At 37.5% G+C, this 72,089-nt stretch overlaps 1 protein-coding gene and 1 non-coding gene across 2 annotated transcripts; one reads left to right on the forward strand and one right to left on the reverse strand.

The window, feature by feature from the left end:
- Positions 1-758: 758 nt before the first annotated feature.
- LOC130956697 (uncharacterized) lies at positions 759-20,965 on the reverse strand. The gene is made up of 2 exons (XM_057883707.1): positions 20,100-20,965; positions 759-948 (listed from the first exon to the last, which is right to left on the reverse strand). The coding sequence occupies exons 1-2, from the start codon at positions 20,963-20,965 to the stop codon at positions 759-761; spliced, it is 1,056 nt and encodes a 351-aa protein (XP_057739690.1).
- LOC130959056 (small nucleolar RNA R71) lies at positions 15,017-15,124 on the forward strand. The gene has a single exon (XR_009078152.1). It is a non-coding gene; the product is annotated as a small nucleolar RNA R71 (small nucleolar RNA).
- Positions 20,966-72,089: the final 51,124 nt, after the last annotated feature.

A 72,089-nucleotide genomic window follows, 5' to 3' on the forward strand; every position in this document is an offset into this window, starting at 1 on the left:
TAGCTTGACCGATTCCTCCCTAAGCACAAAACCAACAAAATTCAAGCTTCAAAGACTCCAATTCACACCCAATGATTCCAGCCGCCAAAGGTTTGTACCAAGAGCTCCAATTTAACAAATTCAACTCTAATTCAACATAAATTTAACTAGTTCTTATAATTCAATAACTTGGCACAAGGACACACTTAATTGGGCAAACTACAAGGGTTTAGAGTTTACTTACCTTATCCATTGATGATTGGGATAAAATCCAACAATTATCCAATGTTAGATTACACCTAAACCACCAAAATCATCAAAATCACTCAATAAACATACAAAAATACGAAATAGAAAGGGGAACAAAAACTGGGTACAAATTACAAAGTATATTACCACTTTGTTTAGATATAATTGAAGAGGACTCCAAGACGAACGCATGGCCGTAAACAGCTCGTCAATCAGAGTTTCGGATTGAAAGTTATGGAAGATTGAATTTGGAAGTAGACATGAAACCCTCACCTCACACCTCTCTTCAATTCAACATGAATGCCAAGAATGAAGGGGAGGGAGGTTGATAGTTGGCTATTTAAGTGTGGGTGATATAAGTGGGCTTGGGCCTTGGTCCCAATACGGGTTCAGTTCGGCCGTTCGGCCCAATCTTGGGCCGAAATCTTTAAAATTGGTGTCAAAATTCTTATTTTAGTTAGCTCTACCTCATTAAACTTATAAAATTCCATTAACTAATTTTTTGGGTTAATAATTAATTTATTGGCTAATTATTTAGTAACTTTGTAGGTTTTACAAATTTTGGAATATATTTTTGGATGTTTCGTAGCCTTGCCAACCACCGCAGCGCCCTCCCTGTTGTGATTCGCAGCACTGCCACTACTGCATTTCCCTTTCACTCGCAATTCGGAGTTCACCGCCGCAGCCTTCCTCCCCTCGCAATTGCATCTTCTTGGATCACTGCATTCAATAGCTAAATAGATGTTTCTTTTTAAATTATTAAGATATTTACTTTCATGACAAGAAAAACTAGTAGAATGGGTGGAAGAAGAATGTACTTGTAATAATGTGTCACTCATGGAGCCAGGATTTTTTGCTGATAATAGTGGAACTAAACATAACCTAAAACTATTTTGAATTTGATGACTTGTTGGAATTAGTTTTAAAGAAGATGTTGGTTCATTATTATTAGTGTTTATTGTTATTGTTTGTGTTGCTGCATATTTCTTCAAGAATTCAATGATGGAAGCTTGCTTGCAATGACTTGTTCTTGGGCCAAAATTTAATAGTTTGGATGTTTCGTTTTGTATATTTTGGATGTTTTTATTTCGTAATTTTTGAATATTTTTTTTTGTGTTTTTCATATTTCATGTTGAAGATTTTGGATTTTTTTGGTATTGTACATTTGCAGAGGAAAAAGCAAACAAGAAGTGGAAGAAAACATTTGAAAAATAGCTTTTGAATGAGTTTCTTATGAGTTGTAGTTTGTGCTTATGTTGTACAGATGAAAGTTGATGTATCGAGTTTTGATTCTCAATATTTTTTATGATGTACAATTGTGTTTAGGATTAAGTGGCTCTTACTCTTAAGGATTTGTTATATTATTATTTTAGATAGTGATTGCTAACCAAAAAATTATTTCAATTATAGCTTTTGTACTCATGTAGTTTGTGGTAATGCCAATTCATTGTGGAACTTGGCTATATAGTTCATGTTGAGTGAACTGATATCAGAGCAAAATTATGTTTTTAATTTTATCTATTTATGAGGCTCAAAACTTTAAAGTAATTTAGAAAGAAATCATGCAATTATTTTGGTAATGGTTATCTTATTTAAATTTATCTTTGATTACCTTTATTATCTTGTTCTCTATAATATTGAATGTGTAGGATCAAATTTATTATTTCACATTTAAATGGTAGTAATTTATTTATTTTACATAATATGAATATGTTATAAGTCATTAAGAAATATTGTTCTGACTAATTCACTTTTGAATGAATAAACGGGTTACAATTTGAAGTTTATGCTCCTTGTTACACCACAAATCATGCCTTAACATTGAAAATGACCCCTTTTTTTAAGGAAAAAAACTTGTAAAGATTGGAATAGATGAAAATGCTTAAAACAAAATTGATTGTAAAAATAATTTAACTCGTTTTCAAGTTGGGTTTGAGTTAAGTCATTTAGACTAAGGTGGATGTTCATTTTATTATGATTAGGGATGATTCTTTCCATTCTAAAGTGGATGGTTATTTTGGATATACCATTTGTCTTTTACTTGATTTTTTGGATTCTGCATGCACATAGCCCGCAAGTTTCTTTTGTTATGTGGGTTGGATTAGATTTAGTTTAATTTTGAATAAATTCAAGTTGGGTTTTAGTTACGCCATTTAAACATAGTGCATGAGTGGTATTTTTGGTCAATTCGTTAGTTGTTTCTTATCAACTAATGCAGATGTTTATTTTATATTGTATGCAGATAGTTTTTTTTCTTTCTAAAGTGGATGTTTATTTTGGGTATGCCGATTGTCCTTTACTTGATTTCTTGGATTTTGTATGCACATGCTTCGCATGTTTCTTTTGTTTTATGGTTTGGAAATTAGGGATAGAAATACGATTCCTGTAAACATTAAGTTTGCTTGAATAGAAACATCAAAATTAAAAAAAGCATCTATAAATTTCTACCAGAAAAACATCATAGTATGTCTATATAAAGAAACTCCAATTATTCGACAAATAAAACATGCATTTGAATTGTACTGGACATCTTTCTTCTGCTGATGTTTTCCTTCCTTGTCAGTCTTTTTTGTAGATAATCCTTTAGCCCATTAAATCATGGTCTTCATTCGTGTCTGGTGCTGTTAAGAACCGACAATGGGTTAGTTTCACACAATCGGAACGTACAGTATAATTCGAAATCAAACATCCAACGAGTAATAGAATAACCACACAATATAATTAGAAAAATATACTGGATTCATACTATTATACCAAATTTAATTAGGTAAATTCAAGTATAATTAAACTAAGTTTTAACTAATTATTTAATTAACTCCCAAACTACATAGAAAACCAAGCAAAAGACCAATGACATAACTCAGAAAAACATCCACATACAAAGTATAATGAACATCCACATACAAGGTAAAATGAACATCTTCCTTAGTGCTTTAGTGACAACCAATTCATTGATCAAAATATCTCCTGTGCATCCGGTCTAAATGACTCAAATCAAACCCAATTTCTATTCAAGCATAATTAAACTAAATCAATTCCAGAGCACATAACAAAATAAACATGCGGAGCATGTGCATGCCGAAGCTAGCAATTGAAGTAACAGAGCAATGGTACTAAATCACATAAACATTAACTTCTCATATAAAAGAACCAACCACATACATGGCAAAATGAACATCCTACTTAATTCTTAATGAACAACTATCAAATTTTCTAAATTATCACCAGTGCACCTAATAAATCAGTTGAAACCACATATTCACACATATAAAACGGTTTAAAAGAAGAATAAGCATCCACTTGTTCAACAAATTCAAATAAAATCTCATTCGAACATCTGTACATACTACTTGAACACTAAATTCACACTAAATATAAATTCAACCAAGACCAAGCTGAGTTGTAACTTTTTTTTTCAAAACACCCAAACCAAAAAATGAGAAATATATAGTACCGAAAAAAATAGAAACCAAGCAAATAAGCAATAGTCACTTCTTTTTCCCACTGAAAACGATTATCCAAGCATTTAAAATGGTTTACAAGAAGAAGAAAAATCCACTAATCCATTCAAATCGAAGAACAAGTGTAGCAGGTCGCATCTAGTAGTAATAACTCACTTAGAGTGAGGTCGATCCCACAGGGATTGAAGGATTGATCAATTTTAGTTTAGTGGTTGATTTAGTCAAGCAAACAAGAGTTGATTTGAGTGATTTGTAATTGACAGAAGCTAAATTGCATGAATTGTAAAAGGAGAGGGGAGAATTGCAGTAAATTAAAGAGAACAGAAAGTAAAAGTGCTGAATCTTAAAGAATAAGTAAAGTAAATAACAGAAACTTAGAGTGCAAGAAATGTAAATTGCAGAAGCTTAGAGTGCAAGAAATGTAAATTTCTTGAATGATAAAGGGATCAGGAAGTTGGGATTTACAGAAATTTAACAAGGAAAAGTAAATTGCAACAAGCAGAAGAGTACAGGATGACTTGAATTGAAATAGATCTCAAACAGAAAAGTAAATTAGCTTGAAGAAGCATTCAATAGATGAACTAAAAGGAATATGGAAGATCTCAGGGGTCAAGGGACTAGAAAACCAAGTCTAGATCTTACTGCCTTCCTTGATCCAACTCAAAGAACAATTGCAAACAAATTAAAGATCAAGACAGTAAAAAAACTTGAATTCAAATCACCAAATCTTGAATTATGCAGAGAAAGGAACAAAGAGATCTCAAGGTGAGATTGAGACAGAATTTTTTCAATTCTCAACACCCAAGACTCAAGCTAAGTGTGTAGAAAAAGAAAATAAGAAAACCCAGAGGAAGAGAACTCAATTCTACTTCCCAATTCAAGCCAAAGTTCAAAGAAAATCAAAATTCAAAACAGAAGAAAAATTAAAATGAAAAAAAGTTCTCAAATCAAAATTCAAAAAAAAAAAAAAGGTCTTCTCTATATCTAACTAACATCTATTTATACACTTCCTAATTTGGATCTAAGAATTTGGGTTGGCTCTAAAACTTAGTGAAGAAATGAATAAAATTAGATTTTTGATGAATTTCCTAGCCCATGGGTGTTGCTCCCAGGGCTAGGCTCGGGTGTCACCAAGAGCCGAGCTTAGTGCCTTTGTTTTGCCCAATTTGTTTCGCGCATGATGCATCGCGTTGCAAGGGAGTAGCGCTCAGCTCTTGGCAAGAGCTGAGCTTGCTCCTTGTCTCTTATGAAGCTCCAAGTTCGACACCCAGGGAGAGCATTGCTTGGCTTCTATTTCTTGGCACCAAAGTAGCGCACTCTCTCTTGCTTCCTTGAGGCCCCTGGTTCGATCCTTGGTGAGTGCAGGTGCTGGCCATTTTTCTTGGCACATGAGTAGCGCCTAATGCCTTGCTCCTTGGATGTACCCGGTTCGAATCCAATTGAGTGAAAACAAGCCAATTTTGGCTTGTTTTTCTTGTGAGGTAGTGCTGCCCCCTCTCCCTTGGTTTTGAGTTCGAAACTTGTGGAGTGCATTGGCAAACTATTTTTCCTTGAATTTCCTTGAGGCAAGCCCGAAAAAGCTCTTGGGGAGAGTTGAGCTTTGAAAATTTTGCCTTGCTCCCTCCTTGATATGTAGCGCTCGGTTCTTGTGGAGAGCCTAGCTCTCCCCTTTGGCCTTTGGCCTTTGAAGTAAAGCTCTTCACAAGAGCTCTAGGCTCTTGCTCCTTGCAATGTGCCACGCTTTTCCTTTCCTTAGGCCACGCTTTCTTTCTTTCTTCATTTTCTTCACCTACAAGTAATCAAAACAACCAATCAAAGTATCACCAAATTCACAAAGTTTAAAATTCATTTAAAAACCAATTAATTCAAGCTTAAACCTCATGATTTTGTGCCAATTAAAGGGTGGTTGATTGATTCAAAGAAACCATGCAATTCCACTCCAAATTACTAACTTACAATGCAAGAAAGTGTATAAAAACAAATGAAACAAGTAAAATTTGCTTGAAAAGCTAGCATATGATGACTTGTCATCACAACACCAAATTTAAATCTTGCTTGTCCCCAAGCAAACATCAAACATAAGAGGAAATGAAATGAAACAGAGAAGTGTGCATATCCTTATTGAGCATATAGTTGAACTTGGTTCATGGGGTTTTTATGCAGACAATGGTGGCTCATTTATTGCTTGCTGTTACATAAGAGATGTTTCCCCATAGGTTCACTAAGTTTGCTGCTATAAGGCTTTACTTTTGCTTGTTCCCTTGCTAACTTTTCCTTCTTTGTTTTTCTCAGAGAGCTTATTATTCTTTGAAGGCTTGGTGGTAAATGTTGCAGCAGTCTTTGGCTTGATTTTGCTCAATATTCCTTCACCACAGACACATGGCTCACCCTTTTCTTCCTAGGATCATTGATGCCCAGCATCTCTTTGGATAACTAAGTGTTTTGTAGCTAGGTTGCTCTTTATTGTAGACTTTCAGTTGGTAATCCCAAATCAGTTGATCTAAGTGGCCAAGTTTTGAAATACTCCTCAAAACTTACTTGTCCAAGCATATCCTAGCACAAAAACACCACAGGCATGTGGCCTAGGGTTCAAGCTATTGGTGCCTAGCCTTATTGTTTGTTTTTTGCCACTTTTGGCTTTTTCTCTTTCTTTTTCTTTCTGTTTTATTTCATTCTCAAGGGATCTTTACTAATACAAGCATTTATAACAGCAAACTAGTTCCTTCTTCCAAGAACATATCATTATGCTGCATTTATTTCATAAGCCATGCATTAAATCAACAAATACCATCACTAACTTTCATTCTAACTTATGCAACATTGGATATTTACTTCCTAATTCAAACATTTCTCTTTTATTCAAGCATATGGGAAACAAAACAAGATTTAAGGTAATGAAGGATGACAATTATTATGCAGATTACTTATTCTAGCTAACTATTAAGCACAAAAAAATGCAAAACAAAAAGCAATTGGAGGCATATAATTTTTCAGACATGCGTCTTCCTTATTGAAATTATGAAAGAACTTCACCACCTTATAGTTGTTGTGCTCCTGGCTTTTGCTTGATTCTCCCTTCTTCTTCTTTCTTTTCTTGAGCTTGGAATAGTCTTGAGTTTCTTCACCAGGGCACCTTCTATCCCAAATAGAATCTATGAAACCTGAGAGCCCAGCTGCCTCCAATCTTTGATACATCACTTCTGTATAATTCTGGGTCCTTGCTTTCTGTCGGTCTCTTAATTCTTGGCACTGCTCAAATGGTTTGATTTGTGGATTTAGTGCTTGCATACTGTGGGTCAAATAATCCAACTTTGCTTGTGTATTTTCATCATGCTCTATTCGCTGCACATGTCTAGTATCTCCAATGGTATGATGAATGTTCTTCCACTGATACAAGTTGTGAGTATATTCCCCATATTTGGTCTGACTCAGGTACAATTTATCATATGATTCTCAGAGTTCTGTTGATTGTTCCTTCTGGCCTTCAAGAATCCTTGCTTGAAATTCTTGTTGTTGGGTCATCATTTGCTACTGCCAGCTTGCTTGTGTTTCCTCCATTTGGTGTTGCCAAGCCTCTCGCACTTATTTATCCTTCAAATATTGCTCCCAGCACTCTAGATATTGCTCTTGTTGTGCTTGCATGAGTTGTTGAGACATTTCCTCAATTGTTCTTCTCATTTCACTCAACTCTAATGCATCAAGAGCTTGTTCTTCCCCTCTTAGTGGCCTCTTCTTTCTAGGGGCTATTACCTCCTCTTGGTCATCTTCTTCATTTATCCCTTCTATGCTCCTCTTTGTGACTTCTTTCCCTACTTTCACTTTCTCTGTGTCTTCATCCTCAAAAAGCACCCCAGCTTTGTTGCATAATCTCAGAATGGTGCTTGGATGACCCAGCCTGCTTGATTTGTTTGTATTTTCTGCCATCTCTTGAATACTATCAGCTATGATTTGTGAAACATTAATCTCTCCTCCATGTAGGATACAGTATACCAAGAGTGCACGCTTGACTATGACTGCTGAAGTGTTTCTAGTAGGGAGTATGGATCTCTTGACTATCTCATACCACCCCCTGGCCTCAGGAGTGAGGTCCAGTTGTTTCAAGTGGCTTGGGTTTCCTTTTGAGTCTCATTCCCAATCTGAGCCTGCCAAACATATCCCCTGCAGTATCTCATCAGGGTCATTCTATCCCTACATTATCATATCAAAGCTAGGCTATCCTTAAGTTACTCTTCTCAGCTGTAGAACTCTCATGATTGTGGCTGGGCTAAAGTCCACTTCAACACCTCTAACAAAGCTCTTGTAGGGAGGGCTGTTATCACTTTCCTTCTCTGCATTTGCATAAAATTCTCGTATCATGACTGCGCTAATGTCAGTGTGAGGTGTACATAAAAGCTCCCATCTCCTCTCCTTAGTGATTTACCTCATGATGGGATACTCCCTCTCCTTCAAGTTGAGGCCCATTTCATGAATGATATATTTTGTTTTCATGAGCCTATGATACATTGCTTCATGAAATTGAGATTTAAACTTCTTGGTATCATACGTAGGAGGTTCGGCCACCATTGGTTCCTTTCCTTTTCTTCTATTAGTGCTTGGTGGAGCCATGAGTTTAGATAAAAACAAGGTAAGGATGAGTTTATGGTTGGGTGAGGTACGGTTTTGTAGTGCAAGGAAGGTGAAAAATGGAATGTTGCTGCTGGGTAGAGAAGAGGAACGTGTTTTTGGCCAAGTGAAAAGTGGGACAATGGCTTGCAAGTATGAGGAAGGCTTATATGAATGTGTAGCTCTTGAAATGTCTCCACCTATTTATAGGCAAGGCATCAAAGCTTTGAACAAAACATACTTTGGGGGGGAGGAGTTCGGTCATGACTTATGAAGGGTGAAGATTGAGCTAAGCAACATAGTAACTTGATGAACGACCTACATGTTCTATTGAGGATTGACAAGGATTCTCTCCCCATTGGTTGCATGAGGTTCGACCTTGGTGCACGAAATTGTGATCACTACTTTGTCCATATTCAAATAATCCCCGGTCATGAATCCCAAAAACTTGGTGTTCAATCCCATGGCATTACACAACTTCGCACAACTAACCAGCAAGTGCACTGGGTCGTCCAAGTAATACCTTACGTGAGTAAGGGTCGATCCCACGGAGATTGTTGCTATGAAGCAAGCTATGGTCATCTTGTAAATCTTAGTCAGGTAGACTCAAATGTATGATAGTGATGAACGAAAATAACATAAAAGATAAAGATAGAGATACTTATGTAATTCATTGGTAGGAACTTCAGATAAGCGCATGAAGATGCCTTCCCTTCCGTCTCTCTGCTTTCCTACTGTCTTCATCCAATCCTTCTTACTCCTTTCCATGGCAAGCTTATGCAAGGGTTTCACCGTTGTCAGTGGCTACCTCCCATCCTCTCATTGGAAATGTTCAACGCACCCTGTCACGGCACGGCTATCCATCTGTCGGTTCTCAATCAGGCCGGAATAGAATCCAGTGATTCTTTTGCGTCTGTCACTAACGCCCCGCCCTCAGGAGTTTGAAGCACGTCACAGTCATTCAATCATTGAATCCTACTCAGAATACCACAGACAAGGTTAGACCTTCCGGATTCTCTTGAATGCCGCCATCAGTTCTTGCCTATACCACGAAGACTCTGATCTCACGGAATGGCTGGCTCGTTTGTCAGGCGAGCACTCGGTTGTCAGGCGATCAACCATGCATCGTGTTATCAGGAATCCAAGAGATATTCACTAGAGCTTTGATTGCTTGTAGAACAAGAATGGTTGTCAGTCACCTTGTTCATGAGTGAGAATGATGATGAGTGTCACGGATCATCACATTCATCAAGTTGAAGAACAAGTGATATCTTGGACAAAGAACAAGCGGAATTGAATGGAAGAACAATAGTAATTGCATTAATACTCGAGGTACAGCAGAGCTCCACACCTTAATCTATGGTGTGTAGAAGCTCCACCGTTGAAAATACATAAACATAAGGTCTAGGCATGGCCGAATGGCCAGCCTCCCAATGATCTAAGATAGCATAAAACGAAGATAGCTACCAAAGTCTCCTAGATACAATAGTAAAAGGTCCTACTTATAGATAACTAGTAGCCTAAGGTGTACAAAGATGAGTAAATGACATAAAAATCCACTTCCGGGCCCACTTGGTGTGTGCTTGGGCTGAGCAATGAAGCATTTTCGTGTAGAGACTCTCCTTGGAGTTAAACGCCAGCTTTTATGCCAGTTTGGGCGTTTAACTCCCATTTAGGTGCCAGTTCCGGCGTTTAACGCTGGAATTTCTTGAGGTGACTTTGAACGCCGGTTTGGGCCATCAAATCTTGGGCAAAGTATGGACTATTATATATTGCTGGAAAGCCCAGGATGTCTACTTTCCAACGCCGTTGAGAGCGCGCCAATTGGGCTTCTGTAGCTCCAGAAAATCCACTTCGAGTGCAGGGAGGTCAGAATCCAACAGCATCTGCAGTCCTTTTGAGTCTCTGGATCAGATTTTTGCTCAGATCCCTCAATTTCAGCCAGAAAATACCTGAAATCACAGAAAAACACACAAACTCATAGTAAAGTCCAGAAAAGTGAATTTTAATTAAAAACTAATAAAAATATACTAAAAACTAACTAAAAGATACTAAAAACATACTAAAAACAATGCCAAAAAGCGTACAAATTATCCGCTCATCACAACACCAAACTTAAATTGTTGCTTGTCCCCAAGCAACTGAAAATCAAATAAGATAAAAAGAAGAGAATATGCAATGAACTCCAAAAACATCTATGAAGATCAGTATTAATTAGATGAGCGGGGCTTTTAGCTTTTTGCCTCTGAATAGTTTTGGCATCTCACTTTATCCTTTGAAATTCAGAATGATTGGCTTCTTTAGGAACTTAGAATCTAGATAGTGTTATTGATTCTCCTAGTTAAGTATGATGATTCTTGAACACAGCTACTTTATGAGTCTTGGCCGTGGCCCAAAGCACTCTGTCTTCCAGTATTACCACCGGATACATACATGCCACAGACACATAATTGGGTGAACCTTTTCAGATTGTGACTCAGCTTTGCTAAAGTCCCCAATTAGAGGTGTCCAGGGTTCTTAAGCACACTCTTATTGCCTTGGATCACAACTTTATTCTTTCTCTTTTTTTTTTCTTTTCTTTCTTTCTAATTTTTTTTTGTTTTTCTCCTTCTTTTTTTTCCTTTTTTTTTTTGTATTCACTGCTTTTTCTTGCTTCAAGAATCATTTTTATGATTTTTCAGATCCTCAGTAACATGTCTCCTTTTTCATCATTCTTTCAAGAGCCAACATTCATGAACCACAAATTCAAAAGACATATGCACTGTTTAAGCATACATTCAGAGAACAGAAGTAATGCCACCACATCAAAATAATTAAACTATTATAAAATTCAGAATTCATGCAATTCTTTCCTTTTCAATTAAGCACGTTTTTATTCAAGAAAGGTGATGGATTCATAGGACATTCATAACTTTAAGGCATAGACACTAAGACACTAATGATCATAAGACACAAACATGGACAAACATAAGCACTAAAATTCGAAAAACAGAAGAATAAAGAACAAGGAAATTAAAGAACGGGTCCACCTTAGTGATGGCGGCTCTTTCTTCCTCTTGAAGATCCTATGGAGTGCTTGAGCTCCTCAATGTCTCTTCCTTGTCTTTGTTGCTCCTCTCTCATGATTCTTTGATCTTCTCTAATTTCATGGAGGAGAATGGAGTGTTCTTGGTGCTCCACCCTTAGTTGTCCCATGTTGGAACTTAGTTCTCCTAGGGAGGTGTTTACTTGCTCCCAATAGTCTTGTAGAGGAAAGTGCATCCCTTGAGGCATCTCAGGGATCTCTTGATGAGAGGGGTCTCTTGTGTACTCCATCCTTTTCTTGGTGATGGGCTTGTCCTCATCAATGGGGGTATCTCCTTCTATGTCAACTCCAACTGAATAACAGAGGTGACAAATGAGATGAGGAAAGGCTAGCCTTGCCAAGGTGGAAGACTTGTCCGCCACTTTATAGAGTTCTTGGGCTATAACCTCATGAACTTCCACTTCTTCTCCAATCATGATGCTATGGATCATGATGGCTCGGTCTAGAGTAACTTCGGACCGGTTGCTAGTGGGAATGATTGAGCGTTGAATGAACTCTAACCATCCTCTAGCCATGGGCTTGAGGTCATGTCTTCTCAATTGAACCGGCTTGCCTCTTGAATCTCTCTTCCATTGTGCGCCCTCTTCACATATAACTGTGAGGACTTGGTCCAACCTTTGATCAAAGTTGACCCTTCTTGTGTAAGGATGTTCATCTCCTTGCATCATAGGCAAGTTGAACGCCAACCTTACACTTTCCGGACTAAAGTCCAAGTATTTCCCCCGAACCATAGTAAGATAATTCTTTGGATCCGGGTTCATACTTTGATCATGGTTCTTTGTGATCCATGCATTGGCATAGAACTCTTGAACCATCAAGATTCTGACTTGTTGAATGGGGTTGGTAAGTACTTCCCAACCTCTTCTTCGGATCTCATGGCGGATCTCCGGATATTCACCCTTTTTGAGTGAAAAGGGGACCTCGGGGATCACCTTCTTCAAGGCCACAACTTCATAGAAGTGGTCTTGATGCACCCTTGAGATGAATCTATCCATCTCCCATGACTCGGAGGTGGAAGCTTTTGCCTTCCCTTTCCTCTTTTTAGAGGTTTCTCCGGCCTTGGATGCCATAAATGGTTATGGAAAACGAAAAAGCAACGCTTTTACCACACCAAACTTAAAAGGTTTGCTCGTCCTCGAGCAAAAGAAGAAAGAAGAGAGTAGAAGAAGAAGAAATGAGGGAGAGGGAGATGGTAGTGTGTTCGGCCAAAGAGGGGGGAAAGTGGTGTTTAGGTTGTGTGAAAATGAAGAAGTGAAGGAGGGTATTTATAGGAGAGAGGGGAGATGTAGTTCGGCCATGTATGGGTGGGTTTGGGAGGGAAAGTGGTTTGAATTTGAAGGGTGAGGTTGGTGGGGATTTATGAAGGATGGATGTGAGTGGTGAAGAGAAAGATGGGATTTGATAGGTGAAGGGTTTTTGGGGAAGAGGTATTGAGGTGATTGGTGAATGGGGGAAGAAGAGAGATGGTGGTGGTGGGGTAGGTGGGGGTCCTGTGGGGTCCACAGATCCTGTGGTGTCAAGGAAAAGTCATCCCTGCACCAAATGTTGCTCAAAATCACGTTTTGAGCCATTTCTGGCGTTAAACGCCGGGCTGGTGCCCATTCCTAGCGTTTAACGCCAGGTTCTTGCCCTTTTCTGGCGTTTAACGCCAGTCTGGTGCCCCTTTCTGGCGTTAAACGCCCAGAATGGTGCCAGACTGGGCGTTAAACGCCCAACTGCTAGGCTCACTGGCGTTTAAACGCCAGTGAATTCCTCCTCCAGGGTGTGCTGTTTTTCTTCCTGTTTTTCATTTTGTTTTTGCTTTTTTCATTGATTTTGTAACTTCTTATGATCATCAACCTACAAAAAACATAAAATAACAAAAGAAAATATATAAAATATAATCATTGGGTTGCCTCCCAACAAGCGCTTCTTTAATGTCAGTAGGTTGACAGATGGCTCTCATTGAGCCTTACAAATGATCAGAGCAATGTGGGAACCTCCCAACACCAAACTTAGAGTTTGAATGTGGGGGTTCAACACCAAACTTAGAGTTTGGTTGTGGCCTCCCAACACCAAACTTAGAGTTTGACTGTGGGGGCTCTGTTTGTCTCTGATTTGAGAGAAGCTCTTCATGCTTCTTCTCCATGGTGACAGAGGGATATCCTTGAGCCTTTAACACAAGGGATTCTTCATTCACTTGAATGATTATTTCACCTCTATCAACATCAATCACAGCCTTTGCTGTGGCTAGGAAGGGTCTGCCAAGGATGATGGATTCATCCATGCACTTCCCAGTCTCTAGGACTATGAAATCAGTAGGGATGTAATGGTCTTCAACTTTTACCAAAACATTCTCTACAAGTCCATGAGCTTGTTTTCTTGAGTTGTCTGCCATCTCCAATGAGATTCTTGCAGCTTGTACCTCAAAGATCCCTAGCTTCTCCATTACAGAGAGAGGCATGAGGTTCACACTTGACCCTAAGTCACACAGGGCCTTCTTGAAGGTCATGGTGCCTATGGTACAAGGTATTGAAAACTTCCCAGGATCTTGTCTCTTTTGAGGTAATTTCTGCCTAGACAAGTCATCCAGTTCTTTGGTGAGCAAGGGAGGTTCATCTTCCCAAGTCTCATTTCCAAATAACTTGTTATTTAGCTTCATGATTGCTCCAAGATATTTAGCAACTTGCTCTTCAGTGACATACTCATCCTCTTCAGAGGAAGAATACTCATCAGAGCTCATGAAAGGCAGAAGTAAGTCCAATGGAATCTCTATGGCCTCATTTTGAGCCTCAGATTCCCATGGTTCCTCATTGGGGAACTCAGAGGAGGTTGGTGCATGCCCATTGAGGTCTTCCTCAGTGGCGTCCACCTCCTCTCTTTCCTCTCCATATTCGGCCATGGTTATGGCTTTGCACTCTCCTTTTGGATTTTCTTCTGTATTACTTGGGAGAGTACTAGGAGGGAGTTCAGTAATTTTCTTGCTCAGCTGTCCCACTTGTCCTTCCAAATTTCTGATGGAGGACCTTGTTTCATTCATGAAACTTTGAGTGGTTTTGATTAGATCAGAGACCATTGTTGCTAAGTCAGAGGTATTCTGCTTAGAACTCTCTGTCTGTTGCTGAGAAGATGATGAAAAAGGCTTGTTATTGCCAAGCCTATTTCTTCCACCATTATTGTTATTGAAACCTTGTTGAGGTCTCTCTTGATTCTTCCATGAGAAATTTGGGTGATTTCTCCATGAAGAATTATAGGTGTTTCCATAGGGTTCTCCTAGGTAATTCACCTCTTCCATTGAAGGGTTCTCAGGATCATAAGCTTCTTCCTCAGATGAAGCTTCCTTAGTACTGCCAGGTGCATTTTGCATTCCAGACAGACTTTGAGAAATCAAATTGACTTGTTGAGTCAATATCTTGTTCTGAGCCAGTATGGCATTCAGAGTATCAATCTCAAGAACTCCTTTCTTCTGATTAGTCCCATTATTCACAGGATTCCTTTCAGAAGTGTACATGAATTGGTTATTTGCAACCATCTCAATTAGTTCCTGAGCCTCTGTAGGCGTCTTCTTCAAATGAAGAGATCCTCCAGCAGAGCTATCCAAAGACATCTTGGATAGTTCAGAGAGACCATCATAGAAGATACCTATGATGCTCCATTCAGAAAGCATGTCTGAGGGACATCTTCTGATTAATTGTTTGTATCTTTCCCAAGCTTCATAGAGGGATTCTCCATCCTTCTGTCTGAAGGTTTGGACTTCCACTCTAAGCTTACTCCATTTTTGAGGTGGAAAGAACTTTGCCAAGAAGGCATTGACTAGCTTTTCCCAAGAGTCCAGGCTATCTTTAGGTTGTGAGTCCAACCATATTCTAGCTCTGTCTCTTACAGCAAAAGGGAATAGCATCAGTCTGTAGACCTCAGGGTCAAACCCATTAGTCTTGACTGTGTCACAGATTTGCAAGAACTCAGCTAAGAACTGATGAGGATCTTCCATTGGAAGTCCATGGAACTTGCAATTCTGTTGCATTAGAGAAACTAATTGAGGCTTAAGCTCAAAGTTGTTTGCTCCAATGGCAGGGATAGAGATGCTTCTCCCATAGAAGTTGGGAGTAGGTGCAGTAAAGTCACCCAGCACCTTCCTTGCATTGTTGGCATTGGTGTTGTTTTCGGCTGCCATGTGTTCTTTTTCTTTGAAGAATTCGGTCAGGTCCTCTAAAGAGAATTGTGCCTTGGCTTCTCTTAGCTTTCGCTTCAAGGTTCTCTCAGGTTCAGGGTCAGCTTCAACAAGAATGCCTTTGTCTCTGCTCCTGCTCATATGAAAGAGAAGAGAAAAAGAAAATGTGGAATCCTCTATGTCACAGGATAGAGATTCCTTGAGGTGTCAGAGGAAAAGAAAAATAGAAGAAAAGAGGGTAGAAGAATTCGAACTTGATTAGATAGAGTTCGAATTGTGCATTAAGAAGGAGTAGTACTCCATAAATAGAAGGATGTGAGAAGGAGGGAAGAGAATTTTCGAAAATTAATTAGAAAGATGTCAAAAACATTTTAAAAATTGATTGATAATTTTCGAAAATTGAAAGTGGAAAAGAGATCAAGTGATTTTTGAAAAAGATTTTGAAATTAGAAATAAAAAAGATTTGATTGAAAACTATTTTGAAACAGATGAGGTTAAGAAGATATGACTAGTTTTTAAAAAGATGTAATTGAGAAGATATGATTTGAAAACAATTTTAAAAGATATGTTTTGAAAACAATTTTAAAGGATTTGATTTTGAAAATTAGTGACTTGCCTAACAAGAAAAGATATGATTCAAACATTAAACCTTTCTCAACAGAAAAGGCAACAAATTTGAGATGTTCAATCAAATCATTAATTGTTAGTAAGTATCTTTGAAAAAGGAAAGAAATTGATTTTGAAAACATTTGATTGAAAAGATATGATTTGAAAAAGATTTGATTTTGAAAAACTTTGAAAACTTGAAAAAAAAATTGATTTGAGAACAAAATCTTCCCCCTAGCACCATCCTGGCGTTAAACGCCCAGAATGGTATACATTCTGGCGTTTAACGCCCAAAATGCACCGTTTTTGGGCGTTAAACGCCCAACCAGGTACCCTGGCTGGCGTTTAAACGCCAGTCTGTCTTCTTCACTGGGCATTTTTGAATGCTCAGCTTTTTCTGTATAATTCCTCTGCAGTATGTTCTGAATCTTCAATTCTTTGTATTATTGACTTGAAAAGACACAAAGTAAAAATATTTTTGGATTTTCAATAATCAAAATGCAACAAGAATCAAATAACAATGCATGCAAGACACCAAACTTAGCAGTTTGTATACTACTAACACTATATGAGACACATAAACACTCAAGCCAAAAGAATTCAAAGATCAGAGTAAGAAATCATCAAGAAGTGCTTGAAGATCCTTAAGACACATGAATGAATGCATGCTATTGACACCAAACTTAAGATGAGACACTAAACTTAAGCAAGAAACATCAAATATTTTTGGTTTTTATGATTTTGTGAAATTTTTTTTTTGTGTTTTTCGAAAATTAAGTGGAAAAAGATATCAAAATTCTTAATGAGAATTCCAGGAATCAGTGCAATGCTAGTCTAAGACTCCGGTCCAGGAATTAGACATGGCTTCACAGCCAGCCAAGCCTTCAAAGAAAGCTTCGGTCCAAAACACTAGACATGGCCAAAAGCCAGCCAAGCCTTAGCAGATCATTGCTCCAAAAGCAAGATTGATAAAAATCAACAAGCTCTTGTGATGATAAGTTGAAACCTCGGTCCAATGGAATTAGACATGGCTTCTCAGCCAGCCAGATTTCAACAAATCATCATGAAACTCTAGAATTCATCTTCAAGAATTTCGAAAAAAAAAATACCTAATCTAAGCAACAAGATGAACCGTCAGTTGTCCATACACAAACAATCCCCGGCAACGGCGCCAAAAACTTGGTGCACGAAATTGTGATCACTACTTTGTCCATATTCAAATAATCCCCGGTCATGAATCCCAAAAACTTGGTGTTCAATCCCATGGCATTACACAACTTCGCACAACTAACCAGCAAGTGCACTGGGTCGTCCAAGTAATACCTTACGTGAGTAAGGGTCGATCCCACGGAGATTGTTGCTATGAAGCAAGCTATGGTCATCTTGTAAATCTTAGTCAGGTAGACTCAAATGTATGATAGTGATGAACGAAAATAACATAAAAGATAAAGATAGAGATACTTATGTAATTCATTGGTAGGAACTTCAGATAAGCGCATGAAGATGCCTTCCCTTCCGTCTCTCTGCTTTCCTACTGTCTTCATCCAATCCTTCTTACTCCTTTCCATGGCAAGCTTATGCAAGGGTTTCACCGTTGTCAGTGGCTACCTCCCATCCTCTCATTGGAAATGTTCAACGCACCCTGTCACGGCACGGCTATCCATCTGTCGGTTCTCAATCAGGCCGGAATAGAATCCAGTGATTCTTTTGCGTCTGTCACTAACACCCCGCCCTCAGGAGTTTGAAGCACGTCACAGTCATTCAATCATTGAATCCTACTCAGAATACCACAGACAAGGTTAGACCTTCCGGATTCTCTTGAATGCCGCCATCAGTTCTTGCCTATACCACGAAGACTCTGATCTCACGGAATGGCTGGCTCGTTTGTCAGGCGAGCACTCGGTTGTCAGGCGATCAACCATGCATCGTGTTATCAGGAATCCAAGAGATATTCACTAGAGCTTTGATTGCTTGTAGAACAAGAATGGTTGTCAGTCACCTTGTTCATGAGTGAGAATGATGATGAGTGTCACGGATCATCACATTCATCAAGTTGAAGAACAAGTGATATCTTGGACAAAGAACAAGCGGAATTGAATGGAAGAACAATAGTAATTGCATTAATACTCGAGGTACAGCAGAGCTCCACACCTTAATCTATGGTGTGTAGAAGCTCCACCGTTGAAAATACATAAACATAAGGTCTAGGCATGGCCGAATGGCCAGCCTCCCAATGATCTAAGATAGCATAAAACGAAGATAGCTACCAAAGTCTCCTAGATACAATAGTAAAAGGTCCTACTTATAGATAACTAGTAGCCTAAGGTGTACAAAGATGAGTAAATGACATAAAAATCCACTTCCGGGCCCACTTGGTGTGTGCTTGGGCTGAGCAATGAAGCATTTTCGTGTAGAGACTCTCCTTGGAGTTAAACGCCAGCTTTTATGCCAATTTGGGCGTTTAACTCCCATTTAGGTGCCAGTTCCGGCGTTTAACGCTGGAATTTCTTGAGGTGACTTTGAACGCCGGTTTGGGCCATCAAATCTTGGGCAAAGTATGGACTATCATATATTGCTGGAAAGCCCAGGATGTCTACTTTCCAACGCCGTTGAGAGCGCGCCAATTGGGCTTCTGTAGCTCCAGAAAATCCACTTCGAGTGCAGGGAGGTCAGAATCCAACAGCATCTGCAGTCCTTTTGAGTCTCTGGATCAGATTTTTGCTCAGATCCCTCAATTTCAGCCAGAAAATACCTGAAATCACAGAAAAACACACAAACTCATAGTAAAGTCCAGAAAAGTGAATTTTAATTAAAAACTAATAAAAATATACTAAAAACTAACTAAAAGATACTAAAAATATACTAAAAACAATGCCAAAAAGCGTACAAATTATCCGCTCATCAGACCTCCAAGGTGGCTAGCATGCAGATTTTGTTTCCCAAGGTAGGCACCCCTCTCTAGGCACATGTGACCCTTCTCTCTTGGCTTGTCATAGCCGTGTCTTCTTCTTGTCTTTACCTCAACCTTCTTTTTCCTAATTAAATCAAAATGGTAAGCCTTAGGACACAAATGTAGCACGGTGATGAAGTGGTGAGTGCTTACATTATTTATTATGTTTCTTATTCATAAAGGATTAATTGTGTCCCTTAATTAGTGAACCAAGGTTTGGTGAACACCAAACTTGTCTCTTGCTAAGGGATTAATGTAAAATGCAAGTAATTCATCACAATTGATACCTTCATCATAAGACATAATTTATTTTCTATCATAAATTCCTAAAATGAAATAATGCATAATCCATCTATGCATGACTTTGATTCTATGAACAAGAAATGATTCTTCTGAAAATTAATACATGTGCAGACACCAAACTTAATGTTTGGTCATATACTTCATCAAAATGACTAAGCATATGGTCTAAAAATGCTTGAAAAGCTAATTTGGTGTGCTTTCAGGCATACCAAACTTAGAAGTCTAGCATATGCTTCAAGAACTCAGTGCATGCATCTATCAAGTATGTTCATGAGAATTCAAAATCATGCTAGAATGATCCCAGATTATTGAATTTAAAACAAACATGAATCTTAAATCATGGGTTGCCTCCCATGGAGCGCTCTTTTATTGTCACTAGCTTGACATTGGGCCCCTCATTAGGGTGGTTGATGACTGTAGTGTCTCAGCTTGTCCCCCCTCACTGTGATCTTCCTTTTAGTGCCTTGATGCTCAATTTCAGCATGCTCTAGTGAGAGTATTTTACTGACAGTGTAGTAGTCATCAGCTTGTTAGCTTGTTCCCAACTGTTGGTAAATTAACTGTACTTTATCACCTTTAGAAAACCCCTCAGTTGGGATCTTCTTGTTCTTCCACCCCTTTTGAGCCTTTTTCTTGCTTTTCTTCTTTCTTTTTGTTGATCTTTCTCCTTTGACAGAGGATTGAACTTTCGGACTGTCCTTCTCAGTGGCTAACACTTCAATCTCTTCTTGATTCCCCCCATCACTCTGCTTAGTCTCTTTTTCTTTTTGTTTTGCCTTCTTACTTGTGTCTTGTTTTGGAAGGTAGTCAATGATTGTCTTGTTGATCCCTTCCTTCCACTGTAAATCTTCTTTGTTAATTTTCATGCAGTTTTTCTTCTCATCAATGTGCTGTGTTTCTGGAAAGACGTTCAAAGTGATGCTTTCATCATGCATTCGGAGAGTCAGCTCTCTTTGCTCCACATCTATAATGACCCTAGCTGTGGCCAAGAATGGTCTTCCAAGTATAATGGAATCACCTTCATCCTCATATGAGTCTAAGACCATAAAGTCTGCAGGGAATATGAACTTGTCCACCTTTACTAGGAGATTCTCAATCACACCTCTAGGACATATCACTGACTTGTCCACCAATTCTAGAGATATTTGTATTGGTTTCACTTCCTCTATGCACAACTTTTTCACTAGAGAAGAGGGTATTAGGTTGATGCTTGCTCCTAAATCACACATTGCCTTGTTGATGATTATATTGCCAATAGTACAAGGCAGGAAAAAGCTTCCAGGGTCTTCAAGTTTAGGGGGAAGCCCTTTCTGGATTAATGCTCTGCATTCTTCAGTGAGTAGTATAGTCTCCTTCTCAAGCCAACTTCTCTTTTTATTGATAAGCTCCTTCAAAAATTTCGCATATAGAGGCATCTGCTCTAATACCTCAGCCAGTGGGATATTAATCTCCAATTTCTTGAAGATTTCAAGGAATTTGGGGAAGTGTTGGTCCTTCGTCTCCTTGTTGAACCTTTGGGGATATGGCAATGGAGGTGTGAAGTTCACTCCCTGCCTGTGATCCTTGGTTAGTTCTTCCATTGCTTCTTTCCCTTTTCTTGAGATTTGTGGTTGGTCTTCCTTTTCTTGAGCCTGCTTGCCAGCTGTCACTTCTTTGCTGGCTTCCTATTTCTTAGCTTGCTTCTTGTCATTTTCCTTTAGCTTCTTGGTTGCTCCTTCATCTTTCACCAAGATCTTTTCACTCCTCAGCTGTATGGCTTTGCACTCTTCTTTTGGATTAGGAATGGTGTCGCTTGGTAATGAGCTTGATGGTCTCTCAATAGTAATTTGCTTGAAAAGCTGTCCAATCTGCCTTTCCATATTTTTCATGGAAGCTTCTTGATTTTTGGTTGTAAGCTCTTGGTTCTTCATCATTTTCTCCATCAAGAGCTCCAAGTTGGTGATCCTCTGAGAGTCTTGTAAGATTGGTTGGTTGTGAGATGTTGAGGGTTGATGGTAAGTGTTTTGATTGGTGGCTTGGTTATTGGATGGATGATGGTTGGAGGTGGGGTAATTGTTTTGGGGTTTTCTGTAGGAGTTTTGGTTAGTATTCTGATGGTTGTTTCTTGGTTAGTTTTGGTTTGAATTTCTTTGCCATGGTTGTTGGTTTTGGTTGTGGCTATCTCTCCATCTAAGGTTTAGGTGGTTCTTCCAGGATAGGTTATAAGTGTCACCATAAACTTCACTTGATCCAGAACTTTGATTGTGCACATATTGAATTTGTTCTTGCTGTTGATCCTCTTGACTCTCTTCATTCTGCCCCCAAGGGGTTGATGGTTGGCTTGTGACATTCACCGATGCAACTTGTAAGCTATCAATCCTCTTAGTCATTTGTTCAAATTGTTGCTGAATTTACTGCTGCATCACTTTATGTTGAGTTAGGATTGTGTCCACTCCTTCCAACTCTAGCACTCCCTTTCTCTGTGATGGTTGGCATTGCCTTTGGTGAGCAAAGAAATATTGATTGTTCGCCACCATATCAATGAGATTTTGGGCCTCCTCTGCAGTCTTTATGAGTTGCAAAGAGCCTCCAGTTGAGTGATCCAGTGCTTCTTGAGCCTTCAAAGTGAGTCCTTCATAGAAGTTTTGAAGCTTATCCCATTCAGTGAACATGTCTGGTGGACATTTTCTGAGGAAAGCCTTATATCTATCCCATGCCTCATATAGAGATTTAGCATCCAATTGTGTGAATGTTTGCACTTCAGTCTTCAATCTAATAATCCTCTGAGATGGGTAAAATTTGGCAAGAAACTTGCTCACTAGATCTTCTCAAGTGTTGATGCTCTCTCTTGGAAATGTCTCTAGCCATTGAGTAGCTTTGTCTCTGAGGGAGAATGGAAATAGTAGCAGCTTGTAGATGTCAGGATGCACACCATTAGATTTGACAGTATCACATATTCTCAGGAAAGTGGATAAGTGTTGGTTTGGATCTTCAAGTGGCCCTTCTCCAAAGGAACAGTTATTTTGGACCAATGTGATGAGTTGTGGCTTTAATTCAAAGTTATTTGCATTGACATTTGGGGTAAGGATGCTACTCCCACAATGTCTAGGATTTGCAAATGTATAAGAAGGCAAAACTCTCCTCTGTGGTTGACCATTATTGTTGGCCACTCCTTCTGGAGGATTGGAATTATCGGGATCCCCTTCTATTTTGTGGTATTCTTCCTCAGATTCTTCCTCTCTAACAACACTTTTCCCTTTTTCTTCTCTTCTTAATCTCCTGAGAGTTCTTTCGTCTTGTTCACAAAAGATAGGTGTAACTCTCCTTGTACCTGACATACAAACAAAACACTAGAAACACACAAAACCAGAAAACCAGTAACACTTCAATTTATTACTAGAGTGATGTTTTGGTTAGCTTAAGCAAAGATTCAAACAGTTACTGTGTTAGTCAAAAATAAAAAAATTGCTTAATCTAGATCACCACCTCACTTAATCATTGTCAATCTATTTCAATCCCCGGCAACGGCACCAAAAACTTGATGTTGTAGAAGATGATCCAACACAAAATTCACCGGCAAGTGTACCGGGTCGCATCAAGTAGTAATAACTCACTTAGAGTGTGGTCGATCCCACAGAGATTGAAGGATTGAGCAATTTTAGTTTAGTGGTTGATTTAGTCAAGCAAACAATAGTTGAGTTGAGTGAATTGTAATTGACAGAAGCTAAATTGCATGAATTGTAAAAGGAAAGGGAAGAATTGCAGTAAATTAAAGAGAACAGAAAGTAAAAGTGCTGAATCTTAAAGAACAAGTAAAGTAAATAACAGAAACTTAGAGTGTAAGAAATGTAAATTGCTTGAATGATAAAGGGATCAGGGAGTTGGGATTTGCAGAAATTTAACAAGGAAAAGTAAATTGCAACAAGCAGAAGAGTAGAGGATGACTTGAATTGAAATAGATCTCAAATAGAAAAGTAAATTAGCTTGAAGAAGCATTCAGCAGATGAACTAAAAAGAATATGCAAGATCTCAGGGGTCAAGAGACTAGAAAACCAAGTCTAGATCTCACTGGCTTCCTTGATCCAACTCAAAGAACAATTGCAAACAAATTAAAGATCAAGACAGTAAATAAACTTGAATTCAAATCACCAAATCTTGAATTATGCAGAGAAAGGAACAAAGAGATCTCAAGATGAGATTGAGACAGAATTTTCTCAATTCTCAACACCCAAGACTCAAGCTAAGTGTGCAGAAAAAGAAAATAAGAAAATCCAGAGGAATAGAACTCAATTCTACTTCCCAATTCAAGCTAAAGTTCAAAGAAAATCAAAATTTAAAACAGAAGCAAATTAAAATGAAAAAAGTTCTCAAATCAAAATTAAAAAAAGGTCTTCTCTACATCTAACATCTATTTATACACTTCCTAATTTGGATATAAGAATTTGGGTGGGCTCTAAAATTTGGTGAAGAAATGAATTAAATTGGATTTTTGATGAATTTCCTAGCCCATGGGTGTTGCTCCCAGGGCTAGGCTCGGGTGTCACCAAGAGCCGAGCTTGGTGCCTTTGTCTTGCCCAATTTGTTGCGTGCATGATGCATCACGTTGCAAGGGAGTAACTCAGCTCTTGGCAAGAGCTGAGCTTGCTCTTTGTCTCTTATGAAGCTCCAAGTTCGACACCCAGGGAGAGCATTGCTTGGCTTCTATTTCTTGGCACCAAAGTAGCGCACTCTCTCTTGCTTCCTTGAGGCCCCTGGTTTGATCCTTGGTGAGTGCAGGTGCTGGCCATTTTTCTTGGCACATGAGTAGCGCCTAATGCCTTGCTCCTTGGATGTACCCGGTTCGAATCCAATGGAGTGAAAATAAGCCAATTTTGGCTTGTTTTTCTTGTGAGGTAGCGCTGCCCCTTCCCCCTTGGTCTTGAGTTCAAAACTTGTGGAGTGCATTGGCAAACTATTTTTTCTTGAATTTCCTTGAGGCAAGCCCGAAAAAGCTCTTGAGGAGAGCTGAGCTTTGAAAATTTTGCCTTGCTCCCTCCTTGATATGTAGCGCTCGGTTCTTGTGGAGAGCCTAGCTCTCCCCTTGCTTGGCCTTTGGCCTTTGAAGTAAAGCTCTTCACAAGAGCTCTAGGCTCTTGGCAAGAGCTCTAGGCTCTTGCTCCTTGCAATGTGCCACGCTTTTCCTTTTCTTAGGCCACGCTTTCTTTCTTTCTTCATTTTCTTCACCTACAAGTAATCAAAACAACCAATCAAAGTATCACCAAATTCACAAAGTTTAAAATTCATTTAAAAACCAATTAATTCAAGCTTAAACCTCATGATTTTGTGCCAATTAAAGGGTGGTTGATTGATTCAAAGAAACCATGCAATTCCACTCCAAATTACTAACTTACAATGCAAGAAAGTGCATAAAAACAAATGAAACAAGTGAAATTTGCTTGAAAAGCTAGCATATGATGACTTGTCATCAGCATTAATACTGTTGTATCAAATTTGATTAGGTAAATTCAAGCACAATTAGACTAAGTTTTAACTAATTGTTTAACTAACTCCCAAATCAAAGATGTAATCAAGCAAAAAATTCAATCACATAACTCAACCAAACATCCATTTTTTTAATGAAAAGAACCATCCACATACATAGTGAAATCAACATCCGTCTTATTTTCAGTATGTAAAGTAACAACGCATTAGCATACGCATGGAGCAGATCAGTTGAAACCAAATATTCACGCATATAAAATGATTTAAAATAAGAATAATCATCCAGTAGTTCAACCAATTCAATTAACACCTAATTCGAACATCCGTACATACTACCTGAATCCTAGATTAACACCCAACATCAACTCAACCAAACCAACATGAGAAACATATAGTATAGAACAAAATAGAAACTAAGCAAATAAGCAATAGTCAGATGTTTTTTTCTCAATTGATACCAGTTATTAAAAGACCTTAAATTGGTTACATGCAGAAGAAAAATTCACTAATTCAACAAAATCAAAGAACATGTAATTCGAACCACTGTGACTATTACCAGAAGCCTAATACATAGCACTAACATCCTCTGAAAAAATAAAATTCTAACTATCAACTAACCTTTCGCAGACCAATGGTGAAGAAGCATAGCAGCACGATGGGTAAGCCGCGCGTCACCCTGTCAACGATCTTATTGCAGTTGGCGGCAATGGCGCAGTATAGCCGGCGGTGGGACCAACTCAAGGCTTCTTCCTTCTGCTGTAGCAACTCGGTCTATGGTACTAGTGGAAGGCGGCGCCGCTTGTAAAATCCTAAAAATTAATAAATAATTAGCGAATAAATTAATTATTTTTTCAAAGAAATTAGAAAATTAAATTGGATAAGTTAGAAGAGTAGAAATAATTAAAATGCAGATTTTAACACTAATTTTAAATTTTTTTGCCTAAAATTGGGCCAACAGGCCAAACCGGTAGGACCGGATCAAACTAGGCACAAGACCCAGCATATATAAGTTGAACTTCAGCCAATTTTTCCATTCATTCACAAAATTCACGTTGGGGTAGGAAGGGGGAAACGTGGAACCCTAAACCCCCAAATTACCTCAACCTTCAAATCCTTTTAACTTTCAATCCCGAGCTCTGATTGACGAGCCGTCAGTGGCCACATGTTCGTCTCAAAATTCTTTACAAAATCCACCAAATAATTTGTAGGAAATTTGATATTTTGAGCCCAGTTCTCTATTTCTTTCCTTTCTCACAATTTTAGATTTTGGTATTTAAGAGATTTTGTGATTTTGATGATTTAGAGGTACTCCAACGGTGGATAATTGTTGGGTTTCCCCCATATCATCTGTGGTTAAGGTGAAAAACTCATATTCCTTGTGAATACTTTGATTTTGTGAAGTTTAGGTATTGATTTGTGGCTATGTATGGAATCGTATGTATTAGACTGAATTTATCTTGACTTAGAGATTGAATTGGGGAAATTGGATGCTTGTGAGTGAACATTGGAAGCTGAATTTTCATTGGAGAGGAACTGGAGCTTTGGAGCTAGAGGAACAGTGGATATTTGAAGTTTTTTGAGCATTAGGGGGAAATCGCCCAAGGTATGGTTTTGGTTTCTCATAGATAACGTATAATGTAACATGAAAACTTAGGCGAGTTGACCATAGGATAAGTTGAACTATGTGCATATGTTGAGGCTTAGTAATTTCTAGTGAAAATGTTGAATTATTATGAGAATATGTTGATTGATGATGTTGCTAGGGATTGTTGATGATTATTGATAATTGTGATGATTTATGATGACAATAAGTAGTGATGATGATGGCTTGACTGATAATGACTTGTGTAGTTTTGATTTTTTGATTAATTAGAATGAAAGTGGTAAAATTGAGTTTGGACATATTGTGAAAATGGTATGGAATTGTATTGAATACTGTTCATACCTTGGGTCAAGCTGTCCGACCCGGGATGTTTAGCAATAAGCCGACCGACCTCTTCAGGTCAGACTATCCGACCTCTTCTCAAAGAGCTCGGCCAAATTGCCAAAGGAGCCCAAAGCAGGCCCAGAACGAAGGAACACAACCCAATCTAAAGGCAGCTAAAGCCCATAAAGATAAAGGCGGTTCTCCTAAAGATAAGATGACTTCACTCAAAGATAAGATAACTATCTTATCTCCAGAGAGGTCACTCCTCACCATTATAAATACACTAGAGCACCCAGGTATAACTCATACTCTGATCCTACTCAATACCTATTTAATACCTTTGCTAACTTAAGCATCGGAGTCCCTTGCAGGTACCCCCTACCCTCTGGGGACGAAGGAATCAGCACCTCCACCAAGTCCAAAGGTCGGACACAGTAACTCCGACCATTACAGAAGATCTCGTCCGAGATCGACCTACAGTTTCAGGTAACCCTCGGAACATTGACGCCATTGCTGGGGAACCTAGAAGTCATCCCATCACCATGGCGGACGACCATGACAACGACCACGATTCAGATCTAGAAGATAGAACGCCGCACAAAAACGCGGACACTACACCAAAGGATACTCTTCAACTTAACAACGAAAAGGATTCTCCAAATGCGGGAGCCATGGAGGTGCTTCAAGACTGTTTAAAACAACTGGAAGAAGAAGCCCTACATCAACGAGAGGCTGAGAAAGACCTACAAAGGGAGATAAATCGATGCCGGGTATTGGAGGACAAACTCCTAAAACTCGAAGTCGATCTCAAGGCTAAAGCTAATCGATCCTCTCATGAGGATAGCTCCTGCAAGGACCAAAGAGCCATTCACCAAAGAAATCATGAAAGCTAAAGGTCCCAAAGGACTTCAAAAGCTCCAGACATGACACCGTACAACGGCACATCAGATCTAAGCCATCATCTTAGCAATTTCAGAAGCAGGATGTATCTCAATGAAGGCCTCAGATGCAATCCGTTATTCTCTATCCAGAAGGACAAAGCCAAACATGCACCGAGCCTATTAGGGATCAAGCAAGGAGATCGGGAGAGCCTTCACAACTACATGGAAAAATTTAACAAAACATGCCTGGGCATTCAAAGTCTGCCAACAGAACCAGCTATCTGGGGTCTCATCAATGGTCTACGAGAAGGACCTTTTAGCCACTCAATATCCAAGAAGCACCCAACATCTCTGAACGAGGTACAGGAACGGGCAGAAAAGTACATCAACATGGAGGAAAACTCTCGACTAGGAGAGATCTCAAAAACTGAACATTCCTACTCCTCTCGGGATAAGGATAAAGAGTCCAAGAAAAAAGAAGATCAACATGGAGAGAAGCCTAGAAAATACCACAATTACACCCCCTTCGGGTGTCTCTTGTGGATGTCTACCAAGAAATATGCAACACTGAGAAGATCCCACCACCTCAATCTAAAGAGGTCGGACGCGTTGAAGGTTCACCTCACGCCAAAGAGGTCGGACGAGTTGAAGGTCCACCTCACGCCAAAGAGGTCGGACGCGTTGAAGGTTCACCTCACGCCAAAGAGGTCGGACGAGTTGAAGGTCCACCTCACGCCGGTGTGACAAAAGTTGAAGGTCCACCTCACACCAAAGAGGTCGGACAAGTTGAAGGTCCACCTCACACCAAAGAGGTCGGACAAGTTGAACATCTCACACCAAAGAGGTCGGACGAGTTAAACGTCCATCCCTGAGAGACATGTTCATGGAGGATTCGCAGAAGGAGATATCTCTAAATCGTCTCACAAAAGACACCTCAAAGAGGTATATTAAGGAAGGGAGAGAGGTTTGAATAGGACAACAGGGTGCAAACAAGCCTTCCGAGATTTCAAAAATTCTTGGGGCAACCACCCATTCTTCCCAGACCATGTGAAATTGAAGAACTCATATTATATCTCGCAGTGAGAAGTCGGGCAAAAGCCTCAACACTAGTCAGAGAAGATGAAAGTGCGCAACAAACCGTCTACTTCATCAGCAAAGCCCTACAAGGGGCCAAACTAAACTATGAAAAGATAGAAAAAGTTCAACAAACCCCCTCATACTCACCTCTCAACAACTTTCAAGCTCACACTATCAGAGTGGGACTAACCCATCCATAAAAGGCTTCATATAGAAAACAAACTTAGCTGGAAGAATCCTACAGTGGACAGTCGAGTTATCCCAATTCGATCTTTGATATGAAAGCTCGGACAGCCATCAAATCACAGTATCTGGCCGACTTCATTACAGAGTACACTGACACCCCGGGAACTCCTACAAAATGGAATCTCTACATGGACGACTCTTCAAACAAAACCGGGAGTGGTGCAGGTGTAATTATAGAAAGCGATCAGGGAAGCCAAATCAAGCTAAATAACCAAGCTGAATACGAGGCACTACTGGCTGGTTTAAGGCTAGCTAAAGAAGGTAGGAGCTTACCGTGTCCAGTGATGCACAAGTAGTCACCTCACAAATAGAAGGGAGCAACCAAGCTGAGGATCCCACCATGAAAAAATACCTCGGGTAATTTGGGGGACCTTGTACAAAATCAGAGAACAGCTCAAACAATTTGGGAAACCCTAGACAAAAATAGAAAATAGCTCGGATATTTTGGGGAATATGAAGTCCGACACATACCTCGGGAGCAGAATGCCCGAGCTGATACACTTTCAAAATCAACCAGCACCAACAGCTCGGACAATTCGGGGAATATGAAGTCCGACACATACCTTGGAGGTAGAATGCCCGAGCTGATACATTTTCAAAACTAGCCAACACCAAACCAGGGGGCAATAACAGAAGCCTCATCCAGGCTACATTACAAGACCACAACAAGAAAGGAAAACAAACCCTCTCCTCAGGGTCCAGTGACACCAACTCATAATTCTTCTCCTCATCCCTTTCCCTATAAATTCTACGGAACCTCCTAAGTCACACACAGTACTCAAGGTCAGCCACAGTAACACGCATTAAAACTATGGAATCCAGTCAATCAGACATGCCGTCTGGCATCTTAGTAGACATCTCAGCAATATTTTTTCAAGAAGACATAGGTCAACCATGGGGTTATTACCAAATAACTCGGACAAATAAGGAAACAACTCGAACAATAACAGCAAAACATCAAGTGTCAGATACAATAGTAAAAGGGAAACCTCAGGACTCACACGAAAGTCCAGGGGCACCATTTGGAGGCAACAAGAGAGCAAAAACCCAAATACAAAGTCAAAGCTTTACATCAAAAGCATGCTAACTTCTACATTGCCCCACCAGAGGAGCTCATCAACGTAACATCACCTTGGCCATTCGCAGAATGGGGACTCGACCTCCTCAGACCCCTTCCCCAAGGATCGGGACAAGTCATGTTCCTCATTGTAGGGGTGGATTACTTCACAAAATGGATTGAGGCAGAGCCCCTAGCTAATGCCACTGCTCAAAGAAGTCAGAAATTTTTGTACAGAAACATTGTTACAAGGTGTGGGGTTCCTTACCCCATCACCACAGACAATAACACTCAATTCACAGACACAGGCTTTAGAAAGTTGGTAGCCAACTTGAAAATAAAGCACCAATTCACATCCGTAGAACACCCACAGGCTAATGGACAAGCAGAAGCCGCCAATATGGTCATACTACCGGGTTAAAACGAAGGCTACAGGACGCAAAGGGAGCTTGGGCTGAAGAGCTTCCACAAATCCTATAGGCATATCGGACAACTCCACATTCCACCACAAAGGAATCACCTTTCCGATTGGCTTATGGAATGGAGGCAAGGATACTGGTAGAAGTTGAAGAAGGATCTCCCAAAACGATCCTGTACAACGAAAAAGCTCATCCTAAATGATATCGGAACAAGTCGACCGGGAGAGGAAAAGCTAGCAGCTAATTGGAAAGGACCCTGCCAAGTCACGGAAGTACTGGGAAAAGGTCACCACAAAGTGTTCGACCTCAAGGGGCGAGAGCTACCAAGGTCATGGCATGCCTGTAAAAGGCGCCAGGCCGAGATCTAAAAGATTCCCCGAACTAGAAGGGTAAGCACTAACATGTACACACTCTTATTCATATCTTTATTTTATTGTTTAAAAGTTCGCAGTTTTCCTAAAAAGTTTCCTACCAAGACGTCCGATTACGATAGGTCGGCAAGGTGAAAACCAAATTCACCGCCCGATGACGACAAAGGTCGGCAAGGTGAAAACCAAATTCACCGCCCGATGACGACAAAGTCGGCAAGATGAAAACCAAATTCATCGTCCGATTACAAAGCGATAAGTCAGCAAGGTGAAAACCAACTTTACCGTCCGACCATGATGAAAACCGAATTCATCGTTTGATTTCGACAAAGATCGAAAAAGTGAAAACTAAATTCACTGCTCAATCAAGACGCATTAATCTGAAACATTCATCGTCTGATTGTAAAGCTACAGATCGGCAGAAAGTGAAAATCAAATTCACTACGCGATCACGATAAAGACAAAAAATGAAAACCAAATTCATTAAAAGGTCGACCAAACGAGGGTTAAAACCCAATCTCTACAAAATCGAAAAAGATGAAAACAAAATAATGCAAGAAGTTATAGAAAGTGATCCATAGAAAGGACCTGACGATGGCCTAATAAAATAGATTGCTATAAAATAACTTAAAGACTGGCCGACGTAAAGAAGTCGGACCAGTCGCAATAACCGAAGTTATAAGTAAAGCCCTGGAAAGAGGTCTGGCCAACCCTATAAAAGAGGATTACTATAACCTAGAAGAGTCCGACATGGTGAAGTCGGACTCCTACAAACAAGTTATGAAAGTAATCCCTGAAAGAGACCTGAACAAGGTCCAAGAAAGAGGATTACTATAACTTAGAAGAGTCCAACATGGTGAAGTCGGAATCCTACAAACAAGTTATGAAAGTAATCCCAGAAAGAGACCCGAACAAGGTCCAAGAAAGAGGATTACTATAACTTAGAAGAAGTCAGACCTACGAAAGCTACAGCTTGGACCGACAAGAAGAAGTTGGACCAACGAAAGCTACAGCTTGGACCAACAAGAAGAAGTCGGACCAACGAAAGCTACAGCTTGGACCGACAAGAAGAAGTCAGGCCAACAAAAGCGACAGAGTTATAAAAAGTAAACCCAAGGGATTACTAAAAATAACTCAAGACGAAAGGCGTGCGCTAGAGGAGACATAGCTCTACCCAAAAAGCCACGGCTCCATGACAAAGGCTATCAAAATTGTTCAAACTGTCTAAAAAGTGTTCTACGAGAACGCTAAAAAGACGTCGGACAAGTTAACCCCAAGGACCACCTCGACCAAACAGAAAATGGACAAAACCAGAAGTGATCAAAAGAGGTCGGATAATAAAGTACCGACACTCTACCAAGATCCACAAAAAGGGACAAAGACATCTCGCAAACGGCCAGAGGAAGGCCAGGAATGCTTCGCTGAAAAGTACGAAGTCTTGAAAAAAGACACTACTTAAAAAGCGAAAAGCACGGTCTCAAAGACGGAGCTAAAAAGTCATCCAAACAAACTATAAAAAGGTTCCCTACCAGAACACTACCTAAAAAGTTATTGGATTATGACTAAAAAGCCCGAGCAGTGAAGACAAACAAGTCGGAAGAAAGGCTGAAAAGCCCTCTCAACAAACTAAAAGGGGCAATACCGGACTCACACAAACTACTTAAAGATCGACCAAAGTCAGGATGCTTGAGCACGACTTCCTCAAAGAGATCGAAGCTCTGAAAGCACGATCTCACGGAAAGATCCAAACTCAAGTAGGGGCAAAGTCACACAGGTCGACGTCAGCTAAAGAAGAGGTGCAAGTACGACTTCAAAAAAAAGAACAAGCCAAAAGGTTGGGAAACAACTTAAGGCTCAAATGTGCTTAGCCAAGAGGGATACAACTCCACTCAAAGAAGGCACAATCTCAAACAGGGCTACAAACGTCATCCGAGACTAAAAAAGGTTCTATATAAAGAACACTAAAAAGTTATTGGACAAGTCACAAAAAGCCCGGATATCAAGCCACAAGGATAACTTCGCCAAAGCAGAGGGTTGTCAACACAAACTTAAAGCAAGACGTGATCCAGAAGGCAAGGGTAGAAAAACCACACTACCACTCAAAAGAGGTTGGACTGTGAAGTACCAAACCTCTAGAAAATCTGCAAAGATTGCAAAGCAATGAAGAAACAAGCCAGACAGATGCTTGAGCACGACTTCCAAAAAGATCGAAGCTCTGAAAAGCACGATCTCATAGAAAGATCGAACTCAAAGCAGGGGCACTGTTCATACCCTGGGTCAAACTGTCCGACCCGGGATGTTTAGCGACAAGCCGACCGACCTCTTCAGGTCAGACTATCCGACCTTTTCTCAAAGAGCTCGGCCAAATCGCCAAAGGAGCCCAAAGTAGGCCCAGAATGAAAGAACACAGCCCAATCTAAAGGCAGCCAAAGCCTAGAAAGATAAAGGCGGTTCCCCTAAAGATAAGATGATTTCACTCAAAGATAAGATAAGATAAGATAAGATAACTATCTTATCTCCAGAGAGGTCACTCCTCACCATTATAAATACACTGGAGCACCCAGGTATAACTCATACTCTGATTCTACTCAATACCTGTTTAATACCCTTGCTAACTTAAGCATCGGAGTCCCTTGCAGGTACCCCCACCCTCTGCGGACGAAGGAATCAGCACCTCCACCAAGTCCAAAGGTCGGACACAGCAACTCTGACTATTACAGAAGATCTCGTCTGAGATCGACCTACAGTTTCAGGTAACCCTCGGAACAAATATATTTGGTGTTGATTTGGGTGTAATAACCATGGTTTTGGATTGAGAATTCAGAAAGAATAGAGGTTTTGGTGTTTTTGGTAAAAGTGAATTTTTGACCAACTTTGGCGAGTCATAACTCAGCTTCTGGATCTCTAATTTATGTGAAACTTATTTCAAATGAAAATTGGGTCCGTACAGTTTATGTCGTTCAAAGAACGGATGAAAAATCATTTAAAACAAAAATGTTATACACGTTTGAAGTTTAGTGCAAAAATCTGATTTTTCTGCAACTTGGCCATTTTGATGAAAAAGGGAGACATGCGTACGCGAGAACCTGCATGCGATGCGGGAATTGGGCACTGTCTAGGAATCTCGCGTACATGGAACCCCTGTTTAGTAGAAATGTAATTTTTTCAAAGTTTATACATTCTTCTAGCTTTCCAAACCTCTATAACTACCCTCTATGGTCCGATACCTAGTTTTTAAGCCTAGAAAAATGAGTGAACCTATAGGGGATGTTAAGTGGCAAAGAATGGGGTTATGGAGGATGGAGTTCTAACTGAGAAAGTGTGGATGTGCTGATTATGATATGAATGAGAACTAAAGTAATGTTGATTAATTGAGAATGATGAAGTATTGATGAAATATGATTAATGATTGAGTTAATGTGTATTGTTTGGAGAAGTGCGGAAATGTTACGAACGTATGAATGATGAATTAAAATGATGTTGAGAATGAATTTTTGATTGAGATACCTAGGTAGTCGTAAGGATTGTGGTTCGTCTCACTTGCTCCAAGTTAGTGATTGAGATACTTGGGCAGTAGCAAGGATTGTGGTTTGTTCTGCTTGCTCCAGGTCAGTGATTGTAATGCCTGGGTAGTAGTAGCAGTGGTGGATTATTCCACTTGCTCTAGGTTGAGTCATAAACACCCACCTGGGTAGTAGTAGCAGTAGTGGTTACTCCACTTGCTCTGGGTTGAGCGGGTAGTAGCAAGGGGGTTGTGGTTCACACCCACTTGCTCCACGATGGGTATGTTTTACTTGAGTATGCATTGTTTTGGTTTGCCTAATTAATTTTCTATGCTTATTTGCTACTTGCCTTACTTGCTATACATGTATCCTATTTGTATTTTATTTCCTTGTCTTGTTTAACTTTGCATCTGAGAGATCCTTCGTGTGGTAGAAGTGTGACGAGGGTTGTTCCACTGGTGATTCGGAGGGTTAGAGGAAAGTGAGATTGAAGTGTTAGCTTATATTTGGATTAGAACCTGAGTACCTTAGATAGTTTACCTAATTTTGGTTCAATTTATAATTCTAAGTTTTAAATCTGAGTGTCGGAGTTCTAGAATTGCCTCTAGCTTTTTTGGGACCTTATACATTATGTAAGTTGGCACCTTTACCATATTGAAAATCCCCAATTTTCATTCCATACATATATTGTTGTTTTTCAGATGCAAGTCGAGAGGCACCTCGGTGAGCGTCTGGAGTTTCCTCTACAAGCAAAGTTAGTTATTTTGGGATTACTGTATTTTGTTTTATGCTTTGTATATATGTATATAGATTCTCCTCTGTTTATATTTTATGTTTTGTCCCTCCTAGAGCTCGACTTAGAGAAACAGGTGTATGAATCATGTCTCTTGGGCTGTTTTTGGGTTATATATGTTTGTATATATACTTTAGCCAGCCTTAACTTCGCAGGTCGAGTCATGAGCTTGATAATTATATCTTTTAGAAATCCGTTTTATATATATAGTTTATCCTTTCTTTCAATCTTGCATATCCGTTTTAAGCTTAACTATTCGAGTACGATGCAATTTCTGTTACACTTTTGTTTAGCTCCCTTTTCAAGGCTCCTGGTTACAATTTCTTCCAACTATATTATATAAGTATTTTCATTTTAGAAGTCGTAGCACCTCGCCACCTCCGATTTACATAATAGCATAAAGCTCTGTGTGGTAGGGTGTTACACTGTTCCAGCAACGTGTGTGGGAGTGTGGAGGAGAGGGAGAGTGGGAATGGCAGTAGAGGAGGAACACCATGTCTGGTAGGGAGGTTGGTACAGCACCAACGGGGGTAATAGAGAAGAGAATCGGTGACACTGAGGCTTGCTGGAGAGGCAGGGAATGATGCGCTACAAGGGTGTTAGGAGAGATAGTGCTACTGTAAAAAGGGTTAGAAGGTGGATGATGAAAGTGTAAAAGTGAAAATAGGGTTTTTCGCAGGGTAATTAGTGGTGGACTGTTTTTTTTTTCACCCTCTGTGAGCTGGGATGAAAGTCCATTGTTCACGTTGTTCACAATCTCCGTTGTCTACCTAGCGAAGTTGCTCAAAAATTGTCTATATACCTCAAAAAACATTTTTGAAATTGGGCTGAAGTCGTTGCACACCTTAGAAGCTGCTATCTAAAATATATCAGTTTTTTTTCATTTGCTTGATTGTGTATATACTATCCTCATTAAAGTGAAAGGTCACCCACAAAATAAAATCCAAAGAGTTAGTAATTGATAAACCAAATCAACTAAATGTAACAATACAACAATATTGTTGTACACCTGGTCTTTGGTTGTAATTTCTTCAAACTTGCCTCACAAATAGAAAATTTTGCGAACTTAGCATCCAATATTTCAAGAAAGGCACTGAATAAAGGATATATATTGTTAAAAACAAGAGAGTAATCTGAAAAGTATATTATTCAGGTTGTTCTCAAAGGTACAATGTACAAGGGTATATATAGGTGTTAGAAGAATCAAAACAATAAAAGTAGAAAATGTTACAATAAATACACAGATATGATATATATATATATATATATATATATATATATATATATATATATAAGTGATATTAACTGATCCTAATTATACTCTAACATCTCCCCGCAAACTCAAGTGGGAGCTAAAAGTACCATCTTGAGTTTGGATACTAGAGTTAAAAAACGAGTAGGATGATGAGTCTTCGTGAAGATATCTGCAGTCTAATCGAGAGATCCAACAGCTATGAGGCAAACAATATCAATAAGTAGACGCTGACGAACAAAGTGACAATCAATCTTAATGTGTTTGGTGCGTTAATAAAAAACATCATTATGGGCAATCTAAATAGCACTGTAGTTGTCACAAAAAACATCATTCAAAGACGATTGAGGAGCACCCAAGTCTTCAAAAAGGCAACGAATTGAGACAACCTCAGTTGTGGTGTTGGCGAGAGTATGGTATTCAGCTTCTGTGCTTGAGCGAGCAGTAAACGTTTACTTCTTGGCTCGCCAGGAAATGAGAGAGTCACAAAAAACAAAGAATAACCAGTAGTAGAACGACGATAAGTGGGATCACCAGCCCAATCAACATCTAAATGCGCCTGAAGGGATAAAGATAAATGGGCAAAAAAATGAAGGCCATGAAATAGAGTGTCTTTGATGTAGCGAAGAATGCGAAGAATGGCCGTATAGTAAGTAGTATGATGAGCTAACAAGAACTGGCTAAGAACATGAACTGGATAGGCAATGTCTGGGCGTGTGACAATCAAGTAAGTAGACAAGACCTCCAAATAACTGTCGATAAAGAGTAGGATTATCCAAAATAGTGTCATCTATAGGGAAAAATTGAACATTAGGCTCAAAGAGAGTAGACTCAGTGCGACTATCTGAAATTCCGACACGAGCAAGAAGATCTGAAGCATACTTAGCTTGAGAGTGATAGATACCATCATCTAAAGCATGCTTTTTCACGTGCCTGGATTTCTTCCTGCATTGCTCGCTGCCAATTTGGATTTGTGAAGGATTTTTTAAATGACTTATGTTCATGTTGATGAAGAATAGTAGAAAAATAATGATAATCAAGAAGATGAGGAGGTGGATTTCTTACCCTGGAAGAATGAATGGAAGGAGGAGGCATGATAGCAGGAGTAGGATCATCGTCCAGTCTGCAATCATCGGAAGATAGAGAAGGCGGAAGAGTAGGAGGCTGTAGAGGTTGACTCAAGATAGAACCTGTAGAATCATCACTAGAAAAAAGATCAACATTAGGGTTAGTGAAAAAGGGTGACTGAGTAGAAGAAATAGACTCAAATGAGGAGAACCAAAAAAATATGTGATGCTCCCAAAATACAACATGACAAGATAAACGAATAAATTTAGAGAGAGGATCCCAATAATGATAACGCTTGCGTTCAATTCCATAACCAAGGAAACAACACATGCGAGCCCAAGGTTCAAGTTTACTATGTTCATGAGGCTGAAGAAGAAGAAAATAGACACAACCGAAAATTCAAAGAGAACTGTAATCTGGAGAGGTATGATAAAAACACTCAAAGAGAATAATGTTACCAAGGACAGAAGAAGGAAGTGTATTGATAAGATGAACAGCAATAAGAATAGCTTCACCCCAAGAAAGAAGCATTACACGAACAGAGTCAAGAATGTGACAGTATTTGCGTTCAACTCGGCCATTTTGTTGAGACATACTAAGGCAAGAAAACTAAGACAAAGTACCCTGTTCTGCAAGAAAGGTTAAAAGGTAAAGGTTAAAAGGTTGGAATCACGGTATTCCACAGCATTTCACATAAAAAAGCCTTAATAACCTTGGAAAACTGAGTTTTAATCATAATGGCAAAGTTAATATAAATCTGAGGTAGCTCATGGCGATTAGTCATCAAATAAACCCAAGTAAAGCGTGAATAATCATCAATGAAAATAACAAAGTATCAAGCTCCTCCAATAGAAGCGGTGGGAGCGGGGCCCCAAATATCAGAGTGGATAAGATCAAAAAAAGAGCCAGCAAGAGATTAATTATTGTGAAAAGATAAAGCAGGTTGTTTGGTAGTTTGACAAGAATGCAATCAAAAGACTCATTATTAACCTAACCTAAAACACCCTGAGAAACAAAAGGACCCAATTTTTCTAAGGAGCTGTGGGCAAGACGGTGATGCCACAAGTGAAGTGTAGATGGAGAAGAAGCAGCACAGAGATTTGACACAGGAGGAATATGAAGATTCTCGAGTTCAAACAACCTTCTGACCTTACATTCAGTCTCGATGATTTGTCCCGTCCGACGATCCTGTACACGACAAACCGAAATGAAAAAATTGACATCAAAACCGAGATCAACAAGTTGACCAACAGAAATAAGATTAAAGTTCAATTTGGGAATATAATAAGTATCAGAGAGATTAATAGTTGACTGGAAAATAGAACCTTTGTGTGTCACGTGCAAGAGGAAACCATTAATAGTATTGTTTTTGTAGTGGTAGACAAAAATAAGAAAAGATGGTGCAAATGAGACATGTGATTAAAGTAACCGGAGTTAAAACACCAATTAAAATTACTTGGAGGAGTCGAAAAAGTAGCAGGAGTATTACCAGAATGGGAGAGAAGATGTTTAAGAAGAGATGCTATATTAGATAGAGAGACAGGAGACGGGTTGGGAAAAACAGAGGTGGTAGATTCAGTAATAGCAGCAACAGCAGAAGCAGACACATTCTTGTAGAAGTTGAGATGAGAATGATACTTGAAGTGATCAGGACATGGTGGGCAAGTAGGACAGGTAGTAATAAAATGTCCCGAGAGCTTGCAGTAATGGCAGAATAGTTGTGAACAATGGTAGCTATTGTGACCTTTCTGTTGGCATGTGGGACATTCAACAGAAGGACAGTCTGAGAAGAGGTACCCAGAATGGTTACAATTTCGACAGAATTTACCATTTCTGTCTGTGGCAGCAAAAATATCTGACTTTTCCATAATAGTAAATGCAAATATCAAAGAGAGCAGAAAAAACTGCAAATTCGATGCCGAAAATGAGAACGGACGGCAAAATCGGAAAGAGCTCACCAAAAAATCTTAGGGAGGGTCCCACTGTCAGCCACATCAGCAGGAAAGGTTGACACGTGGTGACAACTGAGTGGAGAAGGGAGCCACGTCAACGTTGAGTCAGCGAGGCAGCACGTGGGTCACAAAGTGGTTCAGGTCGGGTTGAGGTGCGGGTCGTCTCGCAGGTCACTAGGAGGCACTTTTTCTACGACATGTGGCACAATCTAGACTGTTGATCGTTGCTGAAGATTTAACGGTGTTGGAGACGTCTGGAAAAGGAAAACGATGGAAGCGGGCAGCAATCTTGTGGTAGCACGTGGCGGCGCGTCTAGTTGTTGCCGATGATGAGGTTGGGCTCGTTGAACTTGCAACGATAAGACAAAGACAGTGGTAACGGCATTGACGAACCAAAGCGTCGGAAAAGGATCGAAAAACGAGGCCAAAGAATACTGCCGAAAGAAAAAAACAAAGGGTGTATGAACAAATTTTCATTGAAAAAATAGAACTTATGCTCTTGATACCATGTTAAAAACAATAGAGTAATCTAAAGAGTGTATTATTCAGGTTGTTCTCAAAGGTACAATGTAAAAGGGTATATATATAGGTGCTAGAAGAATCATAGCAATAAAAGTAGAAAATTCCTACAATAAATACATAGATATGCTACATAAATATAAGTGATACTAATTGATCCTAATTTATCCTTATTATACTCTAACATATACAAATTTAATATATTAATTAATAATATTATTAACTATTTTTTGTAAACCTTTACAAGCCAAACGTTTTTATATTACTCAAACACAAAACAGTCATATGACCCTTGGTTTGTAAATCAACAATACATGGTACCCTTTGAGAAAGTAGTGAAAAGTCACGACCACTTTCCATTCAAGTTGTATGCGACTCGTTATATATGTTTGGTTGCTTCATAATAAACATATATAAACATAAGTGAAAACTCAGGTGTAGTTAATTTTATGTGAAGTTGATAGCTGAGAGTTGTTATATTATTTAACAAGTTTGACTAAATTATCATCTAATAGCTCTGAATTATCAATTTCATATGAAGTTAACTGCACTTGAGTTTTTACCATAAATAGATCCATATACCCACAATTTCAAGTGCAAGAAAAAATTGTATATCTAGCCTTATTTTTTTATTTTCAAGTTCAAAGTGTCTAAAATAATTTCATACAATTATTAGCTAGTCAAGAATGATGAAATGTGGTGGATGAAGCACTGAGAGCACAAACCAAATAGAGACATAATTGGGAGAAGAAATAGAATTAATTAATACTCAATTACAGTGAAAAACCTCAAACCATACCACTAAGGGCATAGTCCTTTTATACTAGTGAGGAGTAGCTAAACTATTTTAACTAACTAATTCTATGTGGCTTCCTACTAACAGCAATTGATAACTAACTTAATAACCATCATCTGCATAATTTTGTCATATTAATTGTGCAGGCATGAGAGCTATACTTAGCTACACGAGCTGCATAGTAAGTTAAGGTAAGTAGGAGCTTCCTTATCAAGTAACACCCTCCCTCAAGTTGGGAGTATAGATGTCCAATAGTCCCAACTTGCGATGAAGAGTGGAGAAGGCTGTTGGAGGCAGAGGCTTGGTGAGGAGGTCAGCAACTTGATCAGTGGTAGAAATTGGCAACGAATGGATGTATCCTTCCTTGAACTTGTCTCTAACCACATGGCAATCAAATTCAATATGCTTGGTCCTTTTAGGGGAGACAGATTTGAAGTGACATGAATGGCCGATTGACTATCACAGAAAATGCTAATTGGATTCATCAGTGGCATCCCCATATCCTTCATGATATATCCCAACCAAATAGCTTCCTTAGTTGATGTAGCCAAGGCACGATACTCGGCTTTAGATGAACTACATGAAATAGTAGTTTGGTTTTTACTCTTCCAAGAAATCAAAGATGAGCCAAGATAGCGCCTGGTATCTAGACACGTAACCCAGTCCAAATTGGTGAAACCAGTAATGCAAAGGTCAAAGGAGGTAGGGAAGAAAAGGCCCTGTGCTGGAGCAGACTTTAGGTACCGTAGAATCCTATGAGCTGCATGGAGATGAACGTCTGTAGGCTTGTCAAAAAAATGACTAAGTCTACTTATTGCATAACTAATGTCTGGACGAGTATTTGTCCAGTATAACAGCTTTCCAACCAATTTGCAATAGCCTGTAGCATCCGAGAGTAACGTGCCACTGTCCTGGCCTAATTTTTTGTATTGTAATCCATGGGGGTGGAAATTAGCTGATAATCAACAAAGCTAAAATCGGTGAGCATGTCAACTACATATTTTCTTTGATATAGTGTAATTCTCTTATCTAATCTGGCTACCTTGAGTCCAAGGAAAAATTTTAGATCCCCAATATCCTTTATGCAAAATCGGTCATCCAGCACACCTTTGATGTTGTTGATTTCACTCATATCATTTCCAGCTAACACCAGATCATCCACATAGACTAAAATTGCTGTGAGACCATGATCAGAATGCTTGGTGAATAAGATGTAATCAGATCGACATTATCTATATCCAAGTTCAATCAGAACTAACTTGAGTTTATTGTTCCACTGTCTACTAGCTCATTTCAAGCCATACAGTGATTTTTCCAATTTACAAACTTGACCCTTATCAACACAGAGCCCTGATGGAGGTCTCATATAGACTTCTTCATCTAGCTCTCCATGAAGTAATGTAGTGTTCATGTATATTTGTTTCAAAAACCAGTTATTAGCTGTTGCCAAACCAAGGACCATTCGAAGACTTGTTAACTTGAAAACCGGGTTGAAGGTGTCTCGATAGTCAATGCTAGGTACTTGAGTGTATCCTTTTGCCACTAGGCGTACCTTATGCCTCTCAATACTACCATCAGTATTGTATTTGACCCTAAAGACCCATTTGCACCCTATGGCCCTCTTACCGAATGGTAGAGCAGTGAGCTTCCAGGTTTTGCTTTCATTTAGAGAATCAAGTTCAGATTGGATAGCCTTTTTCCATCAAGGTTGAGATTGCCACTTTATAGTGCTTTGGTTCAATATTTGTGGACAATGCAATAAAAAGTTCTCTATGTGATGTTGAAAGTTTATCATATGACAAGAATTTTGACAGGGGATACTTACATTGAGGCCGGGTGGAATGGCAAGGATTGGAAGTGACATTTAGGCACTGATAGTCTTGAAGATGTGAAGGACGATTCCTTATTCTTTTGGACCTTCTTTTCACACCAGGTTTGAGATTATAATGAAAGGAAGTAGATGCTGCCTTACCACTTTCATTTACATGTGAAGAATTATTTTTGTGAATTTAAATGTTCATTTTGTGTGGTGTGTGAAGGTGTGAAGTGTGTATGAGGTAAATCATGAGGATTTGGAGATAAGTCATAGGAAAAGAGATCATAATGTGGGTTGTCTTGAATCTTCTCCGAGCTGATATCTTGAATCTTACACAACTTTTCATCAAATTTCATATGGCAATGCAAACGAAATGTGGTTTTGGAAACAGAAATTAGCTTGAAATTGAAAGAGGATATATACAATGCATCAACAAGGTATAGGTCTTTTGAAAAGAAAATAGTTCCAGCAATTTTGCTAATGGCTAGTGCACCATTAGGCAACTTGACAAGAATTAGAGCTATTTCATGATATGAATGAAAATCATTGAGTGAGTATGACACATGATTCGTAGCTCCTATGTCCACCACTCAAGATGTATATTTTTTATCTAAAATGTTTAATGCAAGTATGCTTGATCTAAAATGCATGACATGTACCAAACTACTTGGATGAGGTGTTGGTAAAGGCTCTATATTGTGTGGTTCTACACTATGATTTGGTTTCTAGTCTTCTTTGTTGAGAAGTGCTAGCAAAACTGATTTTTGTTCTGGTAAAAGATCTGTGACCTGCTTATGTAAATCTCATAAAATTAATGAATAATTATCCAATAAATTAAATTTTAATAAAATAAATTAGAAATGTGGATTTTATAGTTTAATAAGATAGAGTTAATTAAGATAAGAATTTTGACACTAATTTTAAAGAATTTGGCCTAAGATTGGGCCGAACGGACCAAACCGATCGAATCGGGCCTATAAGCCCAACCAACCCATCACATTAAATGAGCTTCAGCTCATTCTCTTCCCCTCTTGCATGCAAAATGCTGAAGCTCAGCACAAGGGGGAATAACATAACAAAATTCACAAAACCCTTGATTTCCATTCAAATCCACATAACTTCTCGCTCCAAACTCCGATCGCCGCACTGTTTACAGCCACGCATCCGCAGTGACGAGCTCTACAAAGCCCAGTATGTTGTAAGATAAGGAAATTGCTTTCTCAGTTTCAATTTCCTCTTCTAAAATCTGAAAATGGTATGGACTTGGGTGTTGAGATTTGTGGTTAATTTAACGTTTTAGGACCAAATTGATTTGAAGAATTAGTTGATTCTTGGCTTAATTGAGCCACATACAAGGTAAGAATCCTCAATCCTAGCGAATCCCTTAGTGAATTGTAGCTTTGGTATTAAATTTTGGTATACATATGTGATATTATGTATTAGGTGTGTAAATATGTAAAGTGGAACTTATTTGTGGAAATTGGAGGCTTGTATTTGGTCTTGGTTGTTGAATTTTAATGTTGGAGGCTTGTGAGTATGCTTAATTGTGTTGCCTTAGGTTATACGAGGAAATCGGCCAAGGTATGATTTTAGTTTCTCGTATTTAATATATAATGTCTTGTGAAAACTTAGGCTAGATGACCATAAGATAGGTTGGAACGCATGAGTATGTTAAATGCTTAGTTTCTTTGATGATATTGTTGTTATTGATTGAGTATTTATTGGATGACTATTGTTTATGATGATAATAGGTTGTTAGGTAATGAGTTAATGATGATGATATGAATGGATAAGAATGGGTGGGGGTATATTGATGATTTTGTTGACATTATAGAGAAATTTATGCATATGGTTGTTTAAAATTGAGGAATGGTTGTGCATGGTAGCATGTGGAGGTGGTGATGCTGTAATTGGTAGGTTGTGGTGCTGATTATATATATGAAATGTTGAGGCTTGAGTTTGATTTTTATAAAAATAGAGGTTGAGGGTTTTTGTGTAAAATTAATTTTTGGCTGAACTTCGGTGAGTCATAACTCGGCTTCCAGACCTCCAAATTGTTTCAAACTTATTTCATATGAAAATTGGATCCGTGAAGTTCACGCCGTTTGAAGAAATAATGAAAAATGTTTTAAAACGAGAAAGTTATGCGCATTGGAAGTTTGATATGTAAAATTGAAATTCTACAGACTTAACTATTTTTTTTGACTAATCTGCAATGTATGCGTACGCGGACCCTCCCCCATACACGGACGTTTGATTCTGTCCAGCGTACCTGCATACATGGACGAGGTAATGCGTACGTATGATGGGCATATTTCACTCCCATGCGTATGCGTGGCCCCTGTTTCAGCAAACATGGATTTTGTGTTTTAAAGCTTAATTTCAAACCTCTAAACCTCTATTTTCATTTTTTTAACCCTAGATCTTAGTAGTACGTCTAGTAATAAGATGAAGCTAGGAATAGATGGTAACTTGGAGATAAAGAAAGTTTGAGAAGTAATGATTTAGGTATGAGGAGATAAGTTGTATAAATTTATATATATACACTTCTTATATTATAAGGCTGATTAAAGAAAGGAATAAATGTTACATCAGAGCACTCTTTCTTGAAAGTGTGACCTCAGGAGATGGTGGAAGGTGAAGATCCCCTTCTTTGTTCCTCCTGGTATTGTAAAATTGCCCCCAGCGAGATGGTGGGATGTTAGGATCTCCTCATTTGTTCCTCTTGGGCATATGAGAACGTACTTTCTGGGTAGATGCAAGGGTTATGGTTTGCCCTACTTGCTCTAGGTTGGTTAGTATAGAGGCTCTCCGGGTAGAAGCAAGAGTGTGGTTCACCCCACTTGCTCCGGGTTATGATGAACTATATTTGAAAGTGCAAATATATGATATATAAGTAATGTTATGACTATAATGAATGTTTATGAAATGATTATGAATGTATATTAAAGAAGTGAGGCTTACGCACTAATGTTATCTGAGATACGAGTGTCCCTGGGTAAAATACCGTGGCTTGCCACCACGTGTTCCAGGTTGAGACTCGATATTCTGTTGACCCTATGACGTAAGAGGTGACTGGGCACTTATAAATTCCCAGGAACGATACCCCCATTGAGAAATTTTATATATGTGAGAAAAAGCTATGCATAGACTCTTAGGGATGCGCGTCGGGGGATAGTCTAGGGTTTAGCAGCCAGACTTGTCGGGTTGGCTTTATAACCGACAGATGAGACTCATCAGCCATAGGACAGGCATGCATCATATGCAGATTGTTTGAATTGCTTGCTTGTGCAATAATTGGGATTGCCTAAGTGATTATAATATGTTACTTGTTATATTTGCTATCTGTATTAATTGTATTCTACCTGTATTTGACATTGTCTGCTTGTTTGTCTTTGTAATTTCACCAGTGTTGGAGGAAAGGAGGAGGATTAAGGGTTTAGGTTTAAGTTTTGGTTAATTAAGTTTAGGAAGCCTTAGAAAACCACCCTGATTTATGGTTTCTATTTTAAATCTTAAGTTTTATAATCTGAGTGTCAGTGATGAGCAGATATTTTATACGCTTTTTTATGGTATTTTTCTGTAGTTTTTAGTATGCTTTAGCTACTTTTTAGTATATTTTTATTAGTTTTTATGCAAAAATTACATTTCTGGGCTTTACTATGAGTTTGTGTGTTTTTCTGTGATTTCAGGTATTTTCTGGCTGAAATTGAGGGACTTGAGCAAAAATCTGATTCAGAGGCTGAAAAAGGACTACAGATTCTGTTGGATTCTGACCATCCTGCACGCGAAATGGATTTTCTGGAGCTATAGAAGCCTAATTGGCGCACTCTCAATTGCGTTGGAAAGTAGACATCTTGGGATTTCCAGCAATATATAATAGTTCATACTTTGCCTGGGATTTGATAGCGCAAACTGGCGTTTTATCGCTAACTTTTTACCCTTTTTTGGTGTTAAACGCCAGAACTAGCATAAAAGTTGGAGTTAAATGCCCAAACTGGCACCAAAGCTGGCTTTTAATGCCAAGAATAGCCTCTACAAGTGAAAGCTTCAATGCTCAGCCCAAACACACACCAAGTGGGCCTCGGAAGTGAATTTCTGCACTATCTATCTTAGTTTACCCATTTTCTGTAAACCTAGGTTACTAGTTTAGTATAAAAACTACTTTTAGAGATTCATTTTGTACCTCATGACATTTTACATCTGAATTTGTATCTTCTACGGCATGAGTCTCTAAACCCCATGGTTGGGGGTGAGGAGCTCTGCTGTGTTTCGATTAATTAATGCAATTACTTCTGTTTTCTATTCAATCACGCTTGTTTCTATTCTAAGATATTCATTCGCACTTCAACATGTTGAATGTGATGATCCGTGACACTCATCACCATTCTCAACTCATGAACGCGTGCCTGATGCAAAGTACTACTTGTGGGATGAACCATATCTCTTTAAGAGATGTATAGACAGAATGATCCGTAGGTGTGTGCCCAGAGAAGAGGCACAGAAGATCATATGGCATTGCCATGGATCACAATATGGAGGACATTTCGGAAGTGAGCAGACAGCCACAATAATCCTCCAATGTGGTTTCTACTGGCCTACTCTCTATAGAGACTCCCGAGAGTTTGTACGTGGCTATGACAGTTGCCAAAGAGCTGGTAATCTGCCTCACGGTTATGCCATGCCTCAGCAAGGGATCTTAGAGATTGAGTTATTTGATGTATGGGGTATTGACTTCATGGGGCCTTTCCCACCATCATACTCAAACACTTACATTTTGGTGGCCGTAGATTATGTATCTAAATGGGTAGAGGCAATTACCACACCCACTAATGATACTAAGACAATGCTGAAGTTCCTCCAGAAGCACATCTTCAGCAGATTTAGTGTCCCCAGAATAATAATCAGTGATGAAAGAACTCATTTCTATAATAAACAGCTTGACTCTACTATGATCCGATATGGAATTAACCACAAAGTGGAACCTCCATATCATCCACAGATAAATGGGCAGGCTGAAGTCTCAAATAGAGAACTAAAATGAATCCTGGAATGGACGGTAAGTACACATAGAAAGGATTGGGCAAGGAGTCTGGATGATGCTCTATGGGCATACAGAACTGCATTCAAAACTCATATAGGGACCTTTCCATACCAGTTTGTGTATGGAAAAGCCTGTCACCTGCCAGTGGAACTAGAACACAAGGCCTACTGGGCAACCAGATTCCTAAACCTTGATGCCAAGTTAGCTGGAGAGAAAAGATTGCTCTAGTTGAATGAGCTAGAGGAATTCAGACTCAATGCTTTCGAAAATGCAAAAATTTACAAAGAGAAAGCAAAAAGGTGGCATGACAAGAAACTGTCATCCAGAGTCTTTGAGCCAGGACAAAAGGTTCCGCTGTTTAACTCTAGGCTCAGATTGTTCCCCGGGAAATTAAAATCCCGGTAGAGGGGACCATATGAGATCACAAGCGTGTCACCATATGGATATGTGGAGCTTCAGGATGTTGACTCTGACAAAAATTTTATTGTTAATGGACAGAGAGTCAAACATTATCTTGAAAGCAATGTTGAGCAAGAATGTTCAAAACTGAGACTAGACTAAAGCTCAGTAAAAGTCCAGCTAAAGACAATAAAAAAGCGCTTGCGGGGAAGCAACCCAGTCATTAGCAAAGGTTCTTGCTATTTAAATAATAATTATAGGAGTTTGATATAAATTATCTTTAAGGTTGATTGTCCAAATGCAGAAGTTCACAAAGTTACAGAAGAATTCAGAGCACAAACCAGAGAAAAAGAGCTCCCTCGCTCGAAAATGCCAGTAGGAGGTATTTTGGGCGTTAAACGCCAGAATGGGTATCATTCTGGGCATTTAATGCTAGAATGGGCACCATTCTGGGCGTTTAACGCCAGAATTGCAGCATCCTGGGCATTTAGAAAAACGCCTAGTGATAAAAGATTTCTGGCGTTTAACGCCAGCCAGGGTACCTGGCTGGGCGTTAAACGCCCAAAATGGCCAACAAATGGGCGTTAAACGCCAGAATGGATACCATTCTGGGCGTTTAACCTTAGAAAGGATAGGGGAGGTGATTTTGTTTTCACTTCAATTTTTTTCAAATTTTCATGTTTTAATTCATAATTTTCTGCATAAAAATGTTACAAATTTTCATCTCTCAAATTCAATTTTCAAAAATTTAATAATCTTCTAGATTCTTTTCAATTTTCTTTCAAAATCTCTTTCAAATCTTTTTCAAAAACTCAATGATCTTTTCAAATTCTTTCACATCTTTTCCAACTCATCATATCATCTTTTAAATTCTTAGATGCATCAACAAAAATTCAGATTTAACTTCTTTATATCTTTTTCATATCTTTTGAATTTTAAAATCTCATCTTTTTCATATCATGATTCATCTTTTCCAAATCAAATCTTTCTATCATATCTTTTTTAAAATTTTTGAAACCCACCCTTTCCATTTTAAATACACGTTCGGCCATCCCCATCAATCCACCATTCGAATCTGTCTCCCCCTCTATTCCTCTCCTTTCCTTTATTTTGCTTGAGGACAAGCAAACCTCTAAGTTTGGTGTGTTTTTCCGTGATCACTAAGCAAAAACTCACCAAGATCATGGCCCCTAAAGGAAAACAAACCACTCTAAGAGGCAAGAAAGAGAATAATCCAAAACCACTTTAGAATCAAGAGAGGTTCTTAACCAAAGAACATGCAGACCATTACCACAAAATAATGGGTTTGAGGTCAGTGATCCCGGAAGTTATGTTCGATCTAAAAGAAGACGAATATCTGAAGATCCAAGAACATATTCGAAACAGAGGATGGGAAATCCTAGCTAATCCTGAGACAAAGGTGGGAAGAAACATGGTCCAAAAATTCTACTCAAATCTGTGGTTAACAAATAAGCAGAGAATGACGGGAACTGCCTTCCATACCTTTCAAACTATGGTCTGAGGGAAGACTATTTATTTCCACTATGACAAAATAAGAGAGGTCTTCAAGCTGCCTTAACTACAAGATGATCCAGCATCCTTTAATAGGAGAATGGTGAGAGTACATAAGCATTTTGACCAAGTTGTAGAGGACATATGCCTCCCTAGAACTAAGTGGATAACCAACTCAAAAGGTGTCACAAACCAACTCAAGAGAGGAGATCTCAAACCAGTCGCTAGAGGCTGGTTGGACTTCATTGGGCATTCTATACTGCCCACTAGCAACCGCTCTGAAGTCACTGTCAAAAGAACAGTGATGATTCATTGCATTATGCTGGGAAACAAAATGAAGATTCATCATCTAATCGCTTGTGAGATTTACACAATTGCAAATAAGAACTCCACTGAAGCCAAATTGGCTTACCCAAGCTTAATCTCTCTGCTATGTAAAGATGCTAGGGTAAAGATGGGAGTGGATGAGTTTATCTCAGTCGAGCATCCAATCACCAAAAAGTCAATGGAGGGACAATAAGTACACGACAACTCCATCAAGAAGAGGGCGCAGGAGTTCCTCCCAGAAATCCCTCAAATTGACTACTGGGCCCGCCTAAAAGCATCTGTCACCAAGCTACAAGAAGTAATGGATCAAGTTAAGAAAGAACAGCAAAATCAAAATAGCATACTTTGCAAGCTGCTTAAGAAACAAGAAAAGCAAAGGGCGTGAGCTACAGGAGCTGAAGCGCCAAAAGCTCTCCCTTAAGGGACTAGACACCCCACAAATTGAAGGAACATCCATCTCCCAAAATAAAGGTTGTTGAGTCCTAATCTTAAATCTGTGATAACTTTTATTATTAGAAACCTATCTTAAGAATTACATAAGTATTAGTAATTAGGGTCTTTATTTTTATTTTTATTATCTCCAAGTAAGCTATAATTTGTTCTTCTCATCATCACTAAACATGAATAAAATAGTAGATTCTCTTTAGAGTAAGGAGGCAATTATTTCAAGTTTTTAATAAGAAAAATTCTAATTATTTTTTATGTGGTGGCAACACTTTTTGTCTTCTGAATGAATGCTTGAACATTGCATATTTTTTATAGTGAAGTTTATGAATGTTAAATTTGTTGGCTCTTAAAATATTGATGAAAAGAAAGAGAAACGTTATTGATAATCTAAAAAATCATGAAATTGATTCTTGAAGCAAGAAAAAGTAGTGAAAATACAAAAAAAATTGCAAAAAAAATTAAATTAAGAGAAAAAAAGAAAGAAAGAAAAATCAAGTAGGAAAAGCCAATAGCCCTTAAAATTAAAAGGCAAGGATAAAAAGGATCCAAGGCTTTGAGCATTAATGGATAGGAGGGTCCAAAGGAATGAAATCCTGGCCTCAGCGGCTAAATCAAGCTGTCCCTAACCATGTGCTTGTGTCATGAAGGTCCAAGTGAAACGCTTGAGACTGAGTAGTTAAAGTTGTGATCCAAAGCAAAAGAGTGTGTCTAAGAACTCTGGGCACCTCTAACTGGGGACTCTAGCAAAGCTGAGTCACAATTTGAAAGGTTCACCCAGTTATGTGTCTGTGTCATTTATGTATCCTGTAGTACTACTGGAAAACAAGATGCTTAGGGTCACAGCCAAGACTCATAAAGTAGTTGTGTTCAAGAATCAACACATTAAATTAGGAGAATCAATGACAATATCCAAATTCTGAGTTCCTATGGATGCCAATCATTCTGAGCTTTAAAGGATAAATTGAGATGCCAAAACTTTTCAGGAGCAAAAAGCTACTAGTCCTGCTCATCTAATTATAATCTGAGCTTCACTTAAAACTTTGAGATGTATTGCCTCTTGATATTATTTTTATCCTATTTTATTTATCCAGTTGCTTGAGGACAAGCAACAGTTTAAGTTTGGTGTTGTGATGAGCGGATATTTTATACGCTTTTTGGTGGTATTTTCTTGTAGTTTTTAGTATGCTTTAGCTACTTTTTAGTATATTTTTATTAGTTTTTATGCAAAAATTACATTTCTGGGCTTTACTACGAGTTTGTGTGTTTTTCTATGATTTCAGGAATTTTCTGGCTGAAATTGATGGACCTGAGCAAAAATCTGATTCAGAGGCTGAAAAAGGACTGCAAATGCTGTTGGATTCTGACCCTCCTGCACCCAAAATGGATTTTTTGGAGCTACAGAAGCCCAATTGGCTTGCTCTTAATTGCGTTGGAAAGTAGACATCTTGGGCTTTCCAGCAATGTATAATAGTCCATACTTTGTCTGAGATTTGATAGCGCAAACTGGCATTTTAACCCCAACTTTTTACTCTTTTCTGGCGCTAAACGCCAGAACTGGCATAAAAGTTGGAGTTAAATTCCCAAACTGGCACCAAAGCTGGCGTTTAACGCCAGGAATAGCCTCTACACGTGAAAGCTTCAATGCTCAGCCCAAACACACACCAAGTGGGACCCGGAAGTGGATTTCTGCACTATCTATCTTAGTTTACCCATTTTCTATAAACCTAGGTTACTAGTTTAGTATAAAAACTACTTTTAGAGATTCATTTTGTACCTCATGACATTTTACATCTGAATTTGTATCTTCTACGGCATGAGTCTCTAAACCCCATGGTTGGGGGTGAGGAGCTCTGCTGTGTCTCGATGAATTAATGTAATTACTTCTGTTTTCTATTCAATCACGCTTGTTTCTATTCTAAGATATTCATTCGCACTTCAACTTGATGAATGTGATGATCCGTGACACTCATCACCATTCTCAACTCATGAACGCATGCCTGACAACGACTTCTGTTCTACCTTAGATTGAGTGTGTATCTCTTGGGTTCCTGGTCCACAAGTTTGATTGCTTTTCTTGACAACAGAGCATTCAGATCCGTGGAATCAGAGTCTTCGTGGTATAAGCTAGAATCAATTGGTAGCACTCTTGAGATCCGGAAAGTCTAAACCTTGTCTGTGGTATTCCGAGTAGGATCTGGGAAAGGGTGATTGTGACGAGCTTCAAACTCACAAATGCCGGGCGCAGTGACAGTGTGCAAAAGGATCAATGGATCCTATTCTAGCACGAGTGAGAATCGACAGATGATTAGCCCTATGGAACCCGTAGTTGGACCATTTTCACTGAGAGGACGGATGGTAGCCATTGACAACGGTGATCCACCAACATACAGCTTGCCATAGAAGGAACCTTGCGTGCGTAAAGAAAACAACAGTAGGAAAGCAGAGATTCAGAAGACAGAGCATCTCCAAAACCTCAATCTGTTCCTCATTACTGAATCACAAGTACTTTTTATTTCATGTTATTCATTCTCCATAAACAAAAATCATTTTTATCATTAATCTCCTGACTAAGAGTTACAAGATAACCATAGCTTGCTTCAAGCCGGTAATCTCCATGGGATCGACCCTTACTCACGTAAGGTATTACTTGGACGACCCAGTGCACTTGTTGGTCAGCTGCACGAAGTTATGTATCACAATTTCGTGTACCAAGTTTTTGGCGCCGTTGCCGGGGATTGTTCGAGTTTGGACAACTGACGGTTCATCTTGTTGCTTAAATTAGAAATAATTTATTTTTATTGGTTTAGAGTCACTAAATTTGAGTTCTTTTGTTTGAGTTTAGTTTCATGTTTTGAGTTTGGTGTCCTCTTTGTGTTTTTCCTTTTAATCTTCAAAAAAAATTGTGTTTGGCTTTCTAAAAATTCTAAGTTTGGTGTCTTTTGTTGCTTATTATCTTATACATTTTCGAATTATTAGTGTTCCAAGTATAAAAATTTTTAAGTTTTGTGTCCTTTGTTGTTTTTATTTTCTTAAAAATTTTCAAAATTTGTTCTTGGTGTTCATCTTGACCTTCTAAATGTTCTTGGTGTTCATCTCAACATTTAAAATTTTCTTGTTTGTTTCCATTGTTTTAATCTAAAAAAATTCTAAGTTTGGTGTCACTTTGTTGTTTTTCTCTCTCCACTTTAAATTCAAAAATAAAAAATATCTTTTCCTTTAATTCCTCATAAAATTTCGAATCCCTTGGGTTGACTTTGTCAAAATTCTTAAAATCATATCTTTTTCAAAACTTCCTAACTACTTTCTCTCTCTCTCTATTTTTCAAAAATATTCCACAAAATTTTTCAAAATCTTTTTAATTAATTAATTATTTTAGCTTTCATTTTCCTTTTATTTCTTTTTTTTTAATTTCGGTAATTTTTTAAAAAAAGGGGGGATTTAATAAATAAATAAAAGAACATTTTTTTTTTACAATCCACATCATCTCCCTTTTTCCATCATGGACCTAAGTGGAAATGAACAGTCCAGAAGAACTCTGGGGTCATATGCTAACCCACTACTGCTTCATATGGGAGTAGTATCTGTATACCCCCCATAAGAGCTAACACTTTTGAGCTAAATCCTCAACTCATTATCATGGTGCAGCAAAACTACCAGTATTTCGGTCTTCCACAGGAAGAGCCTACTGAGTTTCTGGCACAATTCTTACAAATTGCTGACATAGTACATGATAAGGAAGTGGATCAGGATGTCTACAGATTATTGCTGTTTCTATTTGCTGTAAAAGACCAAGTTAAGAGGTGGTTAAATAACCAACCCAAAGCCAGCATAAGAACATGGAAATAGTTATCAGACAAATTCTTGAATCAATATTTCCCTCCGAAAAGGATGACACAGCTAAGGCTGGACATCCAAGGCTTTAACCAAGAGGATCATAAATCTCTTTATGATGCCTGGGAGAGGTACAGAGAGATTCTAAGGAAATGCCCCTCTGAAATATTTTCAGAGTAGGTGCAGTTAGACATCTTGTACTATGGGCTTACAGAAAAAGCCCAGATATCTCTAGACCACCCAACTAGTGGATCTATACACATGAGAAAGACAATTGAAGAAGCTCAAGAGTTCATAGATACAGTTGCTAGAAATTAGCATCTGTACTTAAGTAGTGAGTCCTCCATGAAAGAAAAAGCTAAGGCAGTATCCACTGAATTTAGTCCTCTAGAACAAGTTGTTGAATTCAATCAGCAATTATGCTATCTAACAGAACAGCTAGCAGAATTTAAGGCAATGCTACAAGAAACCAAGGATGCCAACCAACGTTTGGAGGAACAATTGAATCCAACAAAATAACAGTTATCCAGACAAATAACAGAAGAACGCCAAGCTGTTCAATTAAGGAGTGGAAAGACATTAAATGACTCAATTCAAGGCAACAGAAAGTCAAAGAAGGAACAACTGATAGAGGATGAGCAAACCACTGCCCAAAATCCCTCTGAGGACAGTAAGAGCCCAGAGAGGAATACTTCTGGCACTTAAACGCCAGAAAAGGGTAAAGAATTGGCGTTAAACGCCCAATGGATGCCCACTTCTGGCGTTCAAATGCCAGAAAAGGGTTAGAAAATGGCGTTAAACGCCCAGTCCATATCCAGGTCTGGCGTTCAAACGCCAGAAAAGGGGAAAAATCTGGCGTTAAACGCTCATCCAGCCCCCAATCCTGACGTTCAAACGCCATTGAGGGATCAGACACCTGTAAGTACTGATAGTAACCCCTCTAAGAAGGCTTCTCCAACCACCTCTGTAGGAAATAAACCTGCAGCAACTAAGGTTGAAGAATACAAAGCCAAGATGCCTTATCCTTAGAAACTCTGCCAAGCGGAATAGGATAAACAATTTGTCTGCTTTGCAGACTATCTCAGGACTCTTGAAATAAAGATTTCGTTTGCAGAAGCACTTGAGCAAATACCCTCTTATGCTAAGTTCATGAAAGAGATCTTAAGTCATAAGAAGGATTGGAGAGAAACTGAAAAAGTTCTCCTCACTGAAGAATGCAATGCAGTCATTCTGAAAAGCTTACTAGAGAAGCTTAAGGACCCCGGAAGCTTTATGATACCATGCACATTAGAGGGTACTTGTACCAAGACAGCTCTATATGATCTAGGGGCAAGTATCAACCTGATAGCATCCACTATCAGAAAGCTTGGTTTGACTTCGGATATGTCTCCAACTTGTTGATGGCTCTATTAAAATACCATCAGGCGTGATTAAGGACATGATTGTCAAGGTTGGGCTATTCGCCTTTCTCACTGACTTTGTAGTGCTGGAAATGGAAGAGCACAAGAGTACAACTCTCATTCTAGGAAGACCTTTCCTAGCAACTAGATGAACTCTCATTGACGTCCAAAAAGGGGAAGTAACCCTGAGAGTCAATGAGGATAAGTTTAACTTGAATGTTGTCAAAGCTATGCATCATCCAGACACTTCAAGAGATTGCATGAGTATTGATATTATTGACTCCCTGGTGGAGGAGATCAATATGACTGAGAGTCTCGAATTAGAGCTAGAAGATATCTTTAAAGATGTTCAGCCTGACTTGGAGGAATCAAAGAAAACAGAAGAACCTCTGATAACTCCTCATAAGGAGGAGAAGCCTCCTAAACCCGAGCTCAAACCACTACTACCATCCCTGAAATATGCATTTCTGGGAGAAGATGACACTTTCCCAGTGATCATAAGCTCTGCTTTAGATCCACAAGAAGAGGAAGCACTAATTCAGGTGCTAAGGACACACAAGACAACTCTTGGGTGGTCCATAAGTGATCTTAAGGGCATTAGCCCAGCCAGATGCATCCACAAGATTCTATTGGAGGATGATGCCAAGCCAATGGTTCAACCACAGCAGCGGCTGAATCCAGCCATGAAGGAAGTGGTGCAGAAAGAGGTCACTAAATTACTAGAGGCTGGGATCATTTATCCTATTTCTGATAGTCTTTGGGTGAGCCCTGTCTAAGTTATCCCCAAGAAGGGAGGCATGACAGTGGTTCATAATGAAAAGAATGAACTGGTTCCTACAAGAACAGTCACAGGGTGGCGCATGTGTATTGACTACAGAAGGCTTAATACAGCCACCAAAAAGGATCATTTTCCTTTACCATTCATAGACCAGATGCTAGAAAGATTAGCAGGTCATGACTATTACTACTTTTTGGATGACTATTCAGGTTATAACCAAATTACAGCAGATCCTCAGGATCAAGAGAAAATAGCATTCACATGTCCATCTGGAGTATTTGCCTACAGAAGGATGCCATTTGGTCTGTGTAATGTACCTGCAACCTTTCAGAGATGCATGCTCTCTGTTTTCTCTGATATGGTGGAAAAATTTCTGGAAGTCTTCATAGATAACTTCTCAATATTTGGAGACTCATTCAGCTCCTGTCTTAATCATCTAGCACTTGTTTTGAAAAGGTGCCAAGAGACTAACCTGGTTTTAAACTAGGAAAAATGTCACTTTATGGTGATTGAAGGAATTGTCCTTGGGTATAAAATTTTGAACAAGGGAATAGAGGTGGATCAAGCTAAGGTAGAGGAAATTGAAAAATTACCACCACCTGCCAATGTTAAGGCAATCAGAAGCTTTCTGGGGCATGCAGGATTCTATAGGAGGTTTATAAAGGATTTTTCAAAAATTGCAAAACCTCTAAGCAATCTGCTAGCTGCTGATACACCCTTTGTCTTTGACATAGAGTGTCTGCAAGCGTTTGAGACTCTGAAAGCTAAGCTGGTCACAACACCAGTCATTTCTACACCAGACTGGACATTACCATTTGAACTAATGTGTGACACCAGTGACCATGCTAGTAGTGCAGTATTAGGACAACGGCATAACAAGCTTCTGCACATCATTTACTATGCCAGCCATGTTCTGAATGACACACAGAAGAATTACACAACCACTGAAAAAGAGCTGCATGCAGTGGTTTATGCCATTGACAAGTTTAAATCCTATTTAGTAGGATCAAAAGTGATTGTGTATATTGACCATGCTGCTCTTAAATACCTACTCACAAAGCAGGATTCAAAACCCAGGCTCATAAGATGGGTGTTGCTTCTGCAAGAGTTTGATATAGAAATCAGAGACAGAAAAGGGACATAGAACCAAGTAGCAGATTACCTGTCCCAAATAGAACCAGTAGAAGGGGCGTCCCACCCCTCTACTGAGATCTCCAAAACCTTCCCGGCTGAGCAACTCTTTGCCATTCAGGAAGTACCGTGGTTTGCAGACATTGCAAACTATAAAGCGGTAAAATTTATACCCAAAGAGTACAGCAGGCAGCAAACAAAAAAATTAGTTACTGATGCAAAGTACTACTTATGGGATGAACCATATCTCTTTAAGAGATATGCAGACGGAATGATATGTAGGTGTGTGCCCAGAGAAGAGGCACAAAAGATCCTATGGCATTGCCATGAATCACAATATGGAGGACATTTCGGAAGTGAGCGGACAGCCACAAGAGTCCTCCAATGTGGTTTCTACTGGCCTACTCTCTATAGAGACTCTCGAGAGTTTGTATGTAGCTGTGACAGTTGCCAAAGAGCTGGTAATCAGCCTCACGGTTATGCCATGCCTCAGCAAGCGATCTTAGAGATTGAGTTGTTTGATGTATGGGGTATTGACTTCATGGGGCCTTTTCCCACCATCATACTAAAACACTTACATTCTGGTGGCCGTAGATTATGTATCTAAATGTGTAGAGGCAATTGCCACACCCACTAGTGATACTAAGACAGTGCTGAAGTTCCTCTAGAAGCACATCTTTAGCAGATTTGGTGTCCCCAGAATACTAATCAGTGATGGAAGAACTCATTTCTACAATAAATAGCTTGACTCTGCTCTGATCCGATATGGAATTAACCATAAAGTGGCAACTCCATATCATCCACAGACAAATGGGCAACCTGAAGTCTCAAATAGAGAACTAAAACGAATCCTGGAACGGACGGTAAGTACACATAGAAAGGATTGGGCAAGGAGTCTGGATGATGCTCTATGGGCATACAGAACTGCATTCAAAACTCCTATAGGGACCTCTCCATACCATCTTGTGTATGGAAAAGCCTGTCACCTGCCAGTGAAACTGGAACACAAGGCCTACCTCGCAACCAAATTTCTAAACCTTGATGCCAAGTTAGCTGGAGAGAAAAGATTGCTCTAGTTGAACGAGCTAGAGGAATTCAAACTCAATGCTTTCGAAAATGCAAAAATTTACAAAGAGAAAGCAAAAAGGTGGCATGACAAGAAACTGTCATCCAGAGTCTTTGAGCCATGACAAAAGGTTCTGCTATTTAACTCTAGGCTCAGATTGTTCTCCGGGAAATTAAAATTCCGGTGGAGGGGACCATATGTGATCACAAGTGTGTCACCATATGGATATGTGGAGCTTCAGGATGTTGACTCTGACAAAAAGTTCATTGTTAATGGACAGAGAGTCAAACATTATCTTGAAAGCAATGTTGAGCAAGAATGCTCAAAAGTGAGAATAGACTAAAGCTTAGTAAAAGTCCAACTAAAGACAATAAAGAAGCGCTTGCTGGGAGGCAACCCAGTCATTAGCAAAGGTTCTTGCTATTTAAATAATAATTATAGGAGTTTGATATAAATTATCTTTAAGGTTGATTGTCCAAATGCAGAAGTTCACAGAGTTACAGAAGGATTCAAAGCACAAAGCAGAGAAAAAGAGCTCACTGGCTCGAAAATACCAGTAGGAGGTATTTTGGGCATTAAACGCCAAAATGGGTATCATTCTGGGTGTTTAACGCCAGTAAAGATACCTTTCTGGGCGTTAAACTCTAGAATGGGCACCATTCTAGGTGTTTAACGCCAGAATTGCAGCATCTTGGGCATTTAGGAAAATGCCCAGTGATAAAAAAATTCTGGCGTTTAACGCCAGCCAGGGTACCTGGCTGGGCGTTAAACGCCCAAAATGGCCAACAAATGGGCGTTAAACGCCAGAATGGATACCATTTTGGGCGTTTAACGCAAGAAAGGATAGGGGGAGGAGATGTTGTTTTCACTTCAATTTTTTTCAAATTTTCATGTTTTAATTCATAATTTTCTGCATAAACATGTTACAAATTTTCATCTCTCAAATTCAATTTTCAAAAACTTAATAATCTTCTAGATTCTTTTCAATTTTCTTTCAAAATCTCTTTCAAATCTTTTTCAAAAACTCAACTATCTTTTCAATTTCTTTCAAATCTTTTCCAAGTCATCATATCATCTTTTAAATTCTTAGATGCATCAACAAAAATTCAGATTCAACTTCTTTATATCTTTTTTCATATCTTTTGAATTTTAAAATCTCATCTTTTTCATATCATGATTCATCTTTTCCAAATCATATCTTTCTATCATATCTTTTTCAAATTTTTCAAAACCCAACCTTTCCCTTTTAAATACACGTTTGGCCATCTCCATCAATCCACCATTCAAATCTGTCTCCCCCTCTATTCCTCTCCTTTCCTTTTTTTTGCTTGAGGACAAGCAAACCTCTAAGTTTGGTGTGTTTTTCCGTGATCAATGAGCGAAAACTCACTAAGATCATGGCCCCTAAAGGAAAATAAACCACTCTAAGAGGTAAGAAAGAGAATAATCCAAAACCACTTTGAAATCAAGAGAGGTTCTTAACCAAAGAACATACAGACCATTACCACAAAATAATGGGTTTGAGGTCAGTGATCCCGGAAGTTATGTTCGATCTGAAAGAAGATGAATATCTGGAGATCTAAGAACAGATTCGAAACAGAGGATGGGAAATCCTAGCTAATCCTGAGATAAAGGTGGGAAGAAACATGGTCCAGGAATTCTACTCAAATATGTGGTTAACAAATAAGCAGAGAATGACGGGAACTGCCTTCCATACCTTTCGAACTATGGTCAGAGGGAAGACTATTTATTTCCACCATAACAAAATAAGAGATGTCTTCAAGCTGCCTCAACTACAAGATGATCCAGAATCCTTTAATAGGAGAATGGTGAGAGTAGATAAGCGTTTGGACCAAGTTCTAGAGGACATATGCCTCCCTGGAACTAAGTGGATAACCAACTCAAAAGGTGTCCCAAACCAACTCAAGAGAGGAGATCTCAAACCAGTCGCTAGTGGCTGGTTGGACTTCATTGGACATTCTATACTGCTCACTAACAACCGCTCTGAAGTCACTGTCAAAAGAGCAGTGATGATTCATTCCATTATGCTGGAAAATGAAGTGAAGATTCATCATCTGATCGCTTGTGAGATTTACACAATTCCAAATAAGAACTCTATTGAAGCCAAATTGGCTTACCCAAGCTTAATCTCTCTTCTATGTAAAGATGCTGGGGTAAAAATGGGTGTGGATGAGTTTATCTCAGTTGAGCATCCAATCACCAAAAAGTCAATGGAGGGACAACAAGTACACGATAACTCCATCAAGAGGAAGGCGCAGGAGTTCCTCCTAGAAATTCCTCAAATTGACTACTGGGCCTGCCTAGAAGCATCTGTCACCAAGCTGCAAGAAGCTATGGATCAAGTTAAGGAAGAACAGCAAAATCAAAATAGCATACTTTGCAAGCTGCTTAAGAAACAAGAAAAGCAAGGGCGTGAGCTACAGGAGCTGAAGCGCCAGAAGCTCTCCCTTGAGGGACCAGACACCCCACAGATTGAAGGAGCATCCATCTCCCAAAATAAAGGTTGTTGAGTCCTAATCTTAAATCTGTGATAACTTTTATTATTAGAAACCTATCTTAAGAATTACATAAGTATTAGTAATTAGGGTCTTTATTTTTAGTTTTATTATCTCCAAGTAAGCTATAATTTGTTCTTCTCATAATCACTAAACATGAATAAAATAGTAGATTCTCTTTAGAGTAAGGAGGCAATTATTTCAAGTTTTCAATAAGAAAATTCTAATTATTTTTTATGTGATGGCAACACTTTTTGTCTTCTGAATGAATGCTTGAACAGTACATGTTTTTGATAGTGAAGTTTATGAATGTTAAATTTGTTGGCTCTTGAAAGAATGATGAAAAGAAAGAGAAACGTTATTGATAATCTGAAAAATCATGAAATTGATTCTTGAAGCAAGAAAAATCAATGAAAAATACAAAAAAAAATTGCGAAAAAAATTAAATTAAGAGGGAAAAAAAGAAAGAAAGAAAAAGTAAGCAGGAAAAGCCAATAGCCCTTAAAATTAAAAGGCAAGGGTAAAAAGGATCCAAGGCTTTGAGCATTAATGGATATGAGGGCCCAAAGGAATGAAATCCTGGCCTAAGCGGCTAAATCAAGCTGTCCCTAACCATGTGCTTGTGTTATGGAGTTCCACGTTAAAACACTTGAGACTGAGTGGTTAAAGTCATGATCCAAAGCAAAAGAGTGTGCCTAAGAACTCTGAGCACCTCTAACTGGGGACTCAAGCAAAGCTGAGTCACAATCTGAAAGGTTCACCCAGTTATGTGTCTGTGGCATTTATGTATCCTGTAGTACTACTGAAAAACAAGATGCTTAGGGTCACAGCCAAGACTCATAAAGTAGTTGTATTCAAGAATCAACACATTAACCTAGGAGAATCAATGACACTATCCGAATTTTGAGTTCCTATGGATGCCAATCATTCTGAGCTTCAAAGGAAAAATTGAGATGCAAAAACTGTTCAGGAGCAAAACGCTACTAGTCCTGCTCATCTAATTAGAATCTGAGCTTCGCTTAAAACTTTGAGATGTACTGCCTCTTGATCTTATTTTTATCCTATTTTATTTATCCAGTTGCTTGAGGACAAGCAACAGTTTAAGTTTGGTGTTGTGATGAGCAGATATTTTATACGCTTTTTGTAGGTATTTTCTTGTAGTTTTTTGTATGCTTTAACTACTTTTTAGTATATTTTTATTAGTTTTTATGCAAAAATCACATTTCTGGGCTTTACTATGAGTTTGTGTGTTTTTCTGTGATTTCAGGTATTTTCTGGCTGAAATTGAGAGACCTGAGCAAAAATCTGATTCAGAGGCTGAAAAAGGACTGCAAATGCTGCTGGATTCTGACCCTCCTGCACCCGAAATGGATTTTCTGGAGCTACAGAAGCCCAATTGGCGCGCTCTTAATTGCGTTGGAAAGTAGACATCTTGGACTTTCCAGCAATGTATAATAGTCCATACTTTGCCCGAGATTTGATAGCGCAAACTGTCATTTTAACGCCAACTTTTTACCCTTTTCTGGCGTTAAACGCCAGAACTGGCATAAAAGTTGGAGTTAAACACCCAAACTGGCACCAAAGTTGGCGTTTAACGCCAGAAATAGCCTCTACACGTGAAAGCTTCAATGCTCAGCCCAAACACACACCAAGTAGGCCCCGGAAGTAGATTTCTGCACTATCTATCTTAGTTTATCCATTTTCTGTCAACCTAGGTTACTAGTTTAGTATAAAAACTACTTTTAGAGATTCATTTTGTACCTCATGACATTTTACATCTGAATTTGTATCTTCTACGGCATGAGTCTCTAAACCCCATGGTTGGGGGTGAAAAGCTCTGCTGTGTCTCGATGAATTAATGCAATTACTTCTGTTTTCTATTCAATCACGCTTGTTTCTATTCTAAAATATTCATTCGCACTTCAACATGATGAATGTTATTATCCGTGACACTCATCACCATTCTCAACTCATGAACGCGTGCCTGACAACCACTTCTGTTCTACCTTAGATTGAGTGTGTATCTCTTGGGTTCCTGGTCCACAAGTTTGATTGCTTCTCCTGACAACAGAGCATTCAGATCCGGGAAATCAGAGTCTTCGTGGTATAAACTAGAATCAATTGGCAGCACTCTTGAGATCTGAAATGTCTAAACCTTGTCTGTAGTATTCCGAGTAGGATCTGGGAAGGGGTGACTGTGACGAGCTTCAAACTCACAAATGCCGGGCGCAGTGACAGTGTGCAAAAGGATCAATGGATCCTATTCCAGCACGAGTGAGAACCGACAGATGATTAGCCCTACGAAACCCGTAGTTGGACCATTTTCACTGAGAGGACAGATGGTAGCCATTGACAACGGTGATCCACCAACATACAGCTTGCCATGGAAGAAACCTTGCGTGCGTGAAGAAGACAACAGTAGGAAAGCAGAGATTCAGAAGACAGAGCATCTCCAAAACCTCAACATGTTCCTCATTACTGAATCACAAGTACTTTTTATTTCATGTTATTCATTCTCCATAAACAAAAATCATTTTTATCATTAATCTCCTGACTAAGAGTTACAAGATAACCATAGCTTGCTTCAAGCCGGCAATCTCCGTGGGATCGACCCTTACTCACGTAAGGTATTACTTGGACGACCCAGTGCACTTGCTGGTCAGCTGCACGAAGTTGTGTATCACGATTTCGTGTACCAGTTAGTGTTCTAAGATTACCTCTGGCTTTCCCGAGACCTTATATCTTATGTATGCGGCACCTTTACCATGCTGAGAACCCTCAATTCTCATTCCATACGACTATTCTGTGTTTTCATATGCAGGTCGAGAGGCACCTCGCTAGGTGTCTAGAGCTCTGCAGCGAAGTGGATCTTTTGGGACTTTATTTTGGTGTATAGTATATATATGATCACATGTATAGAACTCTCCTGATAACTTGTTTAATTTTGTGCCTCTTAGAGATGTATGGAGAACTAGGGTTTTTATATATGTATTTTAGATTTTGGGTTATGTATATATGTATGTAAATATTCTCCGGCCAGCCTTAGCTTCGCAAGCTGAGTTAGGAGCTTGTTATTTTGTACTTTTGACCCTCTATTCTTGCTTTATATACATATGTTTATGAACCTTAGCAAATTCTTCGTACATAAGTAATCCTTTTCCTGAGCGTTGGCTTTTAATTTTACGATTTTGTTTTACCTATTCTTCAAGGCTCCTAGTATACTACGTTCTTTCAATTATTATACGTATATTTATATTTTATTTTTAGAAGTCATAACGCCTCGCCACCTCTGTTGTACATCCTAGGTGTAAAGCTCTGTGTGGTAGGGTTTTACAACTGCTCTCCCCATTGTAAAGAATTCTGAGATTCTCATTTCTTCCCTTACATTTAGATGCACTAATGCTCATGAACACAATGTTATGCCTCTGCTGTAAATCTGGTGGATATCCATGCTTTTTATAGCATGTATCGATGGTATGTCCAGACTTACCATAATGAGAGCATTGCATTTTATCTCGTCCTCTTTTACCTCCTCCAAAACCTTGATTCCTGCCTCCTCTGCCCCTCCATCTCCCTCTACCGTGTGAGTCTTCTGTAGTGTTCAAGAGAGTGGCGGATTGAGCTGTTGCAATGATTTTATTGTCTGAGGTAAAATCAAGACTTCTAGAACTACCTTTTTTATTGTGTGAGAAGTGAGAAAACAGTGTTCAGACTTGGAAGTGGATTCATGAGCATAACTTGAGACCTTACTCTTGCATATTGCTCATTCAGTCTTGGAAGAAACCGTGTCACTTGGTCTTTGGTTCTAAAATATCTTACAACAACTAATCCACAATTGCAGTCTAAAGTTGTCTAATTCCTCTCACATTCCTTTCAATTCGGTGAAATATCCGGTCACATTCATATCTCCTTGTTTGAGAGCATATAGCTCTTCTTGCAATTTCGCTACTCGAAATTTATCTCCTTGGTAGTACCTATGCCTTAACTCATCCCAGAGATCTAATGCTACATTGTTCCAGCTTACACTTTGAAAATATCAGAATTCAGACTAAGGTTTATCCGTGCAACTACGTAAGTATTACAATGTTCCCAGGCTTCATAGGAGGGATCGTGTATCTCAGGTCTAGGCAAACTACCATCAACGAATTTCATTTTATTCTTAGATCTCAGAGCTCTAACCATAGATCTACTCCAATCTCCATAATTCTTTCCATTAAAAATGACATTTGTAATGACAATACCTGAATTTTTAGACAAATGCAAGAAAAAGTGATTCGAAGGATCTTGATTAAATCTTCCACTACTTTGACTGATGTGAGCATGAATGGTAGAAAACTGACTCAAGATTGCAAAAATTTCGTGCGGATCAAGGTTCTCTAATGGCGATCGCATTTGCGAATTCGCTCCCACAGTGTCACAAACTGGATCCATTCACTGCATGCTTTACATTTTCTGAACTTGTGTTTGTGATGTTCAAGTCTGAAACATTGAGCTCCTTCTTCGATCCCAATCTCAGGTGCACTTAGCGAGCTCCATGCTCACCGGCTATGATGAAATGTGGTAGATGAAGCACCGAAAGCACAAACCAAATAGAGAGAGAATTGGGAGAAGAAATGGAATTGATTAATACTCAATTACAGTGAAAGACCTCAAACCATACCAGTGAAGGCAGAGTCTTTTTATACTAGTGAGGAGTAGCTAAACTATTCTAACTAACTAATCCTACATGGCTTCCTACTAACAGCAATTGATAACTAACTTAATAATCACCATTTGCATAATTTAGTCACACCAATTATGTAGGCATGAGAGCTATACTTAACTACACGAACTGCATAATAAGTTAAGATGAGTAGGAGTTTCCTTATCAAGTAAAAAAGAAAATAAAAAAAGATTTTATTATATATAGTTTAAGGGAATATCATTATTAATCCAATAATAACTTTATGTGGCAACGAATATTTCTTTAAAAATAACAATTTAATCATAATTTAAAACTATAATAAATTAATCTATTGTTATTTTCTTCATAATAATTTTTCCAGCACTGAATAGACTAGACCTATCACCATTTGGTTGCCGTTCTCTCTATTAAACATGAGTATGATTTTCCAATTAATAATTGATCTCTAACATATATTAATAAAATATTTACTCTTTTTTTTTTTTTTTTGCGGTCCATATAGATGGCATACGTGCACATCACTTATGAATTGTTGAAAAGATAGGAAGATTGTTAACAAAATAAACCATTAGATATGTAATTAGACTTGAAATAGTGAATGGGGTTTAAGCAGTAAAGCACCGACAATGATATCACGCTCTGTGGGAAAATAAGTCCTTTTAAGGAAGCAAATGGGGGTTAGCAATTATAGTTGTTTATTGCAATTAGTGAATGTTTGAGGTCAACCAACCATATTATCATCAATTCCTTTATATATGATTTACCAGCTAGCAATCCTTATAAAAGAGACCATGATTTTGGTTTCTATGTTGTTGCCATCTTGTGGCAACTTTTTCATGCAGGCATGTGATAGCAATTAGTGCTACTATTATTGCTAAAAGACATACAACACTTAATTTGTATAATGGTAACATTAAAGGAAAAAGAAATGGAAAAATAATAGTCCATTATAAAATTATGACTAGTTCTTAAAATAAAAAATTACTTGAAATATTTGAAAAATTATTTAATAATACATTATATTTCTACCAAAGTTTTGAAAATCAGATAGATCCTTAAATCAATAAAGTTAGAATTTAGAAATTTAGAGATTTATATGTTCAATTAAAATTAAACTAAATAATAAAATAATATATAAACTATATATTATTAAAAATAGTTTTCTTTTCTTTTAATTAATTTTAGAACCAAATTTCCATAAATTAAAATCCCATATTGGTTCACAATTTGACTTGTTTTTAGCAACTAGATTGTCTGAACCAAATAAGCCAAGTGACTAGTTTAGATTAACTCGATTGAAATGGATAATTCAGTTCGATTCTCAAAATTAGGGTTTCTATTATTAGTGATTATAACTAATGTTTTTTTACTATGTTTGGTTAAATAAATAAGACAGAAATACAAGAAGAGATAAAGTCAAAAGGGTATTTAAAGTAATAAAAAGGACAAAATATTATATTTTAGAAAAATAATTTTGTATATATTTTTTTATATTTTTTTAACTTGAAGACAGATATCACTAAACAATAACACAATTTTCTTATTATCTTTAGTGCCAGATTCAAAAATTTTAAATTATAAAAACAAATATATAGCATATAAAAATAATAAAAACAAATTTTATAAACAGATCAAAGTATATAAAAATAAATAATATAAAAATATTAAATATTAAATAATTTTTATTAGATGCACGTACAAACTTATTTTACATTAACAATATATCAAAATTTAATACTAGAAATTAAAAAATATATATATAATAAATATTTTGACACAAAATTTAATAGGTATTTTTTTAATACGGGAACAAATATAATCTTTTAATGGAGGTACAAATACATTTCTACATATATTTTTTTACAATTTTTTTAAAAAAAAATATAGGAACCAATTAAAGGTTTAGCCAATTTGAGCCCTTTTTTAAAATTTAAAAATTTTTTTAGCACATTTGTCTTTGTCTTCCTCCTCTTCTTCTTATTCCTTTTCTTCCTCTTCTTCCTTTTTTTTTTCTTCTTCCTTCTCTTTTCTTTTTCTTCGCCAAATTTGCCCTCTGCCACATACACGTAAGGTCAGTGACGGACCCAAAAATTTTTAGAAATGGGGGCAAAAATATATATATACTAAAATAAATTTTATTAAACTTTATTAATTATATGAAGATATAAAAATTAAAAAGAATTAGTAAACACTTTTATTTTTAAAATACTATTCATTATATATAATTTACAAAAAATAACTTTTATTTCTAAAACTTGAACTTAAAACATTTTAATTAAATTATAGATAATTTGTTGGGTAAAAAACGTTATTAAGCCATGGGAGGAAACAATTTACGCAATTCAGCCAAAATGAATTCTGATACACCATTCCACCAAATATGACTTTTATATAATTCGAATCAATAAAATTCGAATTATATTTTAACGTAATTCGAATTGAAACACATCGAATTACTCCCAAATAATATTCGAACGTAGTTCGAATTAAATTGTATCGAATTCTGCATGCATAGTTCGAGTTATATTAACTCGAATTACTTGGAGCACGTGGTCTAGGGTAGTTCGAATCAAATTGATTCGAATTACTCACATTTCGAATCAAATGGCTAATTATACATTGTACAATAAGATACTAGAAAAAATACTATATAATATAAAAAATATATACTAAAAGAAGTATAAAATAAGATTATAGTAAATTAATTTTAGTATAAAATTATTAAATATAAATTAATTTTAACTCCTATTAGTACATTGAATTAAAAATAACATATAAAAATGTACTTGTATTTATTAAATTTTAATAACATATAAAAATTAATGACTTTTTAAATATTTTTTTTATAATAAGAGTACATTTTTATATACTTTAAATATTTTGTATAAAAATGTACTTGTATTTATCATACAAAAATAAAGTGTTGTGCCAATATAATAACATTATAACATTTTAAATCAATTTTTTCTAGGATTTTAGATTAAAAGCAGCACATGAAAAGACATTATTGGTATTTTAAAGCTAGCTTAATTAAAAAAGATAGAACTGTATTTTTTAGAATTTTATATACATAATTAGGCTAATTTTTTACTATATTTTTTTTTTACTTTTTAAAAGACACAAATCTAAAAAATTTTATAAATTAATTTAAAAAAAATATCATTGACGTTTTATAAAATTTTGTAGATTTGTGTCTTTTGAATTATAAAATTTTATAAAATTTTATAAAACGCCAATGATATTTTTTTTAAATTAATTTATAAAATTTTTTAGATTTGTGTCTTTTAAAAAGTAAAAAAAAAAATATAGTAGAATAAAACTTACCTGAAACCAAATAATATAGTGTAATACACATATTTGATCAATATTAAAAAAATTAGCCTAATTATGTACATAAAATCCTAAAAAATACAGTTCTATCTTTTTTAATTAAGTTAGCTTTAAAATACCAATAATACTTTTTCATGTGCTGCTTTTAATCTAAAATCCTAAAAAAAAATTGATTTAAAATGTTATAATGTTATTATATTGGCACAACACTTTATTTTTGTATGATAAATACAAGTACATTTTTATACAAAATATTTAAAGTATATAAAAATGTACTCTTATTATAAAAAAAATATTTAAAAAGTCATTAATTTTTATATGTTATTAAAATTTAATAAATACAAGTACATTTTTATATGTTATTTTTAATTCAATGTACTAATAGGAGTTAAAATTAATTTATATTTAATAATTTTATACTAAAATTAATTTACTATAATCTTATTTTATACTTCTTTTAGTATATATTTTTTATATTATATAGTATTTTTTCTAGTATCTTATTGTACAATGTGTAATTAGCCATTTGATTCGAAATGTGAGTAATTCGAATCAATTTGATTCGAACTACCCTAGACCACGTGCTCCAAGTAATTCGAGTTAATATAACTCGAACTATGCATACAGAATTCGATACAATTTGATTCGAACTACGTTCGAATATTGCTTAGGAGTAATTCGATGTGATTCAATTCGAATTACGTGTAAATATAATTCGAATTTTATTGATTCGAATTATATAAAAGTCATATTTGGTGGAATGGTGTATCAAAATTCATTTTGGCTGAATTGCGTAAATTGTTTCCTCCCATGGCTTAATAACGTTTTTTACCCTAATTTGTTATCCTAACTAATTTTTTTATACACATTTAATAATAAAAAAACTGAATCAATCGGCACATTAGCACCTAACGATACACTAGTATTTATAATTTGAAATTAGAATTATATATAAATACTAAAAAAAATTAAATCTGTATATGAAAAGTATGTTTATATAAAATAATAAAAATTTAGTTTATAATTTTTTTCTTTTTTTTTAAATAATTAAATTTGTTATATATTTTTTTATTTAATTTTGATATAATGTTAGATGAAAAATTTTATGTATCTATTTAATTATGTATTGTAATTAAAATATTTTTTATTACTATTTCTAAAAATAAAAAAATTATTTTAAATTATTAAATTAATCAATTCATTTTAAAATTTTATATGCAATATAGGTACATATAATAGAACAAAAGTAAAAAAAAAAATAAGTAATAAGGATGAATAAATTGAGAATAAAATAAAATATATAAAGTCACAAAAAAATAAAACATTAGATTAATACCTAAACTATAATTGTTTGAATTAAAATTTTCAATTGAAAATATCAAAAGACAAACAATGAAATTGGAAAATACATACATAGAGCCATGGAGAGCTATATAAAAAATATGGAGAATTTGAAATTTACCTTTTGATAAAGAAAGAATGACCACTATACAAGAAATAGAAAAAAAGTTGAAACTATAAAAATAAGAGGAGGGTTTAATGGAATAAAAGAGTGACGACATAAGAACTAAATTTAATTAGGTTAAATAATAGTTAAAATGATAGAAAAATAAAAAATAAATTTGAAACTTTGACCAATTGAATTTAATTTTTCTGTAATGGGGTCATTTAAAATTTGAAGTGGAGTCACATTATGTATAACTATTTTTTAAAAAAAATTGAAAACACAGTGGGGGCAAGTGCCCCCTCACTGTTGTGCCTAGGTCTGTGCCTGCGCAAGGCGTACCACAACCTCCTTCCGCCCATCGCACGCCCATCACGATCGAAACAACCCCGCACCACAACCTCCTTCCGCAGACCACGCCGCTCTCTTCGTCACGATGCGCAACCCTCCAGCCACCGCAACTCCCTCTTTGCGTGTACAGCTCCGTCAACTACTTTTTGAGCTTCTTCTTCTTCTCTTCTTATTTATTCTTTCTCTTAAGTTTTAGATATTTTTTGTTTTTGGGTTTTTGATGATTTTTTTAATAATTTATATATTTCTTGCTTAGTTTTTGGATATTATTTTTAAATTTTTTTTAGATATTTCATTTTATTATATTTTAGAATTTTTAAAATAATTTTAAATTTTTTATTAAGAATTTTTAAAATGTTTTTGAAAATTTTAAACTGAATCTTTTAAAATAATTTTACAATGAATTTGCAATGAAATTATTATTTAGTTTTAGATTTTTTTTAGATTTTAGATTTTTTTTTATTAGGTTTTGAATATTTCTCATGATAATTTAAATTAATGTTTTTTCTAAAGAAATTTTAAAAATTTTTTGGATATCTCAATTTTTTGCTAAGTCTCATTACATTTTGGATGTTTCTTTTTCTTTTGTTTGGTTTAGGATCATTCTTTTTTCTGGTTTTTGAATGTTTCTTTTCTTTAGATTTCAAATATTTCTTTTTCTTATGTTTTGGATTCGTTATTTTGAATTCTTTTTTTTAAATAGTTTTACATGTTTCTTTTCTTAGTTTTTGAATTTTTTTCCAATATTTTTTGGATGTCTCGTTTTGTTAGATTTGAAATTCTTAAAATAATTTTGGATATCTTCTTTTTTGTTTGGTTTTGGATGTTTCTTTTTGTTACGTTTCACATTATTTTTTTTAAGGAATTTTTAAAATAATTTTAAAATGATTTTAGAATTTTTGAAATGAATTTTGAAAATTTTAAGATGATTTTAAATTTTTTAAATAAATTTTGGAATTTTTTAAAAATAATTTTGAATGTTTAAAATAAATTTTAAAAATTTTAAAATATTTAAAATAACTTTTTTAAAAATGATTTTACAATGATTTTGGATATTTTTTATGAGTCCGCTACACATCCAAGTTTATCCAAATCATTTAGTTTATGTTGCGAGGCGTCTTCTTCTTCTTTCTCCCCCTCCTCCTCCTGCTGCTTCTTCTTCTTCTCTTTCTCCTTTTTTTTTTCCATCTTTTTTTTATTATTGTCATGGTCACCACCACCACACCACCACATCCATCTCCTTTTTCTCCTTTTTCTCCTCCTCCTCCTGTTTCTTTTTTATTTGAATTTCTTTGATCTCCTCTTTCTTT

This window comes from Arachis stenosperma, chromosome 10, assembly GCF_014773155.1.
Source record: "Arachis stenosperma cultivar V10309 chromosome 10, arast.V10309.gnm1.PFL2, whole genome shotgun sequence".
Taxonomy (NCBI): domain Eukaryota; kingdom Viridiplantae; phylum Streptophyta; class Magnoliopsida; order Fabales; family Fabaceae; genus Arachis; species Arachis stenosperma.

Excerpts from the sequence above, each read along its gene's own strand:
- LOC130956697 (XM_057883707.1), bottom strand. The coding sequence starts at position 20,965 with ATGGAAGAACTAACCAAGGATCACAGGCAGGGAGTGAACTTCACACCT. Across the intron at positions 949-20,099 it reads AATCAAGAAGAGATTGAAGT|TGATCCAAGAAGATGCAATT; the intron begins GTTAGCCACTGA and ends TATTGAATGCAG.